The sequence below is a fragment of the Salvia splendens genome, chromosome 7 (assembly GCF_004379255.2).
Source record: "Salvia splendens isolate huo1 chromosome 7, SspV2, whole genome shotgun sequence".
NCBI classification, from domain to species: Eukaryota; Viridiplantae; Streptophyta; class Magnoliopsida; order Lamiales; family Lamiaceae; genus Salvia; species Salvia splendens.
In genome coordinates this window covers 6408866-6474698 of record NC_056038.1, presented here as the reverse complement: position 1 = coordinate 6474698, position 65833 = coordinate 6408866, and the positions used below count along the sequence as shown (strand labels likewise).

General features: G+C 38.2%; 9 protein-coding genes across 10 annotated transcripts; 3 read left to right on the top strand and 6 right to left on the bottom strand.

The window, feature by feature from the left end:
• Positions 1-5361: 5361 nt before the first annotated feature.
• On the bottom strand, positions 5362-6955 carry LOC121741249 (probable WRKY transcription factor 69). The gene is made up of 3 exons (XM_042133959.1): positions 6683-6955; positions 6462-6602; positions 5362-6159 (listed from the first exon to the last, which is right to left on the bottom strand). The coding sequence occupies exons 1-3, from the start codon at positions 6739-6741 to the stop codon at positions 5700-5702; spliced, it is 660 nt and encodes a 219-aa protein (XP_041989893.1). The 5' UTR covers positions 6742-6955; the 3' UTR covers positions 5362-5699.
• Positions 6956-10777: 3822 nt separating this feature from the next.
• LOC121810317 lies at positions 10778-11933 on the top strand. Its single transcript, XM_042211115.1, has 2 exons — positions 10778-10804; positions 11154-11933. Exons 1-2 carry the CDS (start codon positions 10778-10780, stop codon positions 11931-11933), a joined length of 807 nt encoding a protein of 268 aa, XP_042067049.1.
• A 5452-nt stretch (positions 11934-17385) lies between these two features.
• On the bottom strand, positions 17386-18660 carry LOC121740937 (oil body-associated protein 1A-like). Its single transcript, XM_042133597.1, has 3 exons — positions 18347-18660; positions 17876-18279; positions 17386-17660 (listed from the first exon to the last, which is right to left on the bottom strand). Exons 1-3 carry the CDS (start codon positions 18658-18660, stop codon positions 17485-17487), a joined length of 894 nt encoding a protein of 297 aa, XP_041989531.1. The 3' UTR covers positions 17386-17484.
• A 1035-nt stretch (positions 18661-19695) lies between these two features.
• On the top strand, positions 19696-33644 carry LOC121811640 (histone-lysine N-methyltransferase EZ3-like). Its single transcript, XM_042212525.1, has 18 exons — positions 19696-19750; positions 20179-20280; positions 21187-21283; positions 28593-28761; positions 29161-29322; positions 29438-29522; positions 29667-29819; positions 30563-30610; positions 30692-30763; positions 30861-30970; positions 31240-31393; positions 31610-31830; positions 32032-32163; positions 32318-32408; positions 32499-32546; positions 32625-32753; positions 33133-33210; positions 33301-33644. The coding sequence occupies exons 1-18, from the start codon at positions 19727-19729 to the stop codon at positions 33481-33483; spliced, it is 2058 nt and encodes a 685-aa protein (XP_042068459.1). The 5' UTR covers positions 19696-19726; the 3' UTR covers positions 33484-33644.
• A 2784-nt stretch (positions 33645-36428) lies between these two features.
• On the bottom strand, positions 36429-38846 carry LOC121742690 (protein trichome birefringence-like 6). Its single transcript, XM_042135914.1, has 5 exons — positions 37871-38846; positions 37597-37789; positions 37314-37504; positions 37002-37160; positions 36429-36916 (listed from the first exon to the last, which is right to left on the bottom strand). Exons 1-5 carry the CDS (start codon positions 38713-38715, stop codon positions 36604-36606), a joined length of 1701 nt encoding a protein of 566 aa, XP_041991848.1. The 5' UTR covers positions 38716-38846; the 3' UTR covers positions 36429-36603.
• Positions 38847-41446: 2600 nt separating this feature from the next.
• Positions 41447-43717, bottom strand: LOC121741958. The gene is made up of 2 exons (XM_042134948.1): positions 43158-43717; positions 41447-42059 (listed from the first exon to the last, which is right to left on the bottom strand). The coding sequence occupies exons 1-2, from the start codon at positions 43579-43581 to the stop codon at positions 41518-41520; spliced, it is 966 nt and encodes a 321-aa protein (XP_041990882.1). The 5' UTR covers positions 43582-43717; the 3' UTR covers positions 41447-41517.
• Positions 43718-45233: 1516 nt separating this feature from the next.
• LOC121741789 (probable glutamyl endopeptidase, chloroplastic) lies at positions 45234-51233 on the bottom strand. Of its 2 annotated transcripts, none has more exons than XM_042134703.1 (15): positions 50879-51233; positions 50205-50418; positions 49969-50079; positions 49750-49795; positions 49460-49569; positions 48877-49380; positions 48427-48555; positions 47664-47963; positions 47135-47593; positions 46929-46994; positions 46742-46802; positions 46513-46662; positions 46178-46315; positions 45738-46036; positions 45234-45661 (listed from the first exon to the last, which is right to left on the bottom strand). In XM_042134703.1, exons 1-15 carry the CDS (start codon positions 51135-51137, stop codon positions 45655-45657), a joined length of 2853 nt encoding a protein of 950 aa, XP_041990637.1. In that variant the 5' UTR covers positions 51138-51233; the 3' UTR covers positions 45234-45654. The 2 variants fall into 2 exon arrangements, with proteins under 2 accessions (XP_041990637.1, XP_041990638.1); XM_042134704.1 differs by having other exon boundaries at positions 45735-46036; positions 50879-51232.
• A 754-nt stretch (positions 51234-51987) lies between these two features.
• Positions 51988-52599, top strand: LOC121742001 (calvin cycle protein CP12-2, chloroplastic-like). The gene has a single exon (XM_042135008.1). The coding sequence runs from the start codon at positions 52089-52091 to the stop codon at positions 52461-52463; it is 375 nt and encodes a 124-aa protein (XP_041990942.1). The 5' UTR covers positions 51988-52088; the 3' UTR covers positions 52464-52599.
• A 150-nt stretch (positions 52600-52749) lies between these two features.
• On the bottom strand, positions 52750-54050 carry LOC121741999 (bZIP transcription factor 53-like). Its single transcript, XM_042135007.1, has 2 exons — positions 53958-54050; positions 52750-53782 (listed from the first exon to the last, which is right to left on the bottom strand). The coding sequence occupies exon 2, from the start codon at positions 53435-53437 to the stop codon at positions 53015-53017; it is 423 nt and encodes a 140-aa protein (XP_041990941.1). The 5' UTR covers positions 53438-53782; positions 53958-54050; the 3' UTR covers positions 52750-53014.
• Positions 54051-65833: the final 11783 nt, after the last annotated feature.

Sequence of the window (65833 nt, the reverse complement as noted above, 5' to 3'; positions counted from 1 at the left end):
TAATATGCCGCCCACATTAAGTAGTGTAGAGTTCCTAAGTGTTGTAAAGTACCAACTACATTTATTGGTGTACTAGAATGTTCTCATTCACCCTATAAATACTAGGGTGAATGAACATTTGAAAGATATGGAAAACAAACATTGAAATATTTCTCTATACACTTCTTCCTATCAAATGACTAACCAATCTTTCTCCACCTCTCTCGATTACCATCTTTAAGATGGTATCAAAGCAGGAAATTTTTATTTGGGGACTCAGAGCAATGTCATCATAGTCCCATACCCTTCTCGGCCTTTCCTTCATTATCCCTGCAAAACGAAAACCAAAGATGTCAGATTCTGACACAGAAAATACCAAACCACACTCTGCCGATACTATGGCAGATTTTGCGGCACAATTTGCCGAATTCATGAAGTTCATGAATAAAACCGGAAACAAACCAGAAAACCCTCCAAAACAGTCACCACAAAACCTGGAGTCTTTGGGAGAAATCCGCTTAGAAGACAAACTCAATGGGGATAATTATCCCCTTTGGATAAATCTGATGGAACGAGCTATAGGTGGAAAGGGACTGATTTCTCACATTTCTGGAGGATCAGAACCCCCCACCGCCAACGATCCCGGCTACGCGATATGGCAACAACGGGATCATTGTTGCTTCAATTGGATCATCAACAACATTGAATCCAGTTTGAGGAATGAAGTTTCACAGTATAAAACAGCCCGAGACCTATGGGAAGGTCTGGCAATCACCTATGGAAGTGGAGCTGACCCCTTTCAAGTACATGATCTACACAGGCAGGCGATGACAATTAAGCAAGGAGATATGAGCCTGGAATCCCTCTGGAATAAATTCCAGGACCTATGGATCTCAATAGATGCAAGAGATCCTAATCCCATGGAAAGCCCCAAAAGCATCGAGAAGTACAACAAACATACACAGAGGCATCGACTCTACCAATTCATATGGGCTTTAGACGACAAATACGACAAGATCAGACGGGAAATACTAAATACAGATCCGTTACCATCTGTTCGCAGAGCATATGGTATGGTGAGAAGGGAAGCTGTCAATGAGAAGGTTCTCAAACCCGAACCAGACTCATCTGGAATCGCAGCCGGCCTAGGAGCTTTCCACAGAAACCGCCCAACTCCAGCGGCGCAAACCCCACCGGAAATCTGCACACCATTCCCACCAAATCGAAAACAAGATGAAGACAAAAACAAGCTTATTTGCTCACACTGCGGAGGAAAAAAACACACACGGGATACATGCTTCCACCTCCACGGATACCCCGAATGGTGGCAAGAGATGAAGAGAACTCGCCAAAGTGGAAAACGAGGTGGCACCGGGAATGGAAGGGCAGCAGCCGCCATTCTGATCGGAGGAGACCGAGCCACCTACACCGGAGGACCGGCGGGCGGCTTCGGCAAACCCACGGTCAACGGCGGAGGCGGCGGCTTCGGCAACTCCACAGACACCGGCGGCTTCGGCAATCCCTCATCCAGCGGCGGCAACGTCGTCACTCCACCACCACAATACCCTAACAGCGGCGCAGCACCAGGGGGTGGCGGAGGCGGCGCAAACCAAGTCAACGTGGCCAAAGCATCAATTGCATCGACTCAAACGTGGATGGAAGGTAAAATTAATGAGGGGGAAGGAGGGACCGGTGACCACCGGTCTCCGATCTCGGCTGGGAAGGCCGACCGTGAGAGGGAGTCGACGGGTGTGGGAGCAGAAATGGAGCGGGAGAGTGAAAGGGGGGGACGGCTAGGGTTTTTTAGGAGAAGAACACTCCTTTTGCAAAATAGTCCCCCAATCCCACATCAATCCTATAAAACACCCCACCCCACAAATATTTTCGAAACCCCACCCCTACTTATACCTGATTTCCAAAAACCCACCCCAGAAAATCACAATATTTCCAAATATTTCCCCAACTTTCGGAAAATGCACAATCACACCCGAAAGTTTGAATTTCCACCTTCCACACCATATACAAACTTGGTCCAAGCTCTGGCATATTCGTCATCCTCAAAAATAGGACCAAAAGACTCCCATTGGATTTTTGATTGTGGTGCAACTGACACAATGCCATTCGATAAATCCGATTTTTTAGATATATCCAAATCAAAAAAACCTTTTGTCCAAACAGCCAGTGGGGAGTTAGCACAGGTCGAAGGGGCAGGAACTATATATATATCACCAACCCTTCGTCTCTCCAATTGTCTTTATGTTCCGTCCTTGTCCCACAAATTATTGTCTGTGAGTCACGTCACGAAAGAACTTAACTGCAAACTCCTAATGCAGCCTCGTTTTTGCATGTTACAGGATATCAAGACGGGAACGATAGTTGGGCGTGGCACTGAGCGACATGGACTGTACTACGTTGATGAGATCGCCCAACATAGTACTGCACTGCTAAGTCGTGGACTGAATGAAAGACAGATATGGCTCCTACACCGTCGGTTAGGGCACCCATCTATAGGATATCTCCGTTTACTCTTTCCCAAATTAGTTTCTTCTTCATATGTTTTGAATTGTGAAACGTGTGTTTTGGCTAAAAGTCATAGACATTCCTTCAAATTGAACAAAACTAGAGAAAAAACTCCTTTTGCTTTAGTTCACTCTGATGTTTGGGGCCCTGCGCCCGTTACCGGGGGTCAAGGATTTCGATATTTTTTGCTTTTTGTTGATGATTTTTCTCGTATGACTTGGATTTATTTTTTGAAATCAAAATCAGAAGTCTTTGGAAAATTCACTGAGTTCTATAACCTTGTCCAAACCCAGTACAACACCAAAATCCAAGTCCTTAGATCTGATAATGGGAGAGAATATGTGAACTCTAGCATGAAAACCTTCTTTACCGAAAAAGGTCTCCTTCACCAAACAACATGTGCCTACACGCCAGAACAAAATGGGGTGGCTGAGCGAAAAAACCGGTATATTTTGGAGATCACCCGTGCACTTCTGATAGAATCCCACATCCCTAAAACCTTCTGGCCTGAAGCCATAGCCACATCTGTTTACCTCCTAAATCGTCTTCCCACAGGAATCCTAAACTTCAAAACCCCTTTAGAGGTATTCTCTAACAAACACTCAATTCCCTCTTCTCTCATTCTTGAACCCAAAGTTTTTGGCTGCACTGTCTTTGCTCACATACCCAAAAATGATCGCGATAAATTCTCACCATGTGCTGTCAAATGTGTTTTCTTGGGGTATGGAAAAAATCAGAAAGGGTATAGATGTTATGACCCATCAACATATCGCATGTATGTAACTATGAACTGTGACTTCGTTGAAAGTGAATATTTCTATAGCCAATCTAGTGGTCAGGGGGAGAGTGAGCCAGGTAACCCGAATAGTGACGCACTCAATTGGCTACCTCTATGGGGAGAAACCATTCAGGGGGAGGAAAATCCTATCATAATTGAGAGTCCAACAGCGCCAATTCCTCATGAACAGAACATGTCGCCTCAGGACCCAGCCAAACTATCGAACCAGTCTTTGAGACCCGAGGTAAAAACTTTTGATCCCAACATTGGTACTCTGCCCGAAATTGCTAACAGTGGCAGGGAAAATATAAGTGATACAGAAGAGCCACCTACAGAACAAGAGACAGGACATGGCAGATTACCCCACAGGAGTACGAGGGGCATTCCTCCTCGACGATATTCTCCAGACTGGAAAGGACGAAAATCAAGGTACTCAGTTGCAAATTTCACCCAGGGACACCTTACTGAAATGGCTAGAGCGTTTGAAGCTGCTCTCTATGAAGAAGAAGAGATTCCACAATCCTTCGAGATGGCAATGCAACACAAGCACTGGAGGGAAGCCATGAAGAAGGAGATTGATGCCCTGAAAAAGAATGAAACATGGGAGATATGTACTCTACCTCCGGGAAAGAAACCAGTAGCTTGTCGGTGGATCTTCACCATAAAACGACGTGCAGATGGTTCAATCGAGAGATACAAGGCAAGATTGGTTGCTAAAGGATACACTCAAGTGTATGGAGTAGACTATGAGGAAACGTTCTCCCCGGTGGCCAAACTAAATACAGTAAGAACTCTTCTTTCTGTGGCTGCATGCAAAGAATGGCCATTATACCAGTTGGATGTGACAAATGCCTTTCTTCATGGTGAACTTGAGAAGACCAAGGAAGTCTATATGGAGGTCCCACCAGGTCTGTACGAAGAATTTGGAAAAGGGCAGGTATGCAGATTGAAAAAGACCCTCTATGGGTTAAAGCAATCACCCAGAGTATGGTTCGGAAGATTTTGTCAGGCAATGTTCAAACATGGCTTTAAACAGAGCCATTCAGATCACACACTATTTCTGAAAGAAAGGAATGGAAAAATGACATGCTTGATTATTTATGTTGATGACATGATCATAACAGGAGATGATATTGAAGAAATCCAGAATTTGAAAGAGAATCTCTTCAAAGAATTTGAAATGAAGGACTTGGGAGCTTTGAAGTACTTCCTTGGGATCGAAGTGTTGAGATCCAAGCACGGAATCTTCTTAAGGCAGAAGAAGTATATACTTGACATGCTCACCGAAATAGGTATGCTTGACTGCAAGCCTGCTGAAACTCCAATGGTACCCAACCATGGGTTGAAAATTGTAGATGGAGCTAAACCTACAGATCGTGAAAGATACCAACGGCTAGTAGGAAAACTCATCTACCTTTCTCATACCAGGCCAGACATCGCATATGCCGTTGGAGTTGTGAGCCAATTCATGCATCAGCCTCAAGAAGATCACATGGATGCTGTCACGAGAATTGTGAGATACTTAAAAGGAACATCTAGTTATGGGATATTCCTAGAGAAAAAGGAAGATTTGGAAATTGATGGGTACACAGATGCAGATTGGGCAAGCAATCCAGTCGATAGAAAATCAACTGGAGGGTATTTTACCTTTGTTGGGGGCAATTTAGTCACGTGGAGGAGTAAGAAGCAGAAAGTGGTTGCCTTGTCAAGTGCGGAAGCTGAATTCCGAGGGATCAGGAGCGGTCTTATGGAGATACTTTGGCTTCGAAGATTATTAACAGAAATTGGATTCCCACCGACACGGAGGAGTCAACTTTTCTGTGACAATAAAGCTGCAATTAGCATTTCAGAAAATCCCGTACAGCATGATAGGACCAAACATGTGGAGGTCGATCGTCACTTTATCAAAGAGAAACTTGAAAGCGGAATTATTGAGTTCCCATTTGTCCGATCTGAGGAACAACTGGCAGACATTCTCACCAAGGCGTTGAGTCCTACAAAATTCAAAGAATTCATTGGCAAGTTAAGTATCGGGGATACCGTTACTCAACTTGAGGGGGAGTGTTGGAAAAGAAGATGACATGTGTTGGAAAAGAAGACCACATTAATATGCCGCCCACGTTAAGTAGTGTAGAGTTCCTAAGTGTTGTAAAGTACCAACTACATTTATTGGTGTACTAGAATGTTCTCATTCACCCTATAAATACTAGGGTGAATGAACATTTGAAAGATATGGAAAACAAACATTGAAATATTTCTCTATACACTTCTTCCTATCAAATGACTAACCAATCTTTCTCCACCTCTCTCGATTACCATCTTTAAGACATCACCATAGCTACACATTTCTTCTTTTTCCATATGAACATAATCAAAGATCTACATACATTTTTCACCTAAAACCACACACACTAACTTCTTTTCAAGATAGATTTACAGCAATTCTTTCCTCACAGAAACCGCTTTTCATGAAAGCCGTGAAGAAGGAGGAAGTGGGCAGCTCCTCGAGCTCGTCGTAGAAATCATTCTCCTCCGATTTCAGCACCTCGCAACCGAGATCATCATCCTCGTAGCTCACGCCGGTTGTTTGAAGAATTTCCTCAAAGGGGTTTCCGCCTCCGGAATTCGGTGGTGGGGATTGGGGGAATTGAAGATGCTCTCCGGAATTCGGCGGCGGGGCTTCGATTTCGTCTGGGTTTGTCTCTGATTCTTGCTCTTGTTGGTGAATTAGAGAGTGATTGGTGGGGATTGAGAATGGTGCAGGGTCTGGATGATTGTGGGTGGAGGTGTAGGTGATGAGGAGCATCGATGCATCTGTTTTGCATCTCTCAACTTGCTTCTTTGCTGAGCAGCCCTTTGATGTGCTGCACCTGTAGTACCCTCTGCATGCACAGTTGTACTCCTCCATTCTTAATTAGTCTGCATATTACAAGGTGACTTGCAGAAAAAAGATGTGATTTTTATTAAGACATTACTAGTTTTGATTTTGAATTTCAAGACCCTTCAAACAAGGGTTTTGAATTTCACTAACCACTATGCATGTTTTGTGTGGAAAATCAAGAAAGTTGTACTACAAGACAACAAGTACAAGGTAGTAATAAATTAATGGAGGGGGTGAAACAAGATTATGTGTATGTGTGTGTGTGAGAGAGAGAAAGGGAGAGAGAGAGAGGGAGAAATGAACCTTGGATAAGGAGATCCTTTAATGGGTTTTTGGCCATATTTTCTCCAAGACCAACAATCAGACGGAGGCCCTTCATTTCTCTGCTGTTTCTTACTATTTCCCTCTATTTTTACAGCAACCACAACCCTTTCACCCATCTTCCTGCAGATAAGTTGACACCCCTAAGAAAATTTCCAAATTCAAATTAATTTTTTTTTACAGGTATGTGTAGAAATAGTGACCTTTTCTTGCTTGCATGTGTGTGATCTGCTGCTGAAAGCTGATCATCACTTTCTTGCATGTTCTCTTCTCTCTAACAGGCTAGCTTTTTTGTTGTGATTTTTCAGTGTAGATGGGAGATGGAAGGCTGATCACAGAAAGAGATATTTTGGTTTTGGATATGGAGAAGCAGAAGCAATAAAGAGAGGGTGAAATGAATCAAGATTCCGTAGATTAGAGAGAGAGAGGAGAGTGGATAAAAACCCACAAGTTGCTTTCTATCTTTCTTTTCACTCAATAAATAAACACCTATAAAGATCCTTCACACAACACACCACATCCACATACTTTGATCACAGTGGGAATATAACTTTTCCACACCACCCAACTTCCTCAATCAACTGTTTCATAAAAATCATATTAACATTTAATAGGGGGGACATGTTCTTTAATAGGATGATATACTTGTTGCACTAATATTTTCGTACGTAATTGAAAGATTTTAATCCCAACTTCATGTTCACCAATTTGATTATTTGTGTGTGTGTGTACAAATGAGGTCGATCATAATTACGTGAAACTAGAGATGGGAATATTTGAGAAGCTATTAGGGAGTATCCAAGATTGTCGGTAGTTTTTCCTATTGAATTTATAAATACTAAATCTAAAGAGATAGTAGTTGATTTTAAAGTTGGTTCTACGTATCTCCAACTTTAAGATTGGTGTCAATTCTAATAAGGAACCATTCTTCAAACCCGATATCCGTGATGCATATTTTATCATATTAGGCATGTGCAACATCAAATTCAAGTGTTGAGTGTGAAATGATGTCTTTTTGTATAATTTGTACTAAGTCATATAGATTTCACGGCTAGTCACTTAAGATTAAAATCTACTCCAAATTTTCTATTTGGATCCGGTTAGAAAAATTGCATACTTTAAAAAGTCGATAATTTTTAAGACAACTTTCAAAATTAATGAGAAATACCAGAAATTTCCCAAAATTTATAGTAATTTTTAAGACCAGTATCCTTAACCTAAATAAAAACTGTTAATGACTAAGCATTTTAATAACCTTGGCACTTATTCGGTAAAGGTAATTAGGATAATTAATAAATTTATTATGTCATAATATCTTAATAAACAGAAATACGTACAAGACCATTTATACCAAAAGTCTAATACAGATTTGTGTGATCTGTATACCACCTCCCATAGTACATAATATAAATCACAATTATGACAAAATATTAATTATATATAACTTTGAAGTATTTTATCAAATTATGAATTAAATTATTACAAATATTTTAATACAGTATATCTTTCAAACGTAAAATTTAAGTCAAATATATTGCACCAATGGTAAATATATTCTTTTGCAAGGAATATAGTTATAAAAAGTTAGATATAATTGCAATGGTCCGACAACTCCAGTACATGTGCAAGTTAAATATGTACATGCTGTAAGATTTCATTTTGTTCTACAACATGCTATAACATTTTCCTTTTTATCTGGAATCTGGATCGTCAATTTATGTAAAGTTATCATGATTTTCTATGCTTCTCGATATGGATGGATATGTAATTGCTGGCCTCCATACATTTTTTTAATTCACGTGTACATTTGATTTCACATATTGTCAGTGACAAATGTAATAATGGTCTGAATCTATGCTCGATTCTAATTTACGACGTTTCGATAAAAATGTCGGAATATTATGAGCAATGAAGGAGTAGTATTATTCTAGTATTTTATTTTACACTATATGCAACGTTTTATTCAAATGAAACTAAAACGGTTACATCACGAATAAAAAATTAGAATACAATTCAACCTTAGACCTTGAAAATTGGAATACAATTCAACCTTAGACCTTGATGCCGAGCAAACATGTGGGCAACTTGATTTGCTGATCGCCTTAATCAAGTAACGACAATGAATTTATTAATCTTCATAAATCATAAATCATAAATATAAATGTTCTAACTAACATTATCTGTGTATTAAATCTTGTAGATACGAGCAAAAAAATATTGAATTTTCATGTAATTAAATAATCAAAGCTAACTAAAAAAGTTCTTGAATAAGAAAATAAAAAATTAAATACTACCATCACCACCTACCAGTTTAAATCAAATTTAATACATGTAGTACATACATATAATTTTCCTCCATGAAAAGCAAAATGCCAAAAAAATTTACAAATTATCCACACCCTATGCTAGTTGATTTGGTTGGGGTGGAGTGAGAAGTAGGTGTGGAATTAAATAGATACTATAATTATAAAGAGACAACTTCATAAATATTGCAGTGTTTGTCAAATTCTAGACAACTTCATTTTTGTTATGATGCAATTGTGGAACAATAGACAAACCAATAGTTCCAAACTAGGTAGGGACTCTTGTACATGTGTGCATTTGTCTATGTGAATACATACATATCATCGTATATTATCATCATAAATGCATGCATGTGAATTTTCGTGAATTATAGTACTAGTAGTTTTCACGTGAATACTATTTTTAAAACTAGTAGTATATTCTAATAGAAATGTTATGTACCCACCCGTATGGATTGAGTATGATGATATTTCTCTGTACAGATACTAATATGCGTGTCTAATTCATGTTAGCTTTCTTAACTTCTAAGTTCTATGCTTCAAATTTCTAAGTAGGGAAAAAGCATCGACAATTACTTAAGAATTATTACCCGCAAAAATATAATTTTCGAAAAAATGTTACAATGGTTGCATAACTTGCATTTAAGACACATTTGATTTCCATGATGTACTGTGTCACGGTAAACAATGTGTAGATAAAGGTGATGTCCGATTCATTAAATAGGTTTTATCCAATATTAATTAAACTAGTTATAGGATGGGTGAGATTGATAATAATGAGAAACAATGTAATCTTAGCATTTGAATGGGTCGAGATATATTGTTATAAGCTAAGATTTTAAGAGAAAATGACAATCGGACAAAAGATATGAATAAATATGGCCTGTAATTACAAACAATGGTGAAAATCGAGTACTAGACTATAAATAGGAACATAATGTTTCCCTTATTAAAAAAAAGCGATTTGTGAATTTTCACCTAAAATTTTTGCTGAAAAATGCGACCATGCATTATTCTTTTAAGGAAAAATGAGTTAGGTTCCACTTGAAAGCAGTATAATCAAAATTATAGAAGCGCGTGTACTGAAAATTATACATGACTTACTAATAATTAATTAATTTGGAGCTTTCCTTGTGAAAAGAAGCAACATATCTAGCATTATTCTTATAAATTAGTGTTTCATAAAATCGAAATCGTTAAAGCGAGAATATTATTTCGGTTCATTAATTAAGGGATGAATGCTCAAAGAGCAAGTCATACTGAAAATTAAACAAAAATAAATATTTATAAGAAATAGATAGGTCTCTAGTAAGTCACCATATATATGCCTCTTGTGTTTCACTCAAACCAAAATTATTTGACCTCAAAGTATTGTACAGTAATAATTTAAAAATATTTACGTTTTCCCTAATTACATAACAAAGTACGTCGTCCCATGATCTTATCAAGCTAGCTATATAAATAAAAATATATTATGATCGATGTGTATGAGCGTATATAATACACTTGCACACACCTCGTGATAACATGCCTATTATGTAAATTAATTGTCTTTCTTATGAATTTAAATAATGGCCTATTGTTTAGGATATTGTGATCGTCAATTAATGTTTGAGTTAATAGATGCATTGCTAATTTTTCCACACACACAAAAACCTGATCGATAAAGCCTGGCGTGTAGGTAGTGAAAAGGGGAGGATTACTTTTTGTGAATTCAATTAAAAAACAAATTATTACATATAAATTAACATAGATGTTCATGCATCTAGATACAACATGTGTAGAAAATCAGTGGGATATGATATTTCTTAGTCAACAATCTATTTTCTCGAAATTGTAGAATTAATCAAATTTTGGCACATGTGCGTTTGATATAATTATAATGTGAGTAAATTGGCACGAAAGAAGTACTCCACTATGTTTTTCATGTCATCGAGAATCAAGATCACTTACAAGACAAACAATACCACAAGTGTGGATTTTACATAATAGTATATGGACATTTTTGGAAAACTGAAACAAGTAATGATATAATCTAGATTTGACGGAATACATATTTTTTAGTAGCAATAAATTAATAAATACTAGATAATACACTGTACTAATTTTTATCATATTACATAAGAGGAACATAACAGAGAAAAATGTAAGTTTGTTTAGTGTTTGCATATATATTGCGAAGGATTTTATACTCTGGGAAGAAGGAAGATAGTGTGCTAAACATTTTAGCTTCCAACCAAGTAGGAAAAATTAACACTTAAATTAAGATCGTAATCAAGTTAGAATCACTTTGAGTGACTAAGAATTATATTTGTCACGATCGCGTATCAATTTATACATCGCATATTTAATCAACTAACTATTCTCAAAGCTCTGCCGTGAAAGAGTGCGGCAGAATCTTCTGCACCACCTTCCTCAGCCTCGTGCCGCCGCTATCGCCCCTCCTCTTCACCCAGCTCTCCGCCGCCCGCCATCAAAAAGCGGATCACCAGAAGCCCCACCGGTGAAGCCTCGTGCCGCATACCAACACGACCTCGTGCCGCATACCAACACGACCTCGCTCCTCGGCCTCCTCGTCCTCGCCGCCGCCGCCGCTCTCCTACAAAGCTTCACCGGCGGCGAGGAGCGCGCTTGGCTCATCACCATACGACGCCGTTTGGATGCCGCGGTGGTTTGGATTTTCTCGATGCAAGTCTGCCTAAGTTTGTGGGTTTACGGATTTGAGGAAGTCGACGATGAGTCCCGAATCGGCGGCGGCGGAGTCCGGAGTGTGGTTGTGGGTTTGGGATTGCATGAAGCGGTGGTTTTCTGGCGGCGGTATGTGGTGAGGCCGGCGGTGGAGGAGGCGGTATCCGGGCTCCGCGGGGAGGGATTTGGCTGGGGGGAGAATGTGTTGTTGGCGGCGGCGTTTGGCTGTCTGTGGTGGCGGAGGTTGAGGGGAGAAGCGGAGGAGCAGCTGGTGGCGATGGGGAAAGATATGGAGGCGGTGGATGTTGTGGAGTGGTTGTTGTGTTGCTCGATGGCGGCGGTGGGCGGAGTTAGGGTGGTCAAAGGTTTGTTGTGGGTGGTCAATGGGATTTTCCGACGCCATCCGCGGGTCAACGGAGAGGTCGATGATAGTTTAGATTTGACAATAAAGATTGAAAGTTGAAACCGAAATGCGAAATGTAATTCGAGTACAATGTACTTAGTGATTCAAGTCAAAATTAACATGGAAAATAGTGTCCATTTTTGTCCCGCCCCTAAAAAGTTGTCATATTTCACTTTTTATCATTTTTAGTATTGGACCACATATTTCACTAACTCATTCACACTCACATTTTATTATAAACTACTAACTTAATATATAAAAATAGGCCTCACATACTACTAACTTTTTCAACCACTTTCTATTAGTATTTCTTAAAACCCATGCCGGGTCTAGGGTTGGAACAATACCGTATACCGCGCCGAAATGGCCATACCGCATACCGTACCGTACTGTGCTGTATGACCAAAAACCATACATTTACCGTACCGCTTTTGTCGGTATACCAAAATTTAGATATCGTTACCGTACTGTTTTGTCGGTATACCGTATTTGCAGTATATACCGCAATTGCGGTATAACGCGGTATACCGCGGTATATACAAAATGCATACCTTTACCGTACCTAAAACTGTCGGTACGGTATGATACCGTACCGAAAAGTACGGTATACCGAAAATTCGGTATTTTTGGTATTTTTTCGATACGGTAAGTGCGGTATTTCGGTATATTTTCCCAGCCCTAGCCGGGTCAAACGGTGACAAATTATTAAGAACGGATGAAGTATTAGTAACCAAATTGCTTCATCTCTCGAATTTATAAAAAAAGTTAAGCTTAACCTTTGTCTGTGGAACATACTTCCACCTTCACATAAAAACATAGACTTTTATCATTTTGATCGGTCGCATAAATATCACTCCAATCCTTTCTATTTTTGATAACTTCTCTCTCTAATAAGATGAGTCATATTCTTCATTAACAACATTTCAATTATTTTTTCTTTCTATATCTTTTACGTTATCAACTATGCACTAAAATTTATATCGTCCCAAATATCTCTTTTTATGAGACGGTGGGAGTATTGGTAAACATTCGATTGAATTGAAGAATAAAAACAAAAACTAACTAATCAAAAGTATGAATTACTCCCTCGGTCCCAAGATAAACAAGTCATATTTCTCTTTGGGATGTCCCAATATAAGCAAGTCATTTCCCTTTTTAGTAAAAATTCATCTCTCTTACTTAATTTTCCACCTGTTTTATTCTCTCTTTGTTTTCTCTACTTCTCTTTCTTTCATACTTTGTTATCTATATTTTAATTCTTTAAATATCAATTCCCTAAATCTCGTGCCCAAAAAGAGTGTTTCGCTTATCTTAAAATGAAGGGAGTACATTTTATTTTGGCACAAACATTTAATAAATGTTTTTAATGAGGAGCAATATAGTATGAGAGAGAGGAGATAATAATTATAAAAGAGAATAAATTTTTTTCCAAAAGTTAATTTAGCTTGGTACTCCAACAAAAAGATTCTCTACACGTCACAAGTAAAGCTAACTAGATAGCAAAATTACATTTTTTTACTGCTATTTGAACTTTTAAGCCTGGCTTTTTATTGATAGGCTTTATATCTGCTACGTGATAATTGACCCGATAAGAGCCGAGTGTTGGGCCAAAAATATATCCATGTGTGAGCTAGACTATGATCAAACTCTAAAGAGACATTTCTTTTGTGTAAATAATTTATGAAAATTATGTTAAATAAGTCCATATTGTTAGGTTTGATATACTGAAAAGCATGTTTCGAGCACGAATAGAATCTTGCTTGTGTACGAAAAACTCTACAATCCACTTTTAACACAATTCAATATTATTCGAGCAGTTTCGCATGAATAGAATCACTAATATTATTACATTGTGTTTGCTTATGCGTTTATAAAATGTTTTATAAACATTTAAATGCATAAGAAGTAAACAAAGTCTAAGTCTTTTGCTTAGTAGACTGGTTGTGGGCGTCGTCCACTTTAGACGCCCACTTTAAGGTAACACGGTCAGTTCTATGCAATGCTTTGCAAAAGAAGAAGAAGAATTTCACAACCCAAATAGGCTTAGACTACCTATCGCGAAAGGTTGCAATGTCAGTCCGATATTTCTAAGCCTTACTGACATTGGTGTGGTATAGCACTGAACGGATCTAACAGGAAGACATGTCTTCATGCTATCTACTGGAAGACTAGGTCTTGATAAACAACTATTTCTTAATCAACATACAGCATTGAGCATACGTTATTGATTATGCACTATTTTGATTTATCAAATGGTGCGGGTTTTTTGCAACCCAATAATCCTGATATCTTGGGTAGTGGTGATTAATATCTAGCGGTGCTAGGATTGCTATTATGTTGAATCGTGCGCGAGGTGAGTCTCGTTTGATAATGTCCTCAAGAGGAGCGCGAAACAATGTTTTATTATTCGGAAACTGGCCAGTTAGAATTTAATTATTCCATGAATAATAAATAAGTGTTTCTTGCTAAGTCCACTCTTGGAATTAAAAGGTGTTAATTAATTAAGTCCATAGCAGACATTAATTAATTAATTGACGTTTATATCTTCAGCGCGGGAAATGAAAGTCAAAACGGAAACCCGGATTACTTGTAATTTCAGATTTGAATGAGGAGGTCAATATTACTCATGTAATAACTGCTCGTAATATTCCAATATAAGCTTGTATTAAATTGTGGTTTCAATTTAATTAGTAAAAAGCTAATTGGAGAAGCACTTATCCAAAACCTTCCATAGATCCCTGACTGGGCTCAATATGTAACTTAATATAAATAGGAGAATAAATGAGACATGATTAAGATTTAATTGTTATGAAAATTTCGTCCACTCCCATATTTAAGAAGGGGACGATTTTTCTTATTAATTTCTCCTCCGTGAGAAAGTTCTGTCTCTTTATTCGAGTCCTAGTATTTTGATAAGATCAGCCCACCCTGATATGGAATACAGTTCGGGAACCAGTCAGAAGATCTGTGGTCTAGTATTGAAGATCATCGTGGAGAAGGCGCAAGCAATCGACGATTCTTTGGAGAATCAAATCGGTAACTCTAAACCGTAGTATTCATGTTTAGGATTTATATTCTTTGAGCATGAATTATTTGCATTCTAGCATGCAATTATCTGTCTAACATGTGAATTGATTAATCGCATAATCGGTCAAATAGATCCTTATCTGATTTATTTGTTATGTGCAGGTCTTCCGCTGTGGAAGGGGCACCAAACCCCAACACATATTTGTTTAATTTCATAAATTACCCATCCATAAATAATAGATTCAATTTACTCGACATATATTTTAATAAATGTAATGGAAAGTGGATGAAAAATTATTCTCCCTCCGTCCGTGAATGTTGTCCAGTTTTGCCATTTCGGTATGTCCGTGAAATGTTGTCCACTTTGATTTTTTTCTACTTTTGGTAAATGGACTCCACATTCCACTAACTCATTACACTCACATTCTATTATAAAACTAATATATAAATGTGGCCTACACTCCACTAACTTTTTTCACTTACTTTTCTTCACATTTCTTAAAATCCGTGCCGAGTCAAACATGGACAACATTTTACGGACGGAGGAAGTAATAAAAGATGAGTCATATTTTTATATATTAGTTTTATCATAAAATGTGAGTGAGATAAAATTTGTTTTCAATGTGAGATCTATTGTCAGAATTAGTAAAAATCAAACAGAACATTTATTGGTAAAAGAATGAAAACGACAAAATAAGACAATTATTGGTGGACAGGGTAAATATTCTATAATTAACTATCTGACATGAAAAAATTATAGAATAAACAAAATTATACTTACAGTAACTATTAAAATTATTTAAAGTAACTATTTTCTTATCTTATATTAATAGAACTCACGAGTCTCGCATAGCATCTCACGATTCAGTTTAAGCACATTGTTTATTTACTGAGCACTACTACTACTACTACTACTACTACTATTATTATTATTATTATTATTATTATTATTATTATTATTTGCATATTTTCATCCAATTTTTGTTTACGTAATCGTTGCACATATCTTCAATCGACAATCACATATGAAGTAGTCATGCTAGTGTGTACATGATAGGAACACTAAACCCTACAACGGACCCTGTGACGAGTGAGCATCCCGACAGCACCGAGTGTCCCCACCACCGCCCATTCACACCTAATGACCAAAGGAGCTCGACAGCACCTCACGATTGCCCAAAGCGAGTCCCAACGAGGGCTGCCCGATATGAAGATTTTAGCTCAAAGTATAAGATAATAAAGAATATCTTTTTGATTATTTATTTCCTTGGTTTTGCATATTTTGTTAATTCTCAATTCATTGAAAAATATGAATTAAAATTCTATTTTAATCCATTAGATTATCCACTCAGAAATATGAATCAAAATTTGATTCTCATTTTTGTGTTCCAAACCATCTAACTCTAACCAGGACTACGATTTGAAAATTTGTTTTTCATAAAAATTTGATTCTCATTTTTTATGTTCCAAACGCTCTAACTCTAACCAGGAACACTCACTCTAACTTTTAACTTTTGAATTCGAATTCTACAAACTAATTTGATTCTCATTTTTTATGTTCCAAACGCTCTAACTCTAACCAGGAACACTCACTCTAACTTTAACTTTTGAATTCGAATTTGTATCTAACTTTAACTTTTGAATTCGAATTCTACAAACGCGTGCACTATCAAGCAGTAGTATAGCTAAATGGGCATATATGCTTTGTAGTGAAAAATGTAACATCAATTTAAACAATATGATCACAAGCAATCATTATCTCGTAGCAATTTAGCTTCATCGATCTTTTTATTCATCTTTAGTTCATCTTTAGTCTGTATATTTATTCATCTTTAATGTTTTTATTCATCTTTACTCTGTATATTTATTCATCTATCTTTTTATTCATCTTTAGTTCATCTATTCATCTTTAATGTTTTTATTCATTCTTTAGTTCATCTTTAGTCTGTATATTTATTCATCTTTAATGTGTACATTTTTAACTATTATTAAATAATAACTATGAAATATCTACTATTACTTGAATATTGAATATATAGGATAACAAAAGAATAATAAATCAATTATATCTAATAAGTACTTAGAAATTTCATAATTTGAGAAACAAAGTAAAAAAATATCTCTAAATAATAATACTAACATACTCACATATAAATAGATATAGACTTTTCCCATATTCTAAAACATTCTACTCTTTTCTTTTATATACTAGGTATCTACATTTTATATAAACATTCTTCTCATTTTCTAAAACTTTATTTATAATATATTCTAGATATTTCACACTCTTTGCATATACTATACTCTAGGTATCTTTTTTTTATATATTCATTATAGCTAAGTTATTGCTAATTTTTTCTACATCAAAATTTAAATATTGTATTAGATAATACTCGTGCATGTTATCTAGAGAACAAGAGAGAGGCATAGCATATCATCTGATCCACAATATTCGACAATATATACGACGTTGCTGATTAACAAGTCAGGATATATGCATATCTTATTTGTAGTATATATGTGACTAGTCACAGGTCATAACTGATACGACACATACACAAAATACACCTACTTATTTGTAGTTTCAAACAAAGACCCTCGCCGTCGACTCAGTAGTCTTGCACTCCACCTCCCTCACCACCGTCTTCAGCCCTTTCCCACCCCCATTAGCCATCGGGTGTATCCCGTCAACTGCTCCCTTCATGCTCGCCCGCTTCTCTCTCTCCTTTGCAAATGACACCTTGTACCGTTTCTCAACATCTATTCACCACCAACAAGCCAACTTCAACTTTCATCATATCATATCCAACATTGCATACATATAAATTGTTCTCATTTTAATTCACCTCTTACTATTTGTCCAATGAGGACTTAGAATAGTAGAATCATTTTTTTCTTTTTTATCTTTATTAATTTACCAATTATACATTAAAATTCGTGCATATTTTTAAGGACGGAGAGAGTAATATTTTTACCCTGGGCGAGGTTGTCATAGAGCTGGCCATCGCGCGTGAGGGCCATCATGACTTGCGGTATGCCGAGGGGCAGATTGTCGCCCCTATCGACCTGCCAAAAGTGGATGACCTTGCCATAGGTCTTGGCCACCTTGTCCAGTTCCTGGCGCTGGACGGGGCCCGGGACACCCGGCATGAAGAGCACGCCGCTCTTCACCTCGTACTCGTGCGAGTGCCAGAACCTCTTCTCGTCGTCGGGGAGCGTCAGGAAGAGCTCCTCCGAGACCAAGTACTCCAGCCCGATGAGGCGCCCGTCCTCGGCGGGCCGGTCGTAGATCAGGCACTGCCGGAACTCCTCGTTCTGGTGGGCGCAGAAGTGGTGCGCCTCCACCTGCCTCGTCATGTCGTCTCCGTAGAAATGGAACCTGAAATTGCAACAAAATTATGTGCAGTAGATGTATAATTTTAATAAGAAGATGGTGAATTAATTACGCGCAGAGGTGCTGGTGGATTTTGTTGATGGGGCCGAAGCCTTGGATGGTGGCGGTGGTCTTCTCCAGAAGCGCCGTCGAGGTCTGAGTCGGCTCGCCGGGGATCTGTGGGTGAGTTGACACGTTTACTCCTTCCATTTTTTTTTTAAAAATCGGAAATTGGTCTAAAATCTGAATAGAATTGTAGAGAGAGGCGTATGATAGTTGTTTAGTAAGTTGGTGTGATTGCATGAAGACTGCCGCGTGGCTCATACGTGGCACATCTGCATGGCACGTGGAATATGAGTAATCGGGAATTTTGGGCTTGGGTGTCATTATATTGTGGGCCCATTGTACATTGGGCTGGCCCAACTATAATTAGTTTTATACTCCATTTTTCAATCCCTTCCTCAGTCTCATATTGAGACATTCTATAAATAATTGGTTTGTTTTCTCTCTATTGAGACATTCTATAAATAATTGGTTTGCTATATCTCTAGAATTAGCAAACTTTAATTGCTATATTTATGAAGTTAATTATTGTATTTAAACATATTTTAATTTGATTATTTTTAAGTGTGATGCGCGAGATTAACTCAAAACTTTTTCCTCAGTTAAATATATATGTCATTGTGATTTCCGCCGAGATTCTTTTTCTCAATCATTGTGCTTTTTCATTGCGAGGTTCTTCTTTTCAATTTAATATGCCAACGCGATTTTCACTGTTTACATTAAACTGCTTTCCGTTGAAATATGCTTTTCACACTTATGATGCCAGCGTACTTCTCGCTAGAATTTATTTGTATTCAATTCGATGACACCAACATATTTTTATTCAAATTTGAATATACACAAACTAAAAATATGGGTATTAATACGCCAACGCACTTCTCGCTGGAATTTACTTTATTCAATCAGATAACGCCAGCATACTTTTTCGTTGAAATTTGAATACACTCAAACTAAAGATATGGGTTGTAGTAATAAATTTTTTTTTTACTATTTCTCTCTTATTTTCTTAATAAAAAAATAACTGGTTAATCTTTAATTGATTCAAACTACTATGTTTAATGAATTAATTAAACTCTTCTTTAACAATTCAAATGTTAAATTCATGCTCTTAAAAATAATGTTTCATTTATTATTTTAAAATTTTGTGGATTTAAAATCTTACTATCAAGGTGGAAATAGTAGGGAGTTAGAAAAAAAATTCCACGCCCTTTTTATGACTAGAAGGACGCTTAAAAATTGAAAAAAAAAGTGAAACTTAAGATAATTATGCCTATTCAAATCGTTTATTATTGGCTGCTTCTATATAATGGAGTTCCCTCGCCACTTCATCTCTTAATATCTCACTCTCTGTTTCTCGATCTAAGAAAAAAATCGTGGTTAAAGCAGAGTCATGGTCTCCATATCTAAATCCGAGGTTCGATTTCCTCTCTTTTCATGTTTATTTTCACAAGTTGATGTCGTGCGTTTAATTTCGGTGAATGAGAATTCGACCATCAAGTAGTTTTGTTGTGATCATAAGGTGGTAGTTAAGTGTTGAGTTTGTCCCCAAATTGAGCTTGCATGTCGTATGATTGAATCATTGATTTCCTTTTGTTTTTATGGCTCATTTTTGTGGTATGATGGAAAACTAGCTAAGAAGGTGACGGATACTGTAAGTGTCTTCAAATACGTCTCTTGTAACGTATCTGTAGCCTGTAGGAAATAATATCGTTTATGTTGATTAATCTTGTTACTTGTTAGAAACGTAATTACGATCGAAATGTGTGGTTGAATTGATGTGATTCGTGAATTTGTACTCCGTCGTATGCTTTTTTTAAATTAATTCTACTCATTCTTTGACAGAAACAGAGCGGGGAACAGGGGATTGATTCTAAAGCAAGCTTGGCTGCGTCACTCTCACATATGAAAATGCAAATTCAGAATGAAAGATTTGCCTCCATTAGAGTAAGTTTTACCTGTTTTCTCTTATTTACCAGTCCATATCAATCTAAAGAGCATCTATAGCGGAGAGCGTGCTCTTCACTATTCATGGTTCGGCCTCACTTTTATTTATATTTTATTTCTACTTTTAAATTTGGCATAACCATATTTTATTCCCTTTCCTATTTATAGGTCTCACTATTATATTATTCAATTTTAAACTACAATTACTTAAAGCATTTCATTAATAATAATGTTTCATTAAAAAATTCGAAATGACACTACAAATTCCTAAAAAATTAAAATTACATAATTCAAATCTAAAAGTTTTAAATTGCATAATTTAAATCCTAAAAATTTTAAATACAAGCCAATAAAACGCACAAATATGTTCTATCAGAGGAACCGACTAATCGCTGCCTAATTTGGCCCAAATATGTTCAAATTGTTGCAAAATAATTGTTCGAAGAAATAAGAGTGAGAGATAGTTTGATGTAAAAAATGAATGACGAATGATTGTATTTATAGATAATTTGGATGAAATGAGGATAAAAAAATGAGAAGAATTTAAAAAATTTGAAAAAACGACCATCTCTATTTTGGGAACTGGATAAAAAATTGGGATTTTTTCAGATTTTTCATGAATTTTTTTGTTAAAAAAAACTGCACTAAAAGGACGCCCACTCGCACTCATGTTGGGCGGGCGCGTCGCTGCTGCACAGCGAGAGAGCGCTCTTCGCACGAGTCGGCACGAGCCCAACGGTGAGCTCGTCGCATGCCGGCATTGTGGATGCTCTAATTGCTGTTTCTATGATAATAAAACATGTTTAAATCTTGAGCAATCATCCTTAAATCCAGATGTACTGAGTGAATTATTTTGTTGATTTTTCCACTGACACTGATGATTGATAGCTCCACGATTCTTTGTAGGAAAAACTTGAAAACAATAGCAAAAACATTGAATCTTATGTTTCTCACCTCAAAGAATTGAGTGCATCAAGGGCTGATTCTACAACGAGTAGTTCAGGTGATGATTCCGCGAATTTTTGATGATGATAAATGCTCGTAAAAATAAATTACGACACAGAGAATTTTACGTGGTTCGATTTACTGAGGTAAATCTACGTCCACGGGGAGAAAAGGGGGCAGGTTTGTATTGCTTGATCTGCGAATTACAGCTTACAACACAGACTTGCTATATGATTATTTCTCTAGAGAGATTCTAACCCTTTTCTACCAGATCTAAGTTCTATTTATACATTGAACTAAGATCGTGGCTTACATCATCACTCTAGGTCGTGGATGTCGTGTAGGTCATGGCCTAAGATCGTGGCCTGAGTTGACGCCACGTGGTAGTGGGTGTGTTGGAAGTTGTGGAAATCCTGCATGGGTCCACTAACTCCTTGTTCGGTCGAATACTGAGACCGAACTGCTTTGGTTGCCGATCTGAGAGTAGAGCTTGATTGGTTGGCTTTTACCGAGCTGTAGGCTGAGGCCGAACTCTTTGGTAATGCCGAACCCATCCGAACTCTTTGGTCATGCCGAACTCATACTCTTCCTTGGGCTTCGGGCTGATGGGCCGTCATTGCTGTTGGGCTTGTTTAGTCCGTACCCCATCACTACCCCCCCCGAAAGACGAAGTGAATCACTTCGGCGAAGCGAGTCACTTCGGCATTCTGGATAAAGGTACGGGGGAGGCTGACGTCAGGGGACGTGCCTTGCATGTGACTGCATTAAATGCGACAGTAAAATCCGGCCGTTGAATCCTGAAAAGGTGGGATTCGAAACGGTGCGACGATTTTGAAATCTTCGCCGAATCTGATAAATATGCTCTTTCTTCCTCATTTGAACATCTTTGCTGTTGCGTCTTCTATACTCTCTCTTTCTCGAGAAATTTTCTTCCGCTTTCAAGAGCTTCTTCAGACTTTCTTCACTTTCAAAAAGTAAGAAAAATGTCTTCTTCTTCTTCTTCGGTGTCGGGTAGCGGTAGGAAAGGGGATAAGGGGTCTTCTAGCCGGAAAGAATCCGGGGAGAAGACCGTAGAGTATTTTCACAGTATCTTGAGTAAGGATACTGTGATATCCCTTCACGAGAAATATTTTTTACCTGGGGGGAAGGCGGTGGTTCCCGACGATGATCATAGGGCTAACGACCCGCCGGAGGGTTATGCCACCGTTTACGAAGCCTGCTTAGAATGCGGGCTTCGTTTTCCTCTTCCCCCACCTTTTGTAGAGCTTCTTGATTTTTTTCAACTCCCTTTAGGTCAGGTGACTCCGAACTCTTGGAGGCACTTATCGGCTTTTGCTGCCGAACTGCGTAGGCTAGATAAGGATCTGTCTCTGAGGGCAATCCTTAATTTTTTCCAGTTTAAAAGGAAGGGATCTTGGTTCTACTTGATCCCCTTACAGCCTTTTAGGGCCTTCTGCAAAACCAAGTGGCCGAAATGGCAAAACCGTTTCTTTTTTTATAATAGGACTTCGGCTCCGGGCTTTCCTTGGAGAAGGCCGAAGTCCGTGATTCCCCATCCTCGGTTAGAACCGTTGGCCGAGCTCGAGGGCGAGCTCAATAAGATTCCTATGATTAGGAAACAGTATTCGGAAACTGAGCTCGTCAAGGGCGACCTCGTGTTCAATATCTCGTCTTCGGACGAAGAGGCCGAGGGTGAGGATTTCTCTTTATCTTTATGCTCTACTGCTTTAACGAAGAAAACTAACCTTGTTTTCTTGCTTTTTGGCAGTGTTCATGCTGAATAAGGCTATCCGAAAGTCCTCCGAGCTTGAGGAGCCGGAGAAAGAGAAGGCTACCAGCTCGGCGCCTGATGCCGAGAAGAATCCGAAGAGGCAAAAGACCTCTTCGGGTCCAAAGAAGCCGGAGTCGACTTCGGCAAGTAGGAAGGGGAGGACCCAGAAGCCCCCGAGAGCGCCAGAGAAAGACGTGGTCTTGGCGCCTCCTTCGGAGCATATCTGTGAGCCATTTTTATGGCCCACGGACTTCGCCGAGGTGAATTGTCTTCTTGATTCTTTGGCCTGGCTTCTGTCCCGTATTTTTGGTGCCCTCTGTTGACTTTTTTCCTTATCCATTTTCAGAGGAACGATATGCTCTCCAAGCTCGTCGCCGTCGAACTCTCCAAAGCGTCCAATGACTATGCCGAGATGCAGAGGAAGTTGGCGGCTGCTTGTCATCGGGCCGAACAGGCTGAGGCTAAATTTGAGAAGGCCAGAGCTGCTAGGATTTCGGCCCAGGATGAAGCTCAGTTTGCCAAAAACCAGCTCGTCATCCAGCGAGAGCAGGCGAAGCGGAGCGATGCTGCTGCCGTGGTTGCCCAAGGGGAGGCTCTCCGTGTTTACACGGAGAAACTCTTTTTGAGCAGCCAGTTCTCGGCCTTTGTCGGTAGCCTGGTAAGGCTAATTGCCGATAAGGGCGAGCAGGGGGCCGATGTCGTGCTGCCTTTGTACAGCCGAGAGATAGCAGCTCGGCTTCAGAATCTGCCGCTCCTTGAGGAGCTCGCTTCATCCTCGGTCCTGCTTTCTGTAGACCGAGTCCGGAGTTGTCGAGCTGATCGGGACGAGAACCTGGAGGCTATCTTTGCCTCCGTGGGACCCGTTTCACCCGCTTCGACTTACAACGGAGAGGGTGAGGCCGAGCCGCTGGAGCGGGAGGCCGAAGTCGAGCGAGCCGGGCATCCGGAGAAGGAAGCCGATCAGGAGGCGCAGCAGATCGGCTACGGTGGCGCCGAGCAGGCTGGGGAGAGCAGGGAGGCCGAGGCTGGAGCTGAAGCAGACAAGGAGAAGGAAGCTGAACCTCACCGAGAAGGCGGAGACGAAGCTAGCGAAGTATGATTTCGTCTCCCTTCTCTTAGTTTAGTTTCTTCCTTTATGTAAAATGGCCTTGAAGCCCTCCTTGTATAGAAAAAATTTTTTTTCTTATGAATGAAAAAATTCTTCTTTCTGCTCTTGTGTCTTCGTTTAGCCTTTCGTACTCTCTTACTCCTGTTGTGGTTTACTACCTGCTCGGTAAGCTGAAATGCCGAACTGACGTAGCTGCTTTGTATTCTTAACTCTCAAGGAGCTGGAGATACTTCACTGGAAACGGCTGTACTCTTCGGCTTTAGACGAAGCTGAGAAAAGAGCTATAGCCGATCAGACGAAGAATGACGAGCTTCTGGCTCGTTTAGTGAAGCTGGAGGCCGATAATAAGGACTTAGAGTCCGATAAGAATGATCTGGAGGCCGAGCTGAATACGACCATTGCTGAGAGGGCTGCGTACGAGGATTACATCCGTGTGCGCGGGGGAATGACCATATCAGATGCTCAGAGTCGAGTTGACGAACTGTGGGAGGAATATAATGTACTCCGGAGGAACAATGCGCTGGAGAGCTCGGCTTGCCAACAAGTCGTGACATCATTGCGGCGCTGGGCTTCTCGGTACAACATTGTTCTTTCTCGGCGCCCCTCCATAGAAAGATTCCTTCGGCATATCGCGCCAACAGATGCTCGCACTCCAGATCAAACCTCTGGTTCCCTTGTTCAAAATCCTACTCCCAGCCAACAACGAACTCCGGAACAGCCGGAAACGTCAAGACGAGAACGGGCTCAGGAGCAACCGGAATCGTCAAGACAGGGACGGACTGAAATTCGCCGAGGAGTTGTGACTATGAGCGAGCAAGATCAGCAGATGCTTATTGCAGAGACTCTTCATCGCCGAGGTGTTAGGACTTCTCGAGCTCGGGGAAGAGGCGTTGGGTCGAGGATAGCATCTCGTCGACCTGCTTATTCTTCATCTGCTCGGAACAACCGAAATCGGCTTCCAGAGGATTTTGCAGATAGGTGGCTTAACTTCAGCAACCCTGGACAGTAGAATAGTCCTTTGTAATAGCGTAACGCCATTTTGTAGGGTAGCGGAGTTGTGTGCCGAACAAGATTTGAAAATGAAATTTTGTTTTTGTTTTCGCTTCTAACACTGTGTATTTACAGCTTAGCGAAAAAATTTCATCGTACTTGTCCTCGGTCTTATGAAGTAAACTTCTTTGACCGGACTTGTCTTTGGTCTGATGAAATAAATATCTTTGACCGGACTCGTCTTTGGTCTGATGAAATAAACATTTTTGACCGGACTCGTCTTTGGTCTGATGAAATAAACATCTTTGACCGGACTCGTCTTTGGTCTGATGAAATAAACATCTTTGACCGGACTCGTCTTTGGTCTGATGAAATAAACATCTTTGACCGGACTCGTCTTTGGTCTGATGAAATAAACATCTTTGACCGGACTCGTCTTTGTGTTCTAATTTGGCGATTTTCGTCGCCGGGATCGAACTTTCCCTTGTCCTAATTCGGCGAGTTTTATCGCGTGGATCGGACTTTCCCAGTTAACCGAAGTGGTCTTATGCAGTAAACCTCTTTGACTAGACATGGTCGTCCTCGGTCTTATGAGGTAAACTGCTTTGACCGAACTTGGTCGTCCTAATTCGGCGAGTTTTATCGCGTGGATTGGACTTTCCCTTGTCCTAATTCAGGCAAGTTTTATCGCGAGAATCGGACTTTTGTTGCAGTTCGTTTCAGACGAAGTGCTTGATTCTTAAGCAGAATTGTGGTCTTGTATCCTCTTTAGAAGCTTTGACACACAATCGTGGGCTTGTTGCAGCTCGTTTCAGACGAACTGCTTGTTTAAGCTGAATTGGGGTCTTGTATCCTCTTTAGAAGCTTTGACACACAATCGTGGGCTTGTTGCAGCTCGTTTCAGACGAACTGCTTGTTTAAGCTGAATTGTGGTCTTGTATCCTCTTTAGAAGCTTTGACACACAATCGTGGGCTTGTTGCAGCTCGTTTCAGACGAACTGCTTGTTTAAGCTGAATTGTGGTCTTGTATCCTCTTTAGAAGCTTTGACGCACAATCGTTGGCTTGTATGTTCTAAAAAGGGGATCAGCCTTTGAAGAACGAGATACCTCAGTTTTATTTGTAAGAGACGACACTCACATAGACAGACACAACGCACGTAGAGACAAGAACAAGTAAAAAAACAAAGAAAACACATAAGACTGACCGACCGGACTGTCTCTCACAAATGGAACTTTTTGAGGTTGGAAACGTACCATGTTCGGGGTACTTGTGCTCCCGACGCGTGAGTCAATTTGTAAGACCCTTTGCCGAGGACTTCTGACACCCGATATGGACCTTTCTATGTGGGTTCGAGTTCGCCCAGCTTTTCTGCTCGGCTTACTTCGTTGTTTCTCAAGACGAGATCTCCCACTTGAAATTGCAGCTTTTTCACCCTTTGGTTATAATACCGGGCTACTTGCTCCTTGTACTTGGCTGCTTTTAGGCAGGCCAATTCTCTTCTTTCTTCGGCAAGATCTAGTTCGGCTCTCAGTCCGTCACCATTCATTTCTGAGGAGAAATTGAGTTCGGGGACTGGATATGCCGATCTCAACCGAATCACGGCTTCAGTGCCGTACACCATCGAGTTCGGCTCCGGTGTGACTTCGGTCATTTCGCCGGCCTCTGATTCCGGCTGCTGTGATTGCTATGCTCGATGGTGCCGAACTGATTGCTCGGCACTTTTAAGCGCAATCTGCGAACACACTTGCTCTTTTTCGATCACCTCGGATGACCGCTATCTCTCCTTTAGTGGAGAAGGTGTTCGGCGAGGATGCCTCTGATCGCTATGACCGGGCTTCTTTTTGTCTTCTCTAGATGAGCTGTCTAAAGACCGTTTTCGACGGTCTGCCTCATCGGCACGAGAAAACTTGTCCGCAATGTCCCACATCTCTTGAGCTGTTTGCGGACCGCACTCCACGAGCTTTCTGTAGAGAGCTCCGGGCAGGATTCCATTTTGGAATGCCGAAATGACAAGTAGATCATTGAGATTATCTACTTGTAGGCATTCCTTGTGGAATCTCGTCATAAAATCGCTGATCTTTTCGTCGCGACCTTGACGTATAGAAAGCAGCTGGGCCGAAGTGCTTCTGGCTTCCGCTTTCTGAAAGAACCTCCTGTGGAAAGCATCCATTAGATCTCGGTAGGATCTAATGCTGCCTTTGGGGAGGCTATCGAACCACCTTCTGGCGTTCCCGATAAGCAGTTCGGGAAACAGCTTGCACATGTGGACCTCGTTGAGACCCTGGTTCGCCATGTTATATTGATAGCGTCCCAAGAAATCATGAGGATCCACGAGTCCGTCATAGGTTATCGACGGAGTTCGGTAGTTCTGTGGTAGGGAAGTTCGGGTAATATCGTCCGAGAACGGAGTCCTCAATGCTCCGTACATGGCGAACCCGACATTTCTTCGGTATGGAGGAGATGGAGTTCTCCTGTGATTCCGGTACCGAGGATTCTTTCTTCTGGAAGACATGATACTACTGCGGTAGTGACTGTCTCGTATGGAGGGAGAGGGAGAATCCGCCGTTTTCGCCTCCGGCTGCTTTTGGCTTCTCTGCAGGAAGGTTAAGAATTCCTCCTGCTTTTCAGCCAAAAACAGCTTGACAGCCTCGTTCAAATCGGGCTGCTGGGAAGACTCGGTGTGACGGCTTTTGGAGCGGCTTGTTCCTTCGCCATGAGAACTGGTGGTGGATTTATCCCTAGGCTGTTTTCCAGACCTATGGGATGGATTGGCTTCCTCCTGGTTCTCACGGGCAGGAATACGGGTACTCTGCGATCTGGTATGCATTTTTTGGGTTGAAAAAACGGTCAAAAATTCGCTTTATCACAAATTTGGTTCTCTGTTTCCCACAGACGGCGCCAGTGATGATTCCGCGAATTTTTGATGATGATAAATGCTCGTAAAAATAAATTACGACACAGAGAATTTTACGTGGTTCGATTTACTGAGGTAAATCTACGTCCACGGGGAGAAATGGGGGCAGGTTTGTATTGCTTGATCTGCGAATTACAGCTTACAACACAGACTTGCTATATGATTATTTCTCTCGAGAGATTCCAACCCTTTTCTATCAGATCTAAGTTCTATTTATACATTGAACTAAGATCGTGGCTTACATCATCACTCTAGGTCGTGGAGGTCGTGTAGGTCATGGCCTAAGATCGTGGCCTGAGTTGACGCCACGTGGTAGTGGGTGTGTTGGAAGTTGTGGAAATCCTGCATGGGTCCACTAACTCCTTGTTCGGTCGAATACTGAGACCGAACTGCTTTGGTTGCCGATCTGAGAGTAGAGCTTGATTGGTTGGCTTTTACCGAGCTGTAGGCTGAGGCCGAACTCTTTGGTAATGCCGAACCCATCCGAACTCTTTGGTCATGCCGAACTCATACTCTTCCTTGGGCTTCGGGCTGATGGGCCGTCATTGCTGTTGGGCTTGTTTAGTCCGTACCCCATCATCAGGCAACCTCCTCTCTTTGAGGATGAACCATCCTCTCAGTAAAGTCAGTGGACTTGTTCAAGGATCTGAAGACGATGCTGATAAGAGTAAAGAAGTTGTGTTTTCTAGAACAGTCACACTTCCTCTTATCGAGAGGATACCTTCCTATACTACGTGGATTTTCTTGGATAGGTACCAAAATTCTCGTCATTACTCTTCCTTTCCTTAATACTCCACCTATAATAATGTTTCTTTTCTTCTCAAGTATTAGAATTTAGAAATCCTTTTATTTTTACTTGCACACACTTGCACACATACACACACAATACCACACACACTGACCCAGATACACCCACACCCACATATACACACATTTACACACACACATTTAAGTGTATAGTACAAAATAATATGATCCAAAATATTTTTCAATAAATAATTTTTTTATGGAATCAATCAAGGAATAACAATTCTATTCCATTTGTATTCCTTATGCTTACCAAGCACAAGAAGCCCCTAGTTTTTGGGTTTAACAACAGGCATACCTTGGAGCAATTGCTCGTGTTTTAACATAAATTTGTCACAAAACAGAAATCAGAGAATGGCTGATGATCAGTCTGTCCTAGGGTGTAGACGCATTTATTATGATCATCGTGGCAGTGAGGCACTGATCTGTAGCGACAGTGAAGATGATCTGGTGCAGTTGGAGGGTGAGAAACGTAAATTTTCTGATGGAGAGGATCACCTTATTCGGTCAGTTTGTAATACTAGTAGTATGTTTTAGAAATTTAAATTATTTTTGTTGATATGAGCATGTTATTTTCTTTAAGAAGTCATAAATTATGGCATGTTTATTTTGGAATCACAGTGTGGCTTTTTTAGAGTATGGGATAGGGAATGAAGTTGTTGATGTGCTGACCCAGTTTGTTGGAGGATCCTCTCAGGAAATTCAAGTAATTTCTCTGTGAAAAACCATTCAAGTAATTTCTACTCTACTGTTGATATATATATATATATATATATATATATATATATATATATATATATATATATATATATATATATATATATATATTCATTCCCGTGATATGCTGCAGGAGCGTTGCACTATGCTCATGGAAACAGATCAAGAAATGGAGAAACGGAAGAAACCTTTGAAGGAAGAGATATCTAGAGATAATGTGTATCTGGACCAAAGCCTCAGTGCTGCTTTAGATTCTTTTGACAATCTATTTTGCCGTCGTTGTCTGGTACGTGGTCTTGCCTTGTGAGTTCTACTTCCTTTTATGCTCTAATGGTGTTGAGAAGCTACTTCTTTGTCTGGTATGTGGTCATGGCTTGTGTGTGCAAATGTGTTTATGAATGTGTGCAATGTGTGTGAGCGTGTGCGTGTGCAGTGTGTGAGAATATGTGCAATGCACGTGTAATTTTATAAATATTTGAAATTCCACTACTTTTGATATGAAATTCAAATTGTGTAATATAAGTAATTTAATTCCAAATCCAAACAGATACCAAACACAGAAACACGGAATTGAAGGTTCTAATTCCAATTCCACACCCCCAGACCTCAACTAGTCAACTTAATTCAGTGTTACTTTTTCATCAGAACTCCTCTTTTCGCACTGTACCATCAAATGTTTGTTACCTTCATGGGGTTCATTTCACGTAGATGGTGTGTGAAAATTGTTTTAAGTCAAGATGATTTTCGCAAAAAGTATTGAATACCCATACAAATATAATTAAATATCGATTGTTTAATCCTCCATCGTTGACCGCTCAATGGTACTGTAAAACCAAGTAGTGTATCATCCAATTTTAACCGTCGAAAAATAAATATTCAAGTTGGTTATGGTGTACAGTTCGGGCTGCACACTCTGCTAAAGCTAAACTTCAGAATATATAAATTTGTTGTATGTATGAGTCTTAATCAGCTTGTGGGTTTCACATTATATTTTTTTATTACATACGCATACATCCTACTTTGTTGCAGGTGTTTGACTGTCGTTTACATGGTTGTTCCCAATCTCCAACATGTCATGTAAGCAAAAGTTTTGCTTGGGTTATTTTCTATTGCTTGAGATATTCTCATATCCTGATTTGAATAAGTTATGGTTGGCAGACTGAAAAGCAAATTGGCCAATTAGTTACAGAAGTGGACCGTAAGCCCTGTGGAGATCAATGTTATCTTCAGGTATTGTCAAAGAATTTCCAGTATAATACTTGGCTATATTCCATCTTTTATATCAATATGATTTCATGCGAATATCACTGAGATCTCTGTGAAGCAGGCATGCGAATCTACAAGAAATTCAATCAATGCTTCACATAAATGGAGCAATTGGAACCCTTTGGAGAAAGACTTATACCTCAAGGGATTACAAATATTTGGAAGAAATAGGTATGTGAAAATTGATTTCATGGTCAAGAATACCACCTTAATTGTATCTGGTACAACGAATTGTACTGGATCAGAGGTCTTTAAAGTTAAATTTGAACTTGCTTAGAAAGGTTTATTTCAACATATCAACTGTATATCTTGCTTTATCTCCTACCAATAAAAATTTAGAATATATGCGTTTCTTGTACTTCTAAGAACTCTTAAACCTTGTTTCTCAACAATTTTTTGCATTATTGTTAAAAGCTAATACACATTTCTTGTTCATATAGTTGTTTTATAGCTCGGAATTTGCTCCCTGGTCTGAAAACTTGCGAAGAAGTATCTAATTACATGTTTGGTGATGGAGCCGTAATACCTTGTGGATCTTCAGCTAAGCTAAACTCATATTCTAATGAAGCTGGGAGGGATGGCATGGATCCTATGGTTTGTAGCCTTTTTCTTAGCTTTTCCTAACAATGAATGCTCCTTATACATCCAAGAGGTTCCTTCGAGTTTGAAGAGAGAAGGAAAATGAACTATACCTGCTATTCCTGTGTTCTGAAATTGGTCGAACAGCTTAACAATTTGTTTGATGATTCATTCTTTGGAAACATAGGTTGAGCTGTTGAATGTATAATGATTTTACTGATGATACATCAGGAGCCAGAAATGCCAGCCAAATCAAGAATACGTCGTAAAAGGGGAAGAGTGCGCAAGGACAAGGTTAAGTCTTCAAGGAAGTACCGCCAGTCGTTGTGGAGAATGATTGCGGAGGGAAAGGACATCCCATATAAGCAATATTCTCCATGCAGTTGCCAGTCAACGTGTGGGAAGCAATGTCCTTGCCTCCAGAATGGAATTTGCTGTGAGAAATACTGCGGGTACTCTAAATTCCATCTCAGTTTTATTCAACAGTATTGAGAATGTGTATACTGATACATTTGTGCTGACTATATGTATTCATTACATATGCGTTCCTCTGCATGTTGATTAGCCAAAAACCTTATTGTGGTGTGGTTCCCTCATTTATTCTTTTACAAGGTTGGATTAGATTTGGTTTATACATTATTCTCTACTTTCAGGTGCTCAAAAAGCTGCAAAAATCGCTTCAGAGGGTGCCATTGTGCTAAAGGTCAATGTAAAAGCCAACAATGCCCCTGCTTTGCAAATAAACGTGAATGTGATCCAGATGTTTGCCGGAGTTGTTGGGTTAGGTATTGAGTTTTAGTGTCTATTTATCTCTTCAATTATACTAAAATATGTTATTTTCCCCTTTTGTTTGTGTTTGTGTTTGTGTTTATGTTTGTGTTGAATACATCCAAAGAGAAAAATAAGAATATTCGAGCAAAGAATTCAATCTTTATGCAGCTGTGGTGACGGTTCGTTGGGGGGGCCGCCAAGACGAGGAGGAGACAGTCAGTGTGCCAACATGATGCTCCTTCTGAGGCAACATCAAAGAGTAACTGATTGTGGATCACATCTAATTTCACCATATTCCTCTCATGTAATGAACTCTGACTAGAAAACTACTTTGTTTTTCCATTGATAGATCCTCTTAGCAAAGTCAGATATTGTTGGTTGGGGAGCATTTGTTAAGGTACTAAATAAATGCAGCCTTCTAGCATCATGATTGTAGTCGTGTTATGGTTAGTTACATTGGGATGTGTTATTTCAGAATCCTGTCAACAAAGATGATTACCTTGGAGAATATACCGGTGAATTGATCTCCCATGAAGAAGCAGATAGGCGAGGAAAGATATATGATCGTGCTGATATATCATACCTCTTTGACTTGAATGACAAGGTAAGCAACATCTTCTTGGCCGGACCACATTTGCTTTAGTTTATATCTATATCACTTCTAATGGAATGGAATTGTGTAGTGTGGGTAAATTATGTGTAGTGTGTGTGGTGTGTGCAATTTGTGAAGTGTGTGTATAGTTTGTGTATGTAGTGTGTGCAATGTGTGTGTATGTGGATTTTTTGTAATAATTAAAAAATCTTAAATTTTAGTTTTATTATAAAATTTAAAAATTATTAAACTAAGTGATATTAAATTTAAATATAATATAAAATCTAAAATAAAAGAAAAGAGAATGAAATGGAATGAATAGTGATTTTTAAGGAAAAATAATAATAAGCAAAGGAATGAAATGCATTTTCATAGAGTTGTCTTGTTTCAGTATGTGATTGATGCATACCGCAAGGGAGACAAGTTGAAATTCGCAAACCACTCAGCAAATCCAAACTGCTACGCGAGGGTATTCATCTTCCATTGATTGTTTTCTATGACAATGTCCACTTTTCTGTTTTTTTTATTTTTTTTTTCTGAGATGGAATTCACTATATAGATAATGCTGGTGGCTGGTGATCATCGTGTTGGCATCTATGCTAATGAGCAAATCCAAGCTGGTGAAGAGATTTTCTATGATTATCGATATGGTCCCGATGAATCACCTGCCTGGGCCCTGAAGCCCACGATTTCAAAGACAGATGGTTTGCGTGGTCGAGCAAACAAGCACAAATCTCGTTGAGGTGGCGCTCTTCTTGTGATTATTATTTCTTTATCGTTACATTTGTTTTTATGCACAATCTATAACTATATTTTTTTATGAATAATCTATAACTACATTTCTTTTGATGCATAATCTATAACTACATCTTTTCTGTAGTTTAAATTGGAAAGTATTTTTAAGTAGTTTAAAATTTAAATTGTAGTTTAACTAGTACTACATCTTTACTGTCGTCACATAAACTAGAAAGTATATTTAGTGTTCCTATCTCCATTTCATTCCTTTGTTTAATAAAGAGTATTTTCTTCTCGTAAGAATCATCATTCCATTCCACATGGAATAGTCATTTCTTCCTTTAGCATTCAATTCCGTTTCATTCTCTTTTCTTCTTATTTTAGATTTTAACAAATTACAAAATATATTATATTATACTAGTATTTAAATTTAATATCACTCAAATTTATAATTTATAATTTTTAAATTTTATAATAAAACTAAAATTTTAAATCTTTAATTATTAAAAAAAATTCACACTACACACATTGTTGCACACACTACACATTGCACGTGCACACACACACTACCCACACGTCACACACTATGCACACTATATGTACACTATATACACTACACATACACTACACACATTGCACACACTACACAATTTCATTTTATTTGTATTCCTTACATTAACCAAACACAAGAATGGAATGAAATCCTCATTTCCATCCCCATTCCATTCCCTCCTTAGAGCATCCACAACCGTGCTCTTGCCAGCGGCACGGTTGTAGGTCCGGCCCCACTTTTTCTGCCTGCTCTCTGGCAAGAGCACAACACTCACAGTTGTGCTCTTCCGCAAGGACGAGCACAATTAATTTAAAATTCAATTAAACAATAACATTTCCATAATAATAAAATTCATTAAAAAACCTAAATAAAATTACAAATGACAAATAAAATAAAAACGACATAATTAAAAGCCTAAAAATTAAAAATTACATAATTAAAATACTAAAAATTAAAAAAACCACTACTTGTTGCCGAATTTCATCCACGTGTGGTTGATTAGGTTTTCTTGTAACTGAATGTGGGTTCGGGTATCGCGCATTGTGTGCCTTGTCTCGATCCTCTGGCCAACCGGCGTATGCTCACCTCGGCGTGGGGGAGACCTCGATGTTGAGCTTCCGGCTTCATCCTCGTCGTAGAAGCTAGCCGCCCTCGACCCTTCGTCGGCTATAATCATGTTGTGTAAGATAATACACGTGAACATGATGTCGGCGATATTATTCACGTACCACAGCCGAGCCGGGGCCTTCACAATGTTGAATCGGGCTTGAAGGACCCCCGAAGGCTCTTTCGACGTCTTTCCTCCCAAAAAAAACCCTTCTCGGGTCGTGCGGGTTGTGGAGCGTCTTCACGAACGTCGACCACCTTGGGTAGATACCATCGGCGAGATAGTAACTCATGTGGTATGTATTTCCGTTGATGGTGAAGTCGATCGCCGGTGCTACACCATTCATCACATAATTGAAGAGTTGTGAAGAATAGAGCACGTTCAAGTCGTTGTTAGCTCCGGCAACGCCGAAATATGCATGCCAAATCCATAGGCGGTAGTCGGCGACCGCCTCAAGGATAAGTGTTGGGCCGCCGCCTTTCTGACCGCTTAAGTGTTGCCCCCTCCAAGCATTCGGGCAATTCTTCCACCTCCAATGCATGCAGTCAATGCTGCCAAGCATTTCGGGAAAGCCATGGACTGATTCGTGAAGACGAAGCAACCATTGGCAATCATCGGTGCTTGGCGAAGGAATTCATCCCCGAAAGCTGAACGAACGCCCTCGCAAAAATTCTTTAGACAAAGGATTCCAGTGGACTCACCGATATGCAAATACTCGTCGAAGATGTCGGCCGTTTGCCCAGTAGCGAGTTGTCGGATGGCGCACGTACACTTCTGCAACGGCGTGATACTTTGTCGGCCGGCTGCATCTGGACCTGTTTGGAAGAATTCAACACGTGCGGACAATGTGTTGACAATTCGCATGAACAAGCGCTTTGACATGCGAAAACTGCGCCTGAAGTAATCTGCCGGAAACCGCGGCTGGTCGGCAATGTAGTCGGCAACGAGCCTTTCGTGGGCTCCCTCCCGGTCACGATGGATGTAGCGGCGATTTGATCTAGTTCGTTGAGGAGGAGGAGCGGGGGTATTCGCCGCGACATATGCTTCGTAAGCGACACGATGTTGTTCGTAGTATTCTTGTTCTTCGCGCTCCGCTTCCGCCATAATATGGGTGAAATCCATTTGAGGTTTTGAGTGAGGGATGAATGTGTTGATAGTTTGTATGAGAATTATGAATGAGAGATGAATGAGAGATGATTTGATGTGATAAATGGATGATGAACGTGTGTATTTATAGATGATTTTGGGGGGAAAAATAAAAAAATAAAAAAAATTCAGAAAAACGGGCAAAAAAACGGCCATATTTTTGGGATTTGGAAAATAATTTTTTTTATTTTTTATCATTATTTAAAATTAATTAACGAATTTTAAAAAAAATATTCAAAGGCAACGGCTATGCCGTTGCCCAATCGTGTGCCGCCACGTCGACTGCTCGCTGGCACAGCGCGAGCGCAGCGGCGGCGAGCCTCGTCCTCGCCGCTGGCACGGACGGCGGCCTTCTTCCCCACCACCGTTGCGGATGCTCTTATTCTATTCCATCATACCAAGAAGCCCGTTAGTATATGATAGATTTCACCAAAATATACATACATTTCACCAAATAATACATACAGAACCAGCAGAAAGTTATACTCACGTTGTACCCTAAAAATACTTTGGGGATGACACTGAAATTGGTAAGTATTAAAGAGAAAGAAAAAGTAGTTTAGATGTGTTAGTAGATAGTATGACTCGTCTTATTAGTAGTGTAATGTGAGGTGAAAAAGTTTTCAAAAAAAGAAAGTGGACTAAGTTTGTAGGACCGAGGTAGTATATATATGATTAGATTCGATGAATGAAGCTGTGGACAGTGAGGAGTTAGTCAAAGTTAAAATGTCGATGACTTACAATTTCAGCCTAAATAAATCCTAACTCTGAGAAAACCACACTAAATTAAAGAATTAGAAGAGACAAAACTGTTTTCTAGTCTACAAAATGGCCTTGCCTTGTGATTGCAAATGATAGTACAACAATTCATTCCAGATATCTGGAACACCGGGCAAGCACCAATGGCTGCAATCTTGGACGCCTCGATTTATAGTTTTTCTTCCATATATAGACGGATGGGCATCCGGTCTGTAGTCTGACAGCCGCGTTATATTCAGAAAAGTAACAGGTGTCTTCATCTTCCTCAAGACCTCCTCCATGATCAGATTCTTCTCTGGGTAGACAGAGGTGAATGTCTCGTTTAGGGGTCGAAGGGCTTCTCCGCAGTGGCCTCCTGTGTCCCACTGACCCCCACTGTTAGAGGAAACCACATTGATCATTCATATTTGATGCCAACAGGAAATAATGAAAAGAGTTTCAACTTGCTTAGTAGAATAACCTGAAATGAGCAGGAGCAGAGCTTCTGAAAAATACACGCGTTTTATGTGAGTTGATGTTCTTATCAGCCCACAATGCCCATGTTAATAGAGCTCGTTCGAAGGCTGTGGTGACATCAAGGTGGGGATAAACTTGATCGCCTTCTTGGTAGTAGTTAATCCTGTCATCAAATAACACAGGAGATGGCAACAAAATTTCCCATCAACAAGCAAATTTTCATATGATGATTTATGATGTTCATATCATACAATCACACTAGGGCATAAATGCTTCAAAATATCTTCAAGAAATCAACCATAGAAGAAGGCTTTACCCAGCCTTCGTTTTCTGATGATTCCACCAATGTGCAGTATTGAACACCAGAATATCAGCCCTTCTCCATCTCGATGACCCTTTATCCATAGTATCAATACGTAACGTCTGCCCTCTCTTCTTGCCTATTCTCGCCTTACTCTCGTGAACTAGATAGTGCGAAACATAATACTCTACCGTGCATTTGTAATCCTACAAAGCAACAAACAAACACAAACCATTCAACAATACAACACATACACAAATCAATCACCACTAGTCCAGAAAGCTTTGAGCAACGTCACCTCAAACTTGAAACAATAATTCCCCCTCTCTTTAGTTATCTTCCTCCCTCGAGCCTCATACACCTTCTTCGGATCTCTCACACCTCCCATCAACATACAGAGCATCGACTCCCATTGGTTCCTGTTGAGTGAATCACCAACAAACACCAACCTCTTTCCTCTGATCAACTCCAGCATATTACTAGCATTGAACCTACATACAAATCAAACATAGTTCACATCCAATCTCCAAATCAACGTCGTCTTTCGACTAAACAAGAAACTTAAACCTTACCTAGGAATGTCACAATCATGAGGCTGCCACCTCCATTTCATGAAACCCTTGTCCAACCTCCCATTACTCTCACACCCAAACCCTTCATCTATATAAGGACATGTAACATTTGTGTAGAAAGGGTAGCTCTCATCATAAACCCAATGCCCTCTTGTAACATCACAACCTACTTTGCTCTTCCCATCACCAACACTACTTCTGATTGAACTATCCCCTCTCTCACTAGAAACTCCCTCCACCACCGCACCACCCAATTCTCCAACTTTCCCATCAACATTCACAACTTCCACAGTTGAATTAGTACTATCCGAAGAATTAACACCATCAACAAACAGATTCTTGTTATTACCAAAAGGGGTGGAGCTAGAATTTGAACTATCCTCTCTCTCACTAGAAACTCCCTCCACCACAACACCACTCAATTCTTCAACATCCACAACTTCCACAGTTGGATTAGTACTATCCGAAACATTAACACCATCAACAAACAGATTATTGTTATTACCAAAAGCGGTGGAGCTAGAATTTGCAGTTAGCAAACTACCTTGGCTCTCCGCCGCCACGTCAGCAGCAGCAACTTGAGATGAAGAAGAAGAAGAAGAAGAAGAATTGGAACCACCCACATAGCTTTCATCCATTGAGATTGAATTTATCTTATCCGAAGAAGCGTTGCTGAATGCTCCGGAGCTCTCGACGCCGAGATTCTGGGCGTCCAGATGAATGGAAGCGGGGGATGTGAAAACCCAAGTGAAGCAGAAGATGACGAAGATGATTGAGAAGGTGATAGTGAAAGAGGAGACCAAGAACTTGATGGGTTTCACAGAGAAGCTTTTCTGCTTCTCCATAACTGAGTTTGCTTTGTTAGTGTGTGTTTTTGAAAAAAAAGGGATTGAAGTCAAGAGAAAAGGGTGGAGGAGTAGCTAAGTTTTCGGAAATTTGTGATGTCAAGAATCGATATTTATATTTAATTAAAGTATTGCTTGCATTAACAGCTAAAACGACGAAAGAAAGAGAAGAATATGATTTTAGTATGTAGTTAATGAGGGTTTAATTCGCTTCAGAGCATCCGCAATGGCGCCCGTCCCGGCAGATAGGTGAGAGAGGCACGGATACGGACGTCAGCTGCAGACATCGGAGTTCCACGGCGTTCCCGGGACGTCCGTCATTGCGTTGACACGACGGACGTCCCGATTTTTTATTTTATTTTTTATTTTTTTAAAAAACTCTATATATGTTAGGGAGATTTTTAAGGAGTTTCGAACATTGTAAATCAGTCCTTCGACTATCAGAAATTATATTTTCGGATGAATTTTCTACACAACAACTTTAATGAATTCAACTTCGACTTTAATGAATTTTCCGGATGAACATTGTAAATCAGCTCGACCCCAGCCAGGGGCTCTGCCCCGTTTAATCATAATGAATTCAAACAAGCGTGCACTCCGCACTTCCAAACTTATATGATGTCTCATTATGACAATATTGATCAATCAAGTTAATCCAATTACACTAAAATAACCAACAATATATACGGCTCGTTGAACTATGTATTTTTTTTAGAAATTATGTATGTTTTTTTAATAATTATGTAACTTTTTTTTAAAATAAAGTGGTTGCATTTTCTCCGTATTCGTATCAAAATTTTAATTCCGTAAATTGTTTAATTTGGTGAATTTGTGAATTTTTATTATTGTGGGAAGTCCGTCAGGATGTCCTTGGGAATGTCCGCCACGGTGCAGTGAAATATCCTTATGACATGGCAGAAGGTGTTTTTGGGATGTCCGCCGGCACGTCCGCAACTGAGGATGCAAGTATTGGTGTATTGCATTTGTAGAAATGATTTATGAATGAAGGAAGAGATAATCCGTTGCAGAGAAAGAAAATGGCTTAGTGTGTTTAAGCTGTATGCCACGTGACGTGTCCCAACTCCAAAGCAACGATAGTATGACTATATATAATTAATCTTAATTTAAAGTGCACGTGTCACATTTTAAGTAGTCGTTTAATATTATTTGATGTTGTATGGATAAAATAAAAATAAAAATAAAAATAAAAATAAAAATAAAAATAAAAATAAAAATAATTAGATATTTATAAAATTTGTTTTAAAATTAGCTATATACTTATTAATTTATGATGGTTGTTTCTCGGTAATATTATCGTCTATTTCACAAAATGTTACAGCATAAAAGTGGTGGAATCATCAGAATTATTGCTATTTGCAAAGAAAGTTTATAAAGAAGGTGGAATAATCAAATTAATGCACCTACAGGCAAGTAGTAACTGGGTCTATTCTATTCTAAAATCAAAATTCTCTTTTATTTTTATTCTTTAAATTAAAAATAAAGTCAAAACATGTAACATATCAGAAATGTATTACAATTGGTTCATCAGCATAACCCATGTATGCATTGACGTTATATTTATCAATAAGCTAATAAAGACAATTTCAAAAAACTAGTAACGTAGTTAACAATGAGTCCTAAATTCCTAATTAAGAATGTATTTTACCAAGATAAGGCAAATTTATCTTTTTTCAATAAATGGATTAATGTGTGATCAAAAAGCAAATTTCTATTACAAATATAATACTCCTATGATCATAGTGAATATGATGACCTTTGGCCTAGTTTCAAAAATAGCTTTCTTAAAAAAATGCAAAATGATCTAGTTTTTCGGTATAAATTGTAAATATGGCTCGAATCTATGTTTTGGAACCATACATATATATGAAAGGCTTCAATATTTTGATTCATTTTTTGAAGAATATATTCTCCGATATCAAACGCTGTCTTATGCTTAAGTGGAAAATATATTTCTATGTAACGTACAAAATGAATCAAAATATTATGATCAGATTTAGGACTTTCCAATCAGAATTTCCAACCCAAAAATATAGGCGCATACCATATATACAAGTCACGCCAAAAATTCAGACTATTTTTATAATATCCAAAAGGTTCGGCTATTTCTGCAACTCGGCCAAAAAATTATGTCATCATCAACTGTAGCAAACCTAAATGTAACACTACTATTGCTTACACCAAATAATGTTGACTGTTGAGCTATGGAACCTAATGTATTGTTGGTTTGGACTGGTTCATATATTTAAAGTTTGATTCTGTTATTTTCTTATTATGAATAAGCCATAATTGTTTTCACCTCTTGCTATATTATCATATAGAAGCATTTTATTCTGTATGTTGGTTTTATTACTCTTATTATAACTGCACATGTTTATGTGATCTTCTATTTTTGCAACAATGTAAAGTAAAAATGCAATAGTGAAATTAAACGTAATATTTCCATGTTTCGCTTAATCAAATATATTAGGCGTATTTAATGCACGTATTTATGACTTGAGGCGTAAAGAGAGAACATTAATGCGAAAATATCACCATAAAATATTTAAATGTACGAACTACGTTATGAAATAGAAGTAGTACTAGTCTATATCTTTATAGAAATGAAATGCAATGCAATGCAATGGCAAGTGCAACGTTACACGCATCTCTTTATGCATAACTTCAAATAAAATAGGCAAACACAAAAAAGAACACACCACCAGTCCACCACCAGTCCACCACCACCAATTGGCCTTTTGAGGAAGTAACAGATCAAAACGAACCACTCGAGTCTCGTTATAATCAAGTAAAAATAGCCTCAACGAGCACATGTTTCCTCTTCGGATACCCCAAACCAACAAGGTGGTTCAGATAAACCTTACCCTCCTTCACCGTGGCTGCTGTCACCAGACGGTGGCCTAGAGCCTTCGACTTCCCTACAATGTGGGCAGTCTCCCAATCATCTGTGCTCTCCACCATCTTCACCGTATTGCCAGCAACTACAAGCTTTGTGGGTGATACGAGCTCCAATCCATCTCCAAACATCAATGAGCCCCCAATGATGTTGACTTCCTTAACCACGTCTCCCTTGCCTATCTCAACCTTAAAGAGCTTGCCCCAGAGGGTATGGCCAACCAACAAATACCCGTTTGGATGGTACACGATGCCATTGAGACCAATCAAGCCATAGTACCACTCTTTTGGGATAAAGAGGGGGCTCTTGATGGTGTAAAGGAGCTCACCATTTACACCAACCTTCCAAAGCTTGCTTGCCTTTACATCGGTTACATAAGCATTTCCTTCCGTATCAACGGCCACATCATCTGCGAATGTTTTCTCACCCTCTGCTCAAGCACATAATAAACACAACACCATAGTTATTTTTTCAACTTTTGAAAAAAAATCAAGTATAGTACTTAATGCAACCGCTATGAAAATCCCATCTTCAGATACGATTCTAGCAAGCACAACGTTGAAAAATCATGGACCACATTGAGATATCATAATAGTGAAAGGCCAAGGCTATAGATATGTGACCAATGATGTTCATAATAAAGAGTTTCAACCCAGTATTTCAACTCTTGCACGACTGCATCAACGTCATAGACTTTGTAGTATTTAATTCTTGAATCTTGATAAAAATCCTACCTACCTATAGCCAAATCTTGGCAGATGCTGATGAATGCTGGTGACTAAATAGCAATAAATATAATTAGGCGAGGACAGAATCATTTAATTGTGCCAAGCTATCGGACCCTCTTTTCCACGAGTTTATGAGCAATAACCTCGTTTGGTAATACAGAAAAAAGAGTACAACAGGTTTTATTTAGCTACCAAATTAGCTATACACTAAAAGATCATCAATTTTACTATTTTAGATAAAAAAAATCTTCCTAAAACTTCTAAAGGGACCTTTTTCATTTTCCAAGTTTTTTACTACTGGAGCTACTCTTTTAATGTTGTTATTTTCCTTGTATATTTGTTTTAACTTTTTCTAAAGACCACAGCTTTAACATAACAGATTCCAAGTAAACACTTTTTCATGCCTAAATTTAAGGAGAGTGGAAACGGTATTCGCAGCCAGAAAAGGATAAATCGTCAATATTGTACTAGTAGATAACAACAAATAAAAATGGCTAATAGTAATTAAATTTCATGAATCACATAGTATATATGTACAATGAAATAGTATATGAACTGGCAACTTCACATCGCTGATTTATCTCCAATTTCAGTTAACACAAATTCACAGTAACAATCTGCTGTAGTCAATGAATTTTCCCCAAATTATAGTAAGAATTTAGTATAACAGAAAAATGCAAATGCAATTGAAACCGTTAGAGAGAGACACAAATTTTCCCCAAATTATAGTAAGAATTTACTAGTATAACAGAAAAATCCAAATGCAATTGAAACGTTTCTATAGAGAGAGAATGAATGACCTGGTCCGCCGAGCTGTGTGTGAAATAGGCGATTCCAAGAGGTCAAATCGTAGGCAGCGACAGCGCTGTACTTGTTCCCTTGCACATCGGCGATCGCCACCAGCAACCGATTCCTCGGCCGGTCAATTGCCATTCCCAGCGTCGAGTTCTTCCCGGGGCCGGCATCTCCGACCACCGTAATCTCGTCCAGCATTGCGCCGTCATCCTTGACCGGGACGACTCCGACGCCGCCCTCGAAGAAGGAGACGATGAAGCGGCGGTTGAGATCATCCCACTTGGCGCACTCGCGGAGCCACGATTTGCTGGCGTAGGAGTAGACGTGGGCGGCTCGGTCCGAGGTTTCGGAGTGGATGATGTAGGCGACGGGGACGGCGGAGAGGAGGATGAGGAGGAGGAGGAATCTGGTGGAGCACAGAGCAGCCATGGCGGTTGAGGTCTGCTTGGGAATGTGATAAATTGTGTGTTTTGGTTTGGATTTTATTGGGGATTTGGATTTTGGTGGGCGTGAGTAGGTGGAGGAGGTAGGGAACAGGAGTGATGATTTCCATGAGATGAGAGAGGGTTGAGATTCCGAAACGGTGGCGCTATTATTTTGGAATTTATTTATTAGTCAACAAAGACTTTTTGGATCTGTTTCTATGTTTTTTTATCATATGGTCTTCTTCATATTTTTATAGGAATAATCAGTATAGTTTGATTAATACTTTCAATATTATATTCCATTAATTTTTTTCCATCCATTTTTCTTAACATTTCATAAAATGTATGCTGAAAAGAAATTTTGCCTATAGGGAGTATAAGATACACTATCATTTTCCATCTATCTATACTTAAGGACATTAAAAACCTAAAAAATGAATATGATCCTAAATCATTAGATTTTTAATGAACAAATATAATCACTCATTGTTTTTGTCCTACAAGATGTGTTATGTTTTCATGAGTCTGAGTATGTAACAATGTATAAGCTTGATTTCATTCTATCTACTCTTGTAGGGAGTAACTTAAGTGAGAAGATTGTTACATGTTTTAGCATTATTTTAAAAGTGAATTATAGTACAGCCTGTTCAATTTATCATCATGTGTATCGATTTCCGATATTAGAGAATTTAAAAAATTACAAAAACATAATTTTATAAAATAGGAGTACTAAAAGTGTGCGGGGTACTATTTTAATTTATTTGATTTTATTTGATTTCAAATCGGCACAGCTAAAAATACCCATTTCAGATGGTATGACAGGCTGACCAAGTCTCTTTTCATTCATGTATTTAAGCACGTTGCTATGAGCCTAAACCAAATGAAACCATGTTTCTGCACTGATTACCTTAATCCTCAATCTTATGGATTATTTAATTATATTATCATAGCACTGCAAGTCTTCTTCCACCTAAAAAGATTGGGTAGGGATATGAGACACTTAAGAGCCTTCCTAGTATGATGGAATATTTGTTAAGGGTATTCCCCTCAACGTAATGCCGGAAGATAAAGATAATGTAAGAAGTTTCAGGAGGCGAAATCTCCTCGACAACTAGGGTTTGTAGCAAAAAAACATAAAGGAAAACAAGAAAGGCGATGAATTGATTATTTCATAACCGAATAATGATGTCTCTCGCCTTTTATATTTTAAGAACCCTAAGGTTGGTTCGACTCACGGCAGGGAAAAAACCAACAAAGAAAACCCGAAACGGAGCTTATTTCTGCTCTACCCAATTATTCAAATAATAATAATCCAAAAACATTATTAATAAAGAAATAAAATACTAACTAACTACTGCCCTTCCTCACGTCTCACTTGGAGACAAAGTCTCCATATTTACTTGGCGGTCTGGTACGCCTTCTCGGTCTTGACTGACTTCCCTTGGCTCTCGGCGACGGTCTCCCGCGCTCCACCGTTTCACAGGGAGGAGGTTCTGGCTCCGGTTGTTGTACCCGCTCGCCGGTACTACTCCCCGTTGGCGGCCGATCTTCGAGGTCTGTTTGTGAGCTCGTATCAATATTACTGTTCCTATTTCAATTCTATTTATTTGCTTGGTGAATGGAGATAATAGAACAAAAATGCAAAGAAAATGTCACTTCATTCCTATCATCATTCTATTCTCTCTCATTCCATACCATCATAACAAGAGTATAATTCCCTAACAACAACAGATACAACTTACAAGCATTACATTAACTGCCAAAGGTAAAAATTAAAATGCTGAATCAAGAAGATAGAGAATATTCTCAAGTTTCATAAGTTTACAAACATAAAACACCAAAATGAAGAATTATGATTAAATACACCATTCCAATAATTTGCTCCAGGTGCAATAATTATTTGTTTATGAAACCCTGGACAGTTGCATTGATTGACCACTTTTCACCCAGATCACTTTAGAAGAGAAAATAAGGCAGTTTGTAAACCGAGCCGTACAGTTTCAGTGATGCTGTTAAAATATTATACCAGTTGACAGCTGACGAGCTTCACCGCGGGTTCATCTGTTCCAAGTCACAATCAATATCTGCAAAAAAGTAGTAAGGCATATTAGGACAATTCATGTTATTTTGATCGAGCTACTTACTGGTGAAAATTACCACAATGAAGATTCGCAAATAATATGAATTCTGTCGGGCTCTTGATCTGGCTGCTCTGTCACTCCTCCAGCAGCTCCGACAACTTTAGTTTCTGCACCTGATGTGTCTTTATTTGAACTTTCTTCAGTTGCCACAGGTTCTTCGCCAGCATTAGCCACACAGTAGCTTTGCAGCCACCTATCAGTTTCCCAGAGAACGTGCATCACGCTCTCTCGTGCTGAATAGCCATGGCTTTCAAAGGGAAGAATAACAAGGCGACAAAGTGCACCATGTCCTTTCAATGCATTGAAGAAGCGATCTGACTGCATTAGATTTACAAATTACAACATAGTCCAGAATTTGTTAGACAAAAGCATGTGGATGGATATAAGTCCGTAGCAATTGTCTTCTTTACTAATCATATTACTGCCAATATGCAAAAGAGAGAAAGCATAAGTCCCCACCTGCATTGTCAGGGTTCCTGAATTGTTATCTTCTTCTCCATGGATGAGTAAGATAGGCTTCTTAATTTTATTAGCCGATATGAATGGGCTCATTTCAACATAGGTATTGACGGCCTCCCAAAGTGTCCTATCCTCATTCTGTATGTGGGGAAGAGAAAAATAATTTAACAAAATGCAAACTGAAGAACAAAAAGAAACTTTCGAACCAATCATTCAAAATAACCTCCTAGATCTAATGCAGATAAGCACAAGAGATGCTTCAGAAAGAGCAAAATGATGATGCATAAACTAAGCTGCAGCAATTATGTCCTTATCAATCTATTCTAAAAGACTACCTGAAATCCAAACGGAGTAAGTGTTCGGTTATATGCACCAGAGCGAGCAATTCCACAACAGAAAAGATGTGGTGCATGAGCAAGGAGATTTGCAGTCATGAAAGCCCCATATGAATGACCTCCAATAGCAATTTTGTTAGGATGAGCCACCTGGAGAAACCAATGTCAATACCATTGCCATTTTTCAGTAAAAACTGTTTTTATGAAGATTAGAAGTGGAGGAACGTACTCCCCGGCGAATAACTTCATTCACTGCAGCCTCTGCACTTGCAACAAGCTGCTCCACATAGCTGATGAAAGAAACCAGTTATTAAGTTATTAATGAATACTGGCAGAGATCTAATGGATCTTTTGGATCCTCCAAAATATCGCATCTATCAAGTAGTAAAACAGATACTATCATTCAGTCAAAATACCTATCATTTGCCTCCTCAGTACCCTCTCCAATTATAGGAATTGTTGGTCCTGATAAGATAGCAAACCTGCAAGATTTTAAGTCATTAGAGACTTAGAGTACAGCAAATGAGCATGACATCAAGCCTAATGATGAGGTCAATGAGAAGCTAATGAGTATGAACAATAAAAAGATGGTACAATCTTAAGCAAGTGATAAGGAGTCTACCTCCTTGCTAGCCAGAGTAGAGGAGATGTTGAACCAATGCCAGCAAACTCATTTGGGGAGCCACGCACTTGGCCTGCTGCATTTTTGCTTTTAAACTCGCCAGGATAGGACCACATTAAGCATGGAAGTGGGCCGTCTCTTGCAGGATCATAATCAGGAGGAAGATACAATGTTGCAGTGAGTTGAACACCATCCTTCCTTTCATACCTAATCATTTCTTTCTTTAGTGAAGACAACTGAGGGTAAGGATGTGGAAAATCTGTGATCTGACATGCTTTCTTTTCTGGCCAACTCAGCATGTAATACTGTGTGTTTTCAGTTTTGGATTCTTTTGAGGTTAATACTTTTAACCGATTAAGAGGCATGTCCCCTTCATCCTGATCGGACATCAGAGCAACAACAGTCTCGTAATATTTTTCCTTGTCACTCTCCCATATTCGTTCTTTATTGCTTGTATTTCTGAAACTCTTCAAGTCAGATTCTATTGTTAATATATGATGAAAAAGTAGCAAAAAAACAAGAAACTCACATGTCAAATAAATCCACAAATGGCACATTCCCTTGTGGGGTGGCACCACTTCCATTTAACAGGACATATGTTCCTTCATCGCCTTCCTTTTTTATCTTCGCAATCACGTAAGTGCCTGAAGGTGTTCTCCGCAACATAGGAGAACCAGGATCTGAATAAACATCTTCAGAAGACCTATCAAAAAGTATGCGCGGAGTTGCACCCTCACACCCAGGTGAAATAACCCAGGTTCTTATCTTCCGTGTTTTATACCAAGATTCATAAACTAGGGCAAGTGAGTCGTCACACCAAGAGATCCCTCTGCACAAGAGAATTCAGAAATGGCAAGGGGTGATCTCAACATGTCAAGTGATTAACGGAAAAAAAAATCAATAACTACAATGTGTCAAAAGTGGAGATGTTGAAATCAATAATCTAAGAAGGCTACCTATAAAACCATATTTGAGTTTCAATTATCGAACTAAGCCAAACTTTCAAGTAAATGATCAGGTGAGAACAAGTCATTAACTAATTTTCAAAATCAACTTTCTCCGGAAACTTAGCAAGTAAAATCATTCAATTTTCAAAATCAAGATTCTCACTTATTAGTATCAAGAAATATGCTACACATGAGCAAGGAAGCAGTAGAATCGTAGAAGTACAATCAAGTACTCATATGATTCGTATCACATTATGCCATGAAACTATGCATGACATATACTGTTGTCATATAAACACCCAATATATACTGATTACTAGACTAACGCCACGTCACAAATCTTACCCATAGCGAAAATCAAGTTTATGCAAAATAATTGGCAGATCATTTTCATGTGGCTCAGCAGGTTCTGTATAAACTATATCACGTGGGGAGACATTGATTTTTGCATCACCACCGTCCTGTGTCTCAACCCTTTTTCGCCACAAAAAAAACAGTTAGCCACCAATCAATTTTAATCAGCACAAATGATCAATTATCGTGCAGAATATCCAAAAACAATACCTAAATCCAGCAAAATAAACAACAAAAAGAAGTGGAGGATCTCAGATTTGGAAATACTAGTAGTTAAATGATGCATCTTAAGCTATTATGTAATTCCTGATAAATGATAAAATGCTAAATACTTGCATACAACCTATGTGCAGTTATACCACATTTCCATTCAACAATACAATCATGTGATTTGGTACGAATATCTCTCAAATGAGAATTTTCTTTCTTTGCAGTACATACCAGACTAGTGTTGATGGCTTATCAGCTCTCCATTGGATTGAGCGCTTTCCTCTTCTGACACTGTTATGTGCAATGGGAATATCCTCCGCAAGGGGTAAATCGCAAATTTCTCTGATAAAATTTCCATCAGCTGTCCAAAGATCAACCTTCCTAGGGAATCTCCCACAAGGTACAATGAAAGAATACGGCCGGTGCATCGAACAAATCATAATGTATTTTTCATCTGGTGATGGATCCAACGATGTATATATAGCCGGAGGCCCAACTGGCTTCACTATTCCATCAAGAGATACTAGAACAAGCTGTGAAGTTGCGTAGTAGTCAAATAATAATTCATCATATTCATCTTTGAGAAGATCTTGATGTGTTCTTGCTTGAATTAATTCCTTCCGCTCATTGGATTGGATCTTGGGACCACGAGGAACCAAGGGTTTCTTTGGAGGATCTCCCCGTGATAGAGGAATTGTACAAACCAACAAGGTTGAGTTATTTAACCACACAAAGCTGCGCAGAAAACATGAGAGATTTACAATGTGAAAAAGATTATAACAAATAAACCCAATTCTAAAGGTATGGAGCGTACTTATCAAAAACTGCATTTAGAAAAATATCTTGTGTTTGGAAAAGAGGTCTAGCTTTTCCAGTTTTAGTTTCAGCTACCCATAATCTCAGCTTGCTACTGCTGCCATCATCCTGTTAAGATATTGATTGTCAGAGCCATAACATTCTTATAGAGAAAATACATCATAAATAACAAGCCAATCAGAATGAGAAGATTTGTTCTTCTCTGAAATAAATAAATAATGTTAGCAAGATGGAATACACACAATGTGATCACATGCTATGAAGAAATACTAAAATGGAAATCAATACCTCGTCAGTTCTAACACCAAAGGCAAGATGCGCACCATCATTTGACCTTGTTAAAAAAAAGGAAAATAAGTGAGTTAAGGATAAAGAAATACTTGTAGTAAGATAACTATGCATAATTCTTATGATTCCTCAAGAATAGTAATAATGTGAAGAAGAATAAGGATTATAACTATCAGACCGCATACATGAACATAGCATATTTCTCAAAGAAAGGCTTACCATGAAATAAAGTTAATTTTAGCACCACTTGGAAGACCATGTACTTCTTTTTCAGGACCTAGGGTACCATCATTCAATAATTGATAGATTCCAATACCGGTGTAGTATGACCTGGAAGTAAATGTCATGTTATTCTTCAGTTAGACAATAAAACTTCAAATATAAAACCATCTACGCTGTTGGTTTATTAAAAACTAACAGTGACTAAAAAGGTCAAGACACAAACTGATACCCACATTCTGCTCCGGGAATTGCATCTCCCATCAATGCGAACACCAGCAAGTTTCTCCTCGGGTCTTGCCAATTCTGCCAAGGGAGGAAGTGATCTTCTCTTGAGGAATAGTATTTTATCCCGATGAGGAGAAAATGATATTGTTGGAAGAGGTGGAGCATCAACAATATCTTTTATCTCTGGTGGAGGAAGCCGGTATCCATTGCCCAATGATGAATCTGCATAAAATGTCAAAAATGAGAAATCAAAGAGAATCAAGCTAAAAGAATACAACCATCAACGACTAATTCAGTTTGCTTCGAAAAATCTACTTCTGATCAATTGGTTGAGACTTTGGCTTCACTAAAATTTCTACTTCCATAATCACAAAAATATAGCGCAATGCACATGATACAAAATGTGAACATAGACATCTAGTAATTTTAGAATGATACTAGCACCAGAGAAACAATATGACCAACTGCTCTGTTTGCATTCCTAGTCAATTCATATAGAAACAAAAAAACAGTTTAGCCGTTAGTCGGAGCAGATTTCAGCTGAAACGCCATCACTCACTTTAGCAAATTCAGCTGAAGCCGACAAATTAATTTGTGGATTGAATAACTTAATCAGCACTCAACAAAAACGCAATTAAACTCAATTCAATTCAATTCAATTCAATTCAATAATCGGTGTTACCTTCAGAGTCAGCTGCGGCGGATGCAGCACGAGTGGCGCCGTTAGAGCCGCCGTCGCCCTCGGCGGCGTGGACGGGGGCGATGCTGCGGAGTGTCATTGCTCTGGCTCTACCAGTAGCGTGCGAAGATGACGAAAAAGGATTGATCAGGTGGAGCGGAGGGCGGTCAGGGGGTTTTAGAGAGAGAAAGTGAGAGAGGATGAGAGGCTGTTTGGGTAAATGGAAGATAGAGAAACGGTGGTAGACTTTGTGAAGGCGCATGTTAGCGCAGACGGCCAAACAAAATGAAGTAATAATGGCGTTAGAAAAAGGCGCAGTTGCGTATTCTCTTTACTTTTTGAGGGGAATCTCTTATTGGAATGGCTTTGATTGGCTGCGGGCGGCCGCAGCAGGGAGATACAGAATTACAGTTGATGGAGCTGGTATAATTTTTCTTTTTCTGGTGTGATGTTTCTATTTATTTTTTACAAAAATATGTGAATTTATGTAGTAATATTACTCCATATAACTGAGCCATGAATGAAATTAGGTATGAATAGAGTCGGGGAAAATACCGAAATACCGAAATATAGACCTTATTATATCGAAAAAATATTAAAAATACCAAATTTTTGGTATACCGTGATTTTCGGTACCGTACTCAAGTCAATTTTAATCTATTAAGTCCCGTTACATGATAGTAATAGCCACAAGATGTGCATAGAAGTCTCATTATTTTTCATGCTATAGATGAGATGATGCCCACAGTGAACAACTCATTACCGAACTTATTTGATTATCGATTAGCCATAACTTACCCTTACCCCCGTCACACTGATTATCAATTAACCTATAACTAACCCATCACACCATAAAAAAGGATGGAAATGGCTTTGTCCAACTAAGAATGAATCAATACCGATATTTTAGAACAAGCGTTGCAACTCTGACCACGTGTGTGGAGATTGGAAACACAAATCGCAATACCTAGGCTCTTCATTTCCCACAAATTAACCCTTGCATTATAATTTTGTATTCTTTTACATTCACCCATAAATAATGTATTACTAAGCCAACACAAAATAAAAAATACCACAAAAAAGTGGAAGCCCACGATTGGTCGCGAAAATGATAAGAATTCATATCCATAATTCACCACACCTCCTAACTATATATCTTCACATAAACCACCACTAAACAGCATCATTTTATTTAATCTCGAACGAAGCAAAAATGGCAGCCGTAGCCGGAGTGAACATGGTAGCCATGACAGTCTTCGCTAGGGCGTCGGAGCCATCGCCGAAATCCATGAGCTTCTCGCAGGTGAGCAGCCCGTGGAGGCGCAGCGCTGGTGTCCCGTTGAGGAGGATGTGCGTGGCAGCGGCGCCGGACAAGCTGACGGGAAAGGTGGAGGAGAGCATCAAGGCTGCGGAGGAGGCGTGCGCGGGCGACGCGGTGAGCGGGGAGTGCGCGGCCGCGTGGGACGAGGTGGAGGAGCTGAGCGCGGCCGCGAGTCATGCCCGGGACAAGCAGAAGGACGCTGACCCCCTGGAGACTTACTGCAAGGACAACCCCGAGACCAACGAGTGCCGTACTTACGATAATTGATTACTCTTCATTCATGTAATGTTTCTTCTCGATTTTTAAGCTTTTTTACATTTCAACATTTCTTGTTAGAAGGTTTGGTGTTAGTTGGTTGTATGGTGCAACTGATTAAGGAATTATACGATACTTGTTCAACGTATATTGCTTATTAAGTCATAAAAACTGATATAATATATTTATAAATTGATAGAGTTCTATGTTTTGACTTTAAGAAGAGAAGAATCAGTACAAACATAATGAATTGAGGGTGGAGTTGCATAATCAAACATCATATTGAAACAAAGTCGAGTAGTACAAATGAGATACTTTATTAAAGCCATATCAATCAAGAAAGGCACAATCAAACTAGAATAGACTAATAGAAAACACAACCAATACCAAAAAAGACCAACACAATCTTATAAACCTAAACATGTAACCATACTACTAAGATAATAGGGCATTACTGCAAAACCCTGGCTTACTCAAACCAAACATCATACTTGCTATAAACAAGACAATTAGATACCAACTAACGCACGCAAGTCGCCATAAAGGAATCACGAGATCACGCCTCAGTACTGGAACATGTCAACGGAGGCAGGGATGGGCTGGACAGGGCAGGGCAGCTGCCACGGCTCGAGCAGAGTATCAGGGATGTCCGGAATGTCAACAGCAAAGCCACTCACCTCTGAAGCAATTTGAAGCACAGAATTCAGTGAGCAGAGGCGATCAGTCAGCTCGGCCAACTGAGCCCTCAGCACGTTGTTATTAGATTCAACATTGAGGTAGAGCTGGGAGGTGCTATCGGTCATCTCTCTTAGCTTCTTGTTTTCATCTACTAGCTTCTGCTCTTGAGCGATCAGCTCGTCAAGATGCTGCTGCTTCCTGATCCGCGAGCGCCGTGCAGATTCACGGTTAGACAGCTTTCTCTTCCTTTTCCTCTCGTCACCATCGGAACCGGGACTCGTTGGCAGCAGCTGCTGCTTCGAAGCCATTCAAAGAGAGGAGATGCAGAAAAAATTGGGGGGGTTTTAATGTAGGTTTTCTAATTCGCTGAAAATTTAAAACTATGTTTCTATCGGTAGGAATGCGATGAAATTAGGGTTTCAGGTTAAGGCTAGTTCATGAAAAGACGTAGAACCAGTAGAGGAAAACAACTGAGAAAGAGTGGAGAATTCGAATCCTTCGCAAGACTAACGTCATATAAATGGAGGGATCGGAAACATGGAAGCTAGGGTTTGGAATCTAATTTCTTAATTTGGTAGTCCAAAATTCAGAAATTAACGAAAAAAATTGAGATTAATCTGACTTCAGAGTGGAATTCAGACGCCAAGAACAATCTGCATATTCAAATAAACAGAAATAAGCACCGATAACGCGATCAATCAACAAACATAACTAAGAACAAATAATTAACAAAAAGTAAGAAAAAAAACTAAAACTAAAACTAGAACTAAAACTACAAAAAAGGAAAAGAAAAATAACTGAAAGAAAAGAAAAAGTAGACGGACTAACCTTGCGAGAGCTTGTCGAAATTGCGGAAAGAAGATTATCAAGTGGAACAGAGTGGGTATTTATAGGGTGGGCGAAGTGGTTTGGTGGCTGAATAATTTATTATTTTATTTAATTTAAGGATTAATTTATACACAAAGTGCGGTGGTGTAATTGGTGGGGGACAGCTAAGCAAACCGCTGCGCCCATTGGATTTGGATTCTGCGAATCTTCGCTCGTAATATTCCGTGTTTATTTCTTGGAACTTGCCTAATTTTATTTTATTTTATTTATCTTTGAGTAAAGGCCAAAATTGGTCCTGAACATATAGTCATTTTACGATTTTGGTCCTAAACATTATCTTTTGGATTTTTTGGTCCTGCACATATGGACATTTGATCATTTTGGTCATCCGTCAATATTTCCGTTAAAAACTAACGGTCAACATTATCTTTTGGATTTTTTGGTCCTGGACATATGGACATTTGATCATTTTGGTCCTCCGTCAACATTTTCGTTAAAAACTAACGGTCAACGGCCGATTTTTGACTAAAACAATGGGTTGGGTCGGGTCGTGTTTGGGTCGGGTTTGGGTTACACGTTAAGAAAAAAATAATATTTTCTTAAAATCTAAGCATAATATTTTCGTTAAAATCTAAGCATAATATTCTTAAAAATTAATTAATATTTTTTAATTAATAAAATTAAAGTATAGATTTTATTAAAAATAATTTTTTAATTATTTAATTTTATTATATAGATTTAATATTACTATACTTTAATTTTATTATTTTGATTAAAAAATGATTATTTTAATTTGGTAATTTTTAATTTTGTCGTGTAATATCATGTTTAAATCGTATAATAACATCATGTTTTAGTCGTTATAATATTTTTAATCAACAAAAATAACTAAAAATTAAAGTTTTATAATTTTTTAATTAATAAAAAATAATTATTTTTTTTCTTAACGTGTAACCCAAACCCGACCTAAACACGACCCGACCCAACCCATTGTTTTAGTCAAAAATCGGCCGTTGAACGTTAGTTTTTAACGAAAATGTTGACGGAGGACCAAAATGATCAAAATTTCATATGTGCAGGACCAAAATGATCAAATATCCATATGTGCATGACCAAAAAATCCAAAAGATAATGTTGACCGTTAGTTTTTAACGAAAATGTTGACGGATGACCAAAATGATCAAATTTCCATATGTGCAGGACCAAAATGATCAAATGTCCATATGTGCAGGACCAAAAAATCCAAAAGATAATGTTTAGGACTAAAATCGTAAAATGACTATATGTTCAGGACCAATTTTGGCCTTTACTCTTTATCTTTTACCAAATAAGTTAATTTTCTTTTGTTGCCTAATTTAATTTAGGTGAACTTATCCCAAAATTTTAAGGTTGGAGAGCTAATTTTATGGGCAAAAGAATTTATGTTAATTGTTTCTTGATATTTATTTACGAATATGGAAACTTTGAACTGATCTTATGGTAAAAGAATTTATGTTAATTGTCTCTAGATTTTTGTTTATGAATACGGAAACTTTGAACTATAATATTATGGGTAAAAGAATTTATGTTAATTGTCTCTGGATATTTATTTATGAATCGGACTTTCACGTTAGGGCACCCGCAACGCGTTACGCGGGCGTCCCGCGTTCCGTCACGAAGTGACGAGACGGCGGCGCGACGCGCTGCGACGCCCCGTCTCGTCCCCAGCCCGTCGCCATCCCGTCCCGAGTGTCGTCCTTGCGAGACGCGTAACGCGACGTCTCGCCACGCGCCGAGGAGACGTGGCGAGCTCCCATGCCATGCGTGACTCCCACTCGCTGGCCCGCGAGTGGGATTCGTCAGGCTGACGCAATAATTTATTTTTTTTAAAAAAAATCGAATTAAAATATAAAAAAATGTAAAATCCAAGCGGTAATGTTACCGTTTTATAGCCGTTTTTCAATTTTTTTTATTTTTTAACTCTATAATTACTCCTATTTCATACTCATTTCACACACAAACACACATCTATTCATCTCAAATCCTCTCTATTTCCACTCCAATTTTCATCTCAAACCAACTCTGTTTTTCTTCTCCCAAATTTAATCAAACTAATGGATCATTTTGAGCAAATGCGTCAAATAATGGAACAATCACTTGAAGAAGATCGACGTCAGGAGGCGGAGGAAGCCACGCCGCCCCAACGACGCTCCCGGATGTACATCCATCGTAACCGGGAGGAAGCCGCCGCAAGGTTAGTACGCGACTACTTCTGTGATAACCCGGTTTGGGGAGATACCTACTTTCGTCGCCGTTTCCGCATGGGGGAATCGCTATTTCTCCACATCGCGAATACTTTGGCAGCTCGGGAAGAGTTCTTCCAGGAAGGGTTCGACGGGATCGGTCGTCCCAGCCACACGACGCTGCAGAAATGTACTGCAGCAATCCGTCAGCTTGCGACTGGTCAGACGGCCGACGTGTTCGACGAATACCTCCACATTGGAGACAGCACTGGGCGAATGTGCTTGCTCCAATTCTGCAAAGGCGTCCGGGCGGCCTTCACTGACGAATTTCTCCGGAATCCAAGCACGACAGATTGTCAGTTCCTGCTCGACCTGCACGAACAAGTGCACGGGTTCTCCGGGATGCTTGGCAGCGTCGATTGCATGCACTGGCAATGGAAGAATTGTCCGACGACGTGGAGGGGGTCCTACACGAGCTGCCACAAAGGCACCCACCCAACCGTTATACTCGAGGTCGTTGCCGACTACCGCCTATGGATCTGGCACGCATACTTCGGGGTCCCGGGTCGAACAATGACATAAACGTGCTCCACCAATCCGACCTCTTCATCGAAGTTTTGGGTGGTAAAGCGCCGGCCATCAACTTCGTCGCCAACAACCGCCTTTACAAAATGGGGTACTATCTCGCCGACAACATCTACCCGAAATGGCCAACCTTCGTGAAGACGTGCAGTAGGCCTGTGAACCCAAAACAGACTATTTTTGCGCAGAAGCAGGAGGCTGCTCGCAAAGATGTGGAGAGGGCGTTCGGGGTTCTCCAAGCTCGCTTCAACATCATTAAAGCCCCGGCTCGTTCGTGGTTCATGGAGAGCATGGTCGACATCATGTATACGTGCATAATCTTGCACAACATGATTGTCAAGACGAAGGACCCGAGGCGGGAAATTGGTTCGACCCCTAATCCCCCGGAAGCTCAACCGCAAGTAGTCCGCCTCGAAGTGGAGCGCATCCGTCTATACAAGAACGGTTGTCTATTCGGGCAAGGACACGCAACTCTAGCGCCCACGCCCAACTCCAAGAAGTTCTAATTGAGCACATTTGGGAAAACTTTGACGAAGGAAATTAAATTATGTTGTTTTAATTTTTTTAGGATTTCTATTTATGTTTTTTTTACTAATTTTATGTTGTAATGGTATTTTATTTTTAATGAAGTGTGTTTTTTATTAATTGAATTTGTTGGAAAAAAAATGAAATTGAATGAATAGTAATTTAAGAGACGGTTAAGGGACGGAGCGTTGCAGATTCCATCCCTTAGTTAAGGGATGGAGTAAAAAAGTACAGTGGGGCCCACAAATAGTGTTTTAAGGGACGGTATAGTGACAACGTTGTGGATGACCTTATACATATAAAGTCCGCACCTAAGATTCTTTTTATTTTTCGTTTAAGAAAAATTATGTGTAAACTGATCCTAACAAGATGATTATTATTCAGATGTCTAATCCCAGTTGTCTATGTTTAAGGGTGTTTTTCGTTGTCATGACTCATGACTCGTTATTGTAAATATAATTTATCTATATAGGATTAAATTATGGAATTAATTTAATTGGAGAAATGTAACTATGACTAATTATCATAAAACTATCCATCTAAAATTAAATTATGACATTCAATATCATGAATCAAACATAATACACACTCCTAATTAACACTCCTAATTATGAAATAGTACTATAATTATTGTCAACCGAAAAGCCCTTAAAAAGAACAAATTTGTCGTGTACATATATTGGCATGTAATAAAATGGTTAAATGCCCAAAGCCAAAGTCAAATTCATATCTAACTTTTAAATTGTTATCATATATTAATTAAAAAGACATAACAAATTAATATTTATCTTTCATAACTCATCCAATCCAAACTTATTCAACTTTTTTTTAAATCACCTTTTCCTTTTTCATATATTTAAAATTACATATAAAGTTTATAATTAATTTAATAGGGTAGTGATAAAATACAAACTCATATATTGTACAAACTCTAAACTTTTCAACATAGTATCAACACAATGTCAACACAATATAAAATTTCAAGATTTTGATGTCAACACAATATCAACACAATTTCAGCACAGCATCAACCGTTGACATTGTGTTGACATTTTTTGTTACTATTATTTTATCATATGTTAATATTTTTTAACGGTCCATATCATAGTTTATAGTTTGTATAATATTTAGAGTTTGCATTTGATATATTCCTAATTTAATATCTAGAACATTTCTAAATATCACATGAAACTGAATCCAAAAAAAACATACACAAAATAAAAGAAATGGAGTACAATTGTAGAAAATAAACAAACTAAGTAATTATTAAAGGTGAAAATAGAAAAAATAATTCAAACAAAATAAAAACAACTATATATTCAGTTGTTTGTGTCGAAAATTTTCCAAATATGTTCAATCAAGTATTCTCAGAGGGCAATACGAGCTTGTTTATAACGAAATTGATCTCGATTTCTCATTTAGGAAAACAATCTCTAAATCCTTTTAGTAGAGTAGCAAAAAGATTCAACATTTTTCTCGTATCCTGAAAAAACTTAGTCCGATCATAATAATTTTGATACGCGTTATGTTCATTTTTCTAGGATAAAAAGTAAAGTAAGAGTAAGAATTATGTACAGAAGACTCTACTCTACATAATTCTCTCACTTACTTTACTCTCTCTCCACTTTAACTATTTTATATCATTTTTTTCAAAACGAGGGCAAAAAAGAAGCGAGTCGCTTATCTTGGGATGGAGGGAGTACTCCATTTGTCCCGCCATAAACGAAACGTTTCTTTTAGACACATGATTTAAGAAAATGTTTTTTAGAGAGATAAGTGGATAAAGAATAAATATGAGAGAGAATAAAGTAAAAGAAAATAATTGTGTTATAGTTTGCCAAATAAAAAATATCTCACTTTAGGGGGGCGTCCCACAAAGAAATATAAGTCGCTTATGATGAGACGGAGAAAGTACGATGACACAAATCATAATTTTTCCCATGAAAAATTGTCCCAAATGTAAAACTGTAAAATGTACTTGTAAAATTTTTCCCATAAAATGTGCTTGGTAATTCATTGGGTTTTAGATTGTGGTGATAATTGATATGCTTTAGGTTTGGACTCTGTGCAAGTTTCTCCTTCTGGTTGTATTCTTATTTTTCTTGATAAAGTAAAAAGAACAAAATTACCAAGGCTAAAAATGTCACTTGAGTAGCTATACAAGAATATTACTCCCTCCGTCCACTATTAAATGTCTCATTTTTCTTTTTTCGTCCGTCCGCCAATAAATGTCTCATTTCATTTTTACAATATTTGGTAAGTGGACTCTACATTCTACTAACTCATTCCACTCACATTTTATTATAGGGATATTGGCACCTAATATCATGGAACTTTCAAAAAGTTGAATTTTTCCCATGAACTTTGAAATTGGCAAATAATATCACGAACTTTACCTTGAGTTTATTATTTCCCACCAATGAAAAAATTCCAGCTATATTAATAGATTGAATAACAATTTTGGAGGGTGTGTTTCAATAAAAACTATCTTCAAAGATTGAAAAACTTGAAGCTCTTGAAGTTGTTGTCGAGAAATTCTGAAAAAAAAAAATCAGTATCATGATATTATTTTCCGAAATTTTTTCATTGGTGGGAAATAACAAACTCGGGGTAAAGTTCATGATATTATTTGTCAATTTCAAAGTTTCTGGGAAAACCTCAACTTTTTGAAAGTTCCATGATATTAGGTGTCAATATCCTTTTATTATAAAACCAATATATAAAAGTAGGTCCCACATTCCAATAACTTTTCTACCCACTTTACTTTATAAAGTCAAACAATTTCTTAAAACTCGTGCCGTTCAATATTTAAGAAAAATAGATTCACGCAATTTCTTACATATCTTCTAAAATTGTATCTTGATGACCTTTTCCTCCATATAAGTATCAAACATGCCCTTAACTTACATGAACTAAAATCGCTATCTAATACTCCCCCGTCTCAAGGTAGTTGATTCATATTTCTTTTCAGACTGTCCCAAGGTAGTTGAGTTATTTCTTTCATATATCTATCTTATTATTTTTCGTCTCATCGGCCTTTATATGTTCTCACCTATCCCTTATTCACAAGCCACCTTACGCCTACCGACCGCCGCCTCAAGCCTGTCAGATACTATCTCACCCTCTCTAATCTTTGTTCTCACTTCTCTTTCTATTATATAAATATAATTTATTTTCACTTTTTCCTTTGTTAAATACTCATTTTGTCTCACTGAAGATATCTCATTTTTCTTTTTGGTTTATCCCAACCAACTCGTTACTAAAATTGTAAACACATTTATCTCTACTTTATTCCCTCTCTCTTACTTAACTATCCACTTAACACACAAAATAAAGCTGTATAAAATCTCGTATCATCCAAGAACTAGGCCATCTTTCTTTAAACGGAACGGAAAGAGTACATTATAAATATACTATTATTGTTGATTATGTTTATTACATACATTTGGAAATACAATATGGAATTAACATTGAAAACCCAATTTTTGGGCAGTTGAAACATGGGTTGATTTTTTTTGTTCAATTTAAAGATATTTGGGTATCCGATTAATCGGCACCAGATAGTCGAGTCGGGTAATCGGATACCCAAAATTGAAACTGGGTTGGTATTCTTTTTGGGACAAAATCAATATTAAATACTTGATTTTTTGGATCGGGTATCCTCGGATATCCAATTGGACAACCCTAGTAGAGATTGGTATGTTAGTGAGATGAGTTAGGCAAACCGTTAAATGGTTAAAGGTTTCATCGGCTAAATTTTATCTGAATCATTTTTAAGGAATTTCAACATACCTTATGCTAGAGTCAACAATACCATATGAACTGGCCATAAAGATTCGAGAGTGAACTTTGAACCAAAAGCTTGAACAAGATTTGGCACTGAGGCAAGACAATAACAAAACTATTGGTGTGCATGAAGAACTCGGTTGACTTGAAGTGAAAATGATGTGTAGTTATCAAAAATAATTTCACAAGTTGGCCATAGAGGTCTCCGACACAGCATATGTTACAACTCGTACATTCTTAGAGGAATGTGTTACAACCCATACATTTTTAAGGGAATGCGCAACATCTTCAATGTTGTTAGGTGCTTGGACATACACGAAATGATGATACTAAGAGAATAACTACAAAGATAAAGTTGAAATTGAGAAAGTATAGGTTAGAGGACATAAAGTTGAATCCAATAATGAACAATATATTGTATATCACAACTATGTTGGATCATCGACCAAAGATTAAACATGTGCAATTATGTTTGAAGATTGTGTATGGTGATGATTGGGGCCGCAGAGTTGGTGGAAGAGTTAAACAAGTCCATCTATGATTTATTTGAGTTGTAGCATACGAAGATGAATAATACTTCAGATCAACCACCAACACCATCATGCACTGGCCAAACCAATGTATTTGTTGATGAAGAAAATTACGAAGAATTTCAGTACACCAATTTGACTGTAAATGATGAAGATGAAAAAGAAGTGCTTGATCGGTCAGGGATCACTTTCATACTTCACAAATAAGCAACGCATGATGAATATCGCTGAGATCAATAGTTTTGAAACTTTTCACTGGTGAACTTGAAAACTACGTGGTATCATGTCCTATATTAGATGACAAGAGATATCTTGGTCATTCTTGTATCTAGCATAGATTCAAAGGCCACATTTAGTAAGGGATGGCATGTTCTATCTCATTTTAGAAGCCCCCTGATTCCATACATGGTGTAAACCTTGAGATTCGATGAAGAATAATTGATCTAGGGGACTTGCATATTTCTACAAGATGTACTATGTTGGAGAAAGGATATAAAGATGGTTATGGTTTATTTATTTATTTACTTGCAAGTCGTAATATATAAAATATTTTATTTTATTTATTTATTTGTTGGACTGTGGTAGTGTTGGCATTTGTTTAAAAAAAATTGGCATCATGGTTGCGCTGTCTGCAACTGGTTTGATTGTTTAGGGTCAAATGAACGTGACTTAGGTATAGGTGTTTATGTTTGGATTTTAAGAGAGGGCATTGTATATTATGGATTAATGGATTTTGTGGATTGCTATTAGCTTTATGAACTATGATTGTATTGAATTGTTAATTTTTTAGGTGTTGCATTTTTAATATTGAATCATTGATATTTTTAGGTGTTGGATTGTTGACTTTATGTAATATAATCTGATGGAGAAACATGAACAAATGAGAGTAGCCTAGCGGTATAACGCATCGCCTCATTAGCTTAAGACTCGAGTTTAACCATCTTCAACGTATTTTTTTTCAAGAATTTGCAAGCCATAAGTGATTTCGGTCATTCGACTCTTACACTACTGATTTCCAGCACGACAAATCCAATATTTGGTTAATTAACCGATCGATCCGGTTATGAACCGAGCCAACCGAGCAATCCTAATGACATAACAACTTGTTACACATACAAATTTAAACATATGGTTATTTGCCTGCAAATACATGAACTTTCAATATTTTCTGTTCTTTCCCTCAAACTTTTATTTTTGAATCTAAATACATGAACTTTGAGTTTTTCTGATTTTTTTTCCCAAAATTAAATTTTCTTTAAATTGAAGCTGACGTGTACACCATAAGTGCCGATGTGGCAAAAAGCGACGGGTATTAAAACGATGTCATTTGAATAAAAATGGTAATTTGTCTTAAAATTCATGAACTTTCAAGATTTTCTAGAATTTCCCCTGAACTTTTATAATTTTTTTTATTTTTCCCCTAACAATATATCTTCTCTAAATCATTTAATGTTCAACACTTTTTAAATTTAGACACGAATATTATCTTGTATTTATTTATATGTATGAAGAGTGAACTTTAAAAAAAAAAATTATTAAATTTTTAAAAAATGTATAATTTAAATAAAGAAAATTATATGATCAAAATGCAATTTATATGAATTCGTACTTAGTCATATTAAATCGCAAAAATAAAGCATTGATATTAGATATATTTCAATGGAGTATAATTTAAAAGTATTTATTGTCTAAAAAACAACTAAAAATTACAATTTAGAAAAAGGATAAAACTAGAGAAATTCACAAACTAATTTTACCATGATTAAAATTGTTTATTGGAAAAAAATTAAAAATTCATAGTTTATGTATTTAAATTAGAAAAAACCAAAGTTTTGGGAAAAAACAAGAAAATGTCGAAAGTTCGTGTATTCGCAAGCTAATTGATGCGCTCGGATTTTGCACTGTTTTAAGACCTTTATTTGGTCCTTTTTAATGTCAAAATTACAATTCATGTCCATATTTTGTATGTTTTATATATTTTGGTATTTTGACGAGTTTTGTGAGAAATGTGCATATTTGAGTCTAAAAAGATAGCTAAAAATCGATGTTGGAAATCTGGAGCTTTCAAGACGCCCAACGGTCCGCTGCAACACAGCCAGCGACCGCTGGCGACCACAGACCGTTGAGCCAGTAGCGGCCCGCTCTAGAGAAAGTTGTGCTGAAACGAAGAACACGCCCAGCGACCGCTGGGGTGTACGCAGCGACCGCTCCAAGAGATCCAAAGTTACGGGATTATTTACATCGACCACTGCAACATAGTGTAGCGACCGCTATCCAAGAGGCAGAGGCTACGGATCAACCCACAGCGACCGCTGGCCAAGGAGCAGCGGCCCGCTGGGAAAACACGGCGCACGATTTGACCTACTTTCTCCCCAATATTTACCAAACTTAGCCATTTTTTTGCCTTATTTACTGGAGGACGATTTTCAGGTATATATACCCCCCCTCAAACCTCTTCAAAAAGGATATTCTTTCTGCAACATAACTCCAGAGAACAATATTTGAGAGTTCTTACTTGTTCATCAAGGTGCAAGGGTTTGAAGAAGGAATCAAGAGAAGATCAATACTATAAAGGATTCAACCTCTGGGTTTTATTACTTTTGTTCTTATGTTCACTTTGTTTTCCCTACAAACTATGTTTTTAGATTATTCTATCATGTGTAACTAAACTCATAGGATTCTAGGGATGTGTTAGTAACTACTTTGGTTATACAATTCCGTTTTGCTATTTAATATCTGTTTTGTTCTTACTTCATTTATTCCTTAAGTAATTGGATAATGCTTCACGTTTGAGTGACACATTCTGTGATGATTTAATATAACTTGCTACATAATCGTGAGAGGAGGTTGGCGAGTTAAGTCCACTTAGTAGACTACAATTAGCTTCCCTTAAAACGACACTGTTAATTGAGAGTGAAGACTTTTCAAGGGTCTTAGGAGCTTTTAGGAGTTACGGATCTAGGATTGACAACCCTAGTGTTAGTAATCTACGCTTGTACCACATGGGCAAAACTTAGACGACTCGTCCTACTGAAGTAAGAACTATGTTAGGATATTGTAGTAGGAATTTGTATAACCATAACTGTGAACGCACATCCCTAGAATTTCCTTATCTCATGTATCTATCTCTGTGTTATTTGCAAAAGTTGTTTATTTATGCTTTCAATTTGTTTTTAATTTCAAAAATCCAAAATTCTCTCGGTTTTCCAAATAGTGAAAGACACTTAGTAGAAGGTAGCCAATTTGTGATTGTTTTCCCTCTGTTCGATATCAGGTACTGACCTTTAGCTATACTATATATACTCTGTATATTTGCAGGTTTATTTAATATTAATAAAAAGTGCATCACTAATAACATGTCATATTGATTTGACATATTTCGCTAGGGGTGCTTAAACGGTTCCCTGGTTCTCGGTTAACCGGAACCAGAACCAAAATCGGAACCAGAATCGGTCGGTTAATTGAGGAACCGGGAACTAAAAAACCGATTCCAACTTTTTATATATAACCGGTTCCGGTTCTAACCGGAACAGGCCGGTTCCTAAACGGGAACCGAATTACAATCCATTTTTTTATAATTTAATATACTAATAAATCTAACTTAATTAAGTTAATATTGAATTGATATAAAATAATTTGAAACATTGTTCGATTTTAAGATTTAAACAATGTTAAATTTGCGGGCTCTGTTTTCTGAAGTATTTAAAATATTTAAACCGTGATGCTTTGAATCTACAATTATTTCTCCAATCCATTTTTTATGAACTAACTACTATGAGTAGAACATCATAAATTTATTTTTAATTCTCAAAAGAACTGTACAAATACAATATCATTTCATATGATAGAGATTTAACTTTATAATAAATTTATGTAACAATTCATTTAATATACGATTTAAACCTGTTTGTGAATGATTTATTAACTGTTCCGCATTGAATAAAAAAGTTACAACAAGTTCAATTATTATTGAAAATTCCATTGAATATTTATTTAGCAAACAAAAAATATAATTCAATTTTAAAACTTCTTTTTAAAAAAATGCTAAATTTTAGAAGTCTTTTTCTTATAAAAGAATTGACAACATAAACTAGTCCGACCTACTACACTTGGCATAAGCCACATAACTCTTACCCATATATGAATATTATTGTATTGTTGGTTTGTACTTTTTTATGCATTTATTTGAATTTGTAGGTATTATTTGTTATATATCCAGATGTTGAATTAT

What these genes read in the sequence shown, in the direction of transcription:
- LOC121741249 (XM_042133959.1), bottom strand. Translation starts at nt 6,741, where the DNA reads ATGCAAGAAAGTGATGATCAGCTTTCAGCAGCAGATCACACACATGCA. An exon ending in ACACATGCAAGCAAGAAAAG is followed by an intron (nt 6,603 to 6,682) that starts GTCACTATTTCT and finishes ACTTATCTGCAG; the next exon opens with GAAGATGGGTGAAAGGGTTG. An exon ending in AAAGGATCTCCTTATCCAAG is followed by an intron (nt 6,160 to 6,461) that starts GTTCATTTCTCC and finishes CTGTGCATGCAG; the next exon opens with AGGGTACTACAGGTGCAGCA.
- LOC121810317 (XM_042211115.1), top strand. Translation starts at nt 10,778, where the DNA reads ATGGACATTTTTGGAAAACTGAAACAA. An exon ending in TTTTTGGAAAACTGAAACAA is followed by an intron (nt 10,805 to 11,153) that starts GTAATGATATAA and finishes CTATTCTCAAAG; the next exon opens with CTCTGCCGTGAAAGAGTGCG.
- LOC121740937 (XM_042133597.1), bottom strand. Translation starts at nt 18,660, where the DNA reads ATGACACCCAAGCCCAAAATTCCCGATTACTCATATTCCACGTGCCAT. An exon ending in ATCCACCAGCACCTCTGCGC is followed by an intron (nt 18,280 to 18,346) that starts GTAATTAATTCA and finishes TTGCAATTTCAG; the next exon opens with GTTCCATTTCTACGGAGACG. An exon ending in CTATGACAACCTCGCCCAGG is followed by an intron (nt 17,661 to 17,875) that starts GTAAAAATATTA and finishes GGTGGTGAATAG; the next exon opens with ATGTTGAGAAACGGTACAAG.
- LOC121811640 (XM_042212525.1), top strand. Translation starts at nt 19,727, where the DNA reads ATGGTCTCCATATCTAAATCCGAG. An exon ending in GTTGGGGAGCATTTGTTAAG is followed by an intron (nt 32,547 to 32,624) that starts GTACTAAATAAA and finishes GTGTTATTTCAG; the next exon opens with AATCCTGTCAACAAAGATGA. An exon ending in ATCCAAACTGCTACGCGAGG is followed by an intron (nt 33,211 to 33,300) that starts GTATTCATCTTC and finishes TTCACTATATAG; the next exon opens with ATAATGCTGGTGGCTGGTGA.
- LOC121742690 (XM_042135914.1), bottom strand. Translation starts at nt 38,715, where the DNA reads ATGGAGAAGCAGAAAAGCTTCTCTGTGAAACCCATCAAGTTCTTGGTC. An exon ending in ATTATTGTTTCAAGTTTGAG is followed by an intron (nt 37,505 to 37,596) that starts GTGACGTTGCTC and finishes GTTGCTTTGTAG; the next exon opens with GATTACAAATGCACGGTAGA. An exon ending in TCTGCTCCTGCTCATTTCAG is followed by an intron (nt 36,917 to 37,001) that starts GTTATTCTACTA and finishes TTCCTCTAACAG; the next exon opens with TGGGGGTCAGTGGGACACAG.
- LOC121741958 (XM_042134948.1), bottom strand. Translation starts at nt 43,581, where the DNA reads ATGGCTGCTCTGTGCTCCACCAGATTCCTCCTCCTCCTCATCCTCCTC. An exon ending in CACACAGCTCGGCGGACCAG is followed by an intron (nt 42,060 to 43,157) that starts GTCATTCATTCT and finishes GTGCTTGAGCAG; the next exon opens with AGGGTGAGAAAACATTCGCA.
- LOC121741789 (XM_042134703.1), bottom strand. Translation starts at nt 51,137, where the DNA reads ATGCGCCTTCACAAAGTCTACCACCGTTTCTCTATCTTCCATTTACCC. An exon ending in CGCCGCAGCTGACTCTGAAG is followed by an intron (nt 50,419 to 50,878) that starts GTAACACCGATT and finishes CATTTTATGCAG; the next exon opens with ATTCATCATTGGGCAATGGA. An exon ending in TTTGTGGATTTATTTGACAT is followed by an intron (nt 47,594 to 47,663) that starts GTGAGTTTCTTG and finishes GAAGAGTTTCAG; the next exon opens with AAATACAAGCAATAAAGAAC.
- LOC121742001 (XM_042135008.1), top strand. Translation starts at nt 52,089, where the DNA reads ATGGCAGCCGTAGCCGGAGTGAACATGGTAGCCATGACAGTCTTCGCT.
- LOC121741999 (XM_042135007.1), bottom strand. Translation starts at nt 53,437, where the DNA reads ATGGCTTCGAAGCAGCAGCTGCTGCCAACGAGTCCCGGTTCCGATGGT.